This window comes from Spermophilus citellus (assembly GCF_964194105.1).
Source record: "Spermophilus citellus genome assembly, chromosome: 2".
Lineage (NCBI taxonomy): Eukaryota > Metazoa > Chordata > Mammalia > Rodentia > Sciuridae > Spermophilus > Spermophilus citellus.
The window spans coordinates 200,837,391-200,909,479 of NC_138183.1; the positions used below are offsets into that span (position 1 = coordinate 200,837,391).

Sequence of the window (72,089 nt, forward strand, 5' to 3'; positions counted from 1 at the left end):
AACAGATAATAAGTACTACAATTACTCAGATTGGCCTAACTTTTAGATAAGTAATGATCATTTTCACAAGTCACTGCAACAATCTCAAAAGTCTACGTATCTCATAAACATCCTCTGTCCAAATAACACTTCAAAATACAAATTTATATAAACAGAAAATAGAACAAGATGATAGCACTATGAATATTTACGCAGATTGCCTTTTAAGACGGCAAAACAAGATGGAGATTTTGTTAATCTTTTCATCTTGGCACCTTATTAGTTTTATGAAGAATGGTATCTCACTAACATCAGTGTGAGAAGACATCTTTAAAATGTTTCTGAGATGCCTTTTTGCTATAGTTGTTAATTAAAAAGACTTACTTTTTAAAAAACATATTTATTTTTTAATTGTAGTTGGACACAATACATTTATTTTATTTATTTTTATGTAGTGCTGAGGATCCAACCCAGGGCCTCACACTTGCTAGAGGAGCACTCTACTGCTGAGCCACAGAAGACTTACATTTTCATTTTTATTACTTAGTATTTTAAGGTTTAAAAAAGATCTACAAAATTAAATTTTACTAAAGCAATAAAGAGGAGATAAAGCAGAATTTTCTTTAATAACATTGCATTAAGTAGCACACAATATTCTTTGCCACAGGGGCTAATGTCAGTGGGAATTAAAGTTAAAGGAAAGCCTGGCACAGTGGCACATGCCTGTAATCCCATCTACCCAGGAGGCTGAGGCAGGAGAATCACAAATTCAAGTCCAGCTTCAACAACTTAGGGAAAATCTGTCAAATCAATCAATCAATCAATCAAAAAGGGCTGGGGATGTAGCTTAAGGCTGGAGATGTAGGGTAAAATGCCCCTGGGGTCAATCCCTAGTACTGAAAAAATAAATAAATAAAAATAAAATAAAAAATGAAGCAAAGGGAAAAGAAAAAAGATTACTCAATTGCACTAAAATTTATAATATTAGAATGCTTAAGCTCTATGTAAAATTAAATATAATCAAGCATATGTAAATTGAATTTTAAATGTCTAATTCATTTTTATTCAGGTACAGTTTCAGGACCCTCAAGCTTCTAAAACTTTCTTTAGCTTCTTTAACTGTCTTCCCAGTTTTTCTCCCCCCCAGGGAATAAATGCATTCTATGTCATAATTTTATGGGCATGTTAAAATGGTTTCAGAACCTAAACTTCCAACAGTCATAGTTTTTCTTAAAGTGGATGTACTTGTGAACATAATATTGTACACCTTTGAAGGCCAGTATTTAACCAATTAAAGTACTAGCTTAAAATCAAATAAAGGAGAGTTTATCTTCTTCCTGATCTCACACAGCATTGGTTATCCTTTTGAGTTAGTTTTTACATGAATCTTTGTAATCTAGGCTTATGATCTGTAACTGTGATTGAGATGGTTGGATCCATCTTGTTACCTAGCACGCCTGAGCCCCTTAGCATCAGCTGCCTAGCATATATATCTGCTTAATGCCAATGAATACTGGCTCCTTTGCTAATAAAGTGTAAAGCGCTCCGTGAAGATTCCACCTGGAGAAATGCTACCTTAAATGAGGAGATGGTCAACTCCAGAATCTCCCAGATTTTGCTATCTAAATCCAAAGAGGTCTTTTGAATGGTTTATCCTGAGAAAATGGAAGCCATTCCAAGAGAAGTCCCGTTTATTCATTTAATCCAGAGATCTCTTATCTGAGAACTAGACAAATCTATTCCTGGAGTTACTGGACCTATTAGGTTCTAAGCCAACTTTGAGATTCCTGTCTTCAGTGGTCAAGGTCATAAATTTACACAAGAGCAGTTTTGGTCCTGTGGGATTTGGATGAAGTTGTGCTATCAGTAAATCAACATAGTGAAGGTGACCGGTGTGGTTGATTTAATTCACACTTTCCTCTGTTATGTTAAGGAGGCTCTTGCCTGAGGGCCTCTTCAGCTGAGATTTCCTCCTCCTGGAATGCTTTAATCTCCCAGACATCTGCATGGTTTAGACTAGCTTTCTATAAATGGCTCCTTAGCAGTGTTCTCCCTTTCCACTTAAAGACAAATAGGACCCATCCATTCCCTACCGCATTTCCACCATCATGTCCCTTAGGCCCCATTATTTTTCTTCACAGCAACTATCACCACACTGTATATACTACTTAAAAAAAAAAAAATCTGAGCTCCTCCAATAGAATTTAAGCTCCATATGGATAGAGGATAAGGAAACAGACTTTTGGTTATTTTGTTCACTGCTAGAGAGGACCTAGAAAACTGCCAGACACAAAGTAGGGGCTCAACAGTCACGCAGATTATTGGATGGGTGAATAAATTAAGGGATATTATTTACTGGGAGTCAACCAGTCTGATCATTAAGGCTGGGTCCAACTCCCAGATGTTTTTTTCCCCAACCACAGGGTTATTTTTCATCAGGAAAGGAAGTTGTGTGCCTGCAGGTGGGCAGAGTGACGAGGACCCCCTCTATTGAAACAAAGTGTCTTCTTTGTGGGGAAACTCCAGTGGGAGGCGTAGGCAGACCATGGGACCTAAGCCCCCTTGTCTGGCCAGCCAATCACTGGGCAGGACACCGGGAGCCAACCCCTCTGCGCCAGCCCACGCAGCCAGCCCTCTTTGCTGGTTTGCTGCGCTCAATTCGGAGGAGGGAGAGAGGCTTTAAAGGGCTAAAGGTTGAGCTCTCCCTTCTCATCAGAAAGCAGGTACGGGTAGAGCCTTTTCCTTTTGATTTGTAGCTTTCAACACGGGGATTTACCCTTTGCCACCGACACCCACGAAGACCCACGGTATGAAAAGACCTGTCTCTTCTTAGGTGTGCGTTCTATATGCTGTAGAATAGGAAGGACTCCGGGGGTGGGGGATCCTTCCAGCGCCCACATTCTGTTTGAAGACGAGGGAAGAGGCCCTGGACTAAGTCCCGAGGATCTTCCAGGCCTGGGTGGTGGAGAAGGCCAAGCTGCAGTCTTTCAGGGGTGGCCGTTGTCCTGGTGGGAGAGGGGAATGTGCTGACTGAGTCTGCGGTCACCTGGGACAGGGGTGGGAGACAGAATCGGGGTTCCCACGTAATGAGGAGTCTTTGCGTGGAGACCTACTATCCCTTGTAACTCATGTGCTGGCTGCTTTTAACTTTCCAGTTAAAGTTTTAAAGTGGTCTGAATAGCCCATTTTAATCAGACCCGGGGAATCTAGGCAAGGCCCTCTCTGTGACTCTGGCAGGTGTTTTTCTTTCAATTCAAGGCTATTCCTGTCACCTGTGCTCTGCTGGTACTCATCTTGCTTTAGCCTTCTGTCCTGACTGGAAAGCAAAGAAACCGCCTGAAAGCTGCTTTTCCTGGGCTCCTCACTACCAGTTTATTTCTTATTTTGGTAGCAAACTTGTAGAACGTATGTATCGGTAACCTAAAATTCTCTCTACAGAGGCTACCAATAATCGCCCACCCACCAAATCCAATGGTAGTTGGCAGGTATTCATTTATCTCTTGGGGATTTGACAAAAAGATTTTTGCCTTTTTGACTCCTCTTCCATTAATTTAAAGGAGTTCATTTTGATTCAAGAAAGTTTTCACAAATCCCAAACAACAAGAACAAAAACAAAACAACCTCTCCCCCCCCAAAAAAAAAACACCTGTGGATAGTATTTTGATATATTTTTAATGAATGCAAATGGTTTGTTTTAATTCCTTAGTTATAATCCTCATATTTCTGCCATATACTTTTAGTCCTGTACATATTGTATATTGTCTATTGTAATGATTAAACAGACAAGCATGGGCCATACTTTTATGTGTTTTTCACTGATCATAATTGGATTCTTTGAGATTATTCTGAAAAAGCACCCTTATGCCCAGAACTTTCTTTTCTGTATTCGAGATTTTTCCCATGGTATGATGACCCAGAGAAGAAAGTACTGATTGAAAAGTCATGCAAGTTTTTAACATTTTCAGTAGTTGTGGACTTGTAGCTTTCCAAGTATAACAATTAACATTTATGTTAACAGTATCTGCTTAATCCCATTCTTAACATGGTATTTTTTAAGTTTATTTTTGCCATTTTGATAATTGAGAAGTGCTATCTTCTGGTTTGCATCAGTTTTGGTATCTGTTTGAACTTTTTTTTTTGAAATATTTAACATTTGTTAGCCATTTGCTTTTTTCTTAAACTTCTATAAATAGGCAATTCATCATACATTTGTTTTCATTCTATCCTGATCTGTTTGTATCATGCCTTTATTAAAGGTGATGTGAACCTTTTTAAAACCAAATTTTAATGTGAACTATATGTAACTACATTAAATATAAATGGCAGTTTCATAAGTGATTACCAAGTGATCCCTCATAGAAACCATCACTAGATCAAGAAATAGAACATTACCAGTACTTAAGAGCCCCAGAGTATGCACTCCTACATCTAGTCCTGCAGCTGTAACTCAACCAACTTTTCGGGTACTTTATTACACCTACTCCATTTTAAAAATACATATGCCTTCATAAACATTATTGTTCAGTGGAATTTTTTTGTTTTGATCTTTTAAAAATGGAATTATGCAGTGCACAATCTTATTTGGTTTGGCTTCTCTCAGTGATTGTGAGATGATTCATCCTAGTGGCATGTAGCTGCAGATGATGTATTTTTGTTACTGTATAGGATTTCATTGTACAAATTTTCCATAATTTTGTTATTCTGTAGACAGATTCATTTTTTTCCTAGTGTTTGGAAACTACAGATCATACTGTGGTGGTAGTTCTTGCATTATTTCTGAAGCATATGTACATACATTTCTACTGGATAGTTGGGAGGAAGGTAATTGCTAAAACATGAGACTATGCCTATCTCCAATTGAAAAAACCATTTTATTTTAGAATAAATTTTTTAGAATCACAGAAAGTTCATGTATACTTTTTTGTTACAACTAGGACAGTAATTAAGTTAATTCAGCTGCACTTAACTTGGTTTTCACAAGTTTTTTTCCTACTGTTTTTTTTTTTTTTTCTTTTTGTATTCCTGGATTCTGTTCATTACATTTGGTCACTTTCTCTTTAGTCTCTTCTGGTCTGTGAGGGTTTCTTAGTCTTTCTCTGGTGACCACAACAATTTGAGAAGTTACACATATTTTGTGGCATGTCCCTCCATTTGGGTTTGTTTGATGTTTTACTCTTGGTTAGACTGGGATTATGGGCCTGAGGGAGGAATAACAGTGATGTGCCGTTCTTAGAACACACTTGGGAATGATGTTATTAACCTTCATCATGGGACTGAGACAATGTTTGTCATGTTTCTCTATAAAGTTGCTCTACTTCTTTATTCTACATTTTGGAAGCAAATCCCCAAGCAGAAGGGTGCCTGCAATGTGATGGGAGGGAGTGAAGCTCCACCTCCTGGAGGAGGGGTATGCAGCAATAAGTTAAAGATTTTTGGAAAGTGGTTTCAACTGGGGCAATTCGCTGCCCTGGGGAAATTTGGCAATATCTAGAAGCATTTTATTTGTCACAGCTGCAGAAGATCAAGAGTTTTAATGGCTTCAAGTGGGTACAGACCAGGAATGCTACTAAGCATCATAACAAACACATAGCAGAAAATTATCTAACCAAAAATGTCAGTAAAGCTGAGATTGAGAAATTGCTATTGGAGATTCCATGAGGATAATCAAGAAAGGAAATCGGGCAGGTCTATGGGAGGAAATAAACAAAAATATGCTCTTCTCTGGGGTAAATGACATTTCCCCACAGAACTTCTTATTTCTATCCTCAACCATAAAGAACCTCTCCTTCCTTTGTGTTCTCCTAAGACTACTGTAGCTCAGATGACAGCCGTTATATATTTAGAAGTCGTCTTCTAGCCAGGCATTCAGCACAGGTTCTAGTATCATAGATCATGGCGGCACCAATTTCATGTAAATGAACTCCCAGTGCCTAGAAAAAGGCAGCACTACTTAAGAGAAAGAGTAAGATTTGTAGTTGGATAGGCTATTTGTCAACTCTGTGACCTAATTTCTAAGTGTCTGTATCTGTAAAATGTAAGTAAAACCAAACTTTAGGGAGTGTTTTAAAGACTAGACAATCTTGGGGCTGGGGTTGTGGCTCAGTGGTAGAGTTCGCGCCTTGCCAGGTTCGATCCTCAGCACCACATAAAAATAAAGGTATTGTGTCCATCTACAACTAAAAAAATATTTTTTTAAAACAGGCTAGATAATCTTTTCATAAAAAGCAGTAGGTACTCAAGAAATATAGTCATTATGAATATGAGCTGAAGGAATAATTTATTTTGAACAAATATTTTAATTATTGTAGGTGGTAAAAGTTCATGTCATTTATTTTATTTTATTTTTTTTTAAATGACAAACTAGCATTTTTTAAAAATATTTATTTATTTATTTTTAGTTTTTCGGCGGACACAACATCTTTGTATGTGGTGCTGAGGATCGAACCTGGGCCTCACGCATGCCAGGCGAGCGCGCTACCGCTTGAGCCACATCCCCAGCCCCATGTCATTTATTTTAAATTGAAATTCTCTTAGACTCTGGTTGCCCCTATTGGTTCAAAACATTTTGGGATAAATGAATACCTTCACATAAGAGAAGTGGCACCAAATTATCTGTTTTTCTCCTGAAAATGTAAATAAAAGAACACAAAACAAAAAATCCCTTGAAAACAACAAATCCATTAAGAAAAGGCCAGAGTATATTGTATTCTAATCAGAATTGCAGATATAATGTAGTTGAAACCCAATAGAATTCTGACTTGAATAAAACTTGTCTCAGAGGAACACAAATGAAAAAAGTGTGGGATTATGAGAGTCGGAGAGAGAGAAAATATCAAGATATAAGGCGTTCTCCATGTATATATAATATGTCAAAATATTCTCTATTGTCATGTATATCAAAAGAACAAATTTTAAAAAGACATAAGGTGTTGTTAAAATGCATTATTATGAATGGTACCTTGTAAGTTACAGGCATGTATTAACTTCCTTAATCCTTATGATGTAGGCATTCTTGACATTCATGCTTACAGATATGAAAAATGAATCCCCAAGTACCTGTTGGCTTTTGTAACAGCTGAGCTATCTTGGTGTAAGTATAGAAGAGGCAGTTAGATTGAAGTGGACTGAAACTGTAATAAGTAGAGAAGATGCTTTAGAAGTTTTAACTATAAACATGAAGGGTGTATGGTGTGAAGGGAACATCTATGAAAGACTAAATTATATTTGGAAAAGCCTAATGGAAAGACCTCAAAGACGGGGAGAAGTTGAAGATAGAAGAGAGAAAATGAGATGAGAGATCACTCATGGATCACTTTGAGAACAGTTAATGCTGATGAGATTCAGATCACAGGTGGAAGGATAAGCTACAGAAAGGGAGTAGAGCCCCTTTGTTACAGGAAAGAAGAATAAAAAGGCCTATTTACAGTGATATCTGAAAATTTTCTAGTTAGGAAGTCAGGAATGTGTTCTATGCCTTACTTTCCCTCACCTGCCATATTCTGTATGTCATGGAGAAGTTTGTATTCCTTTAAAGTTTCTATAAATTTATTCCCTTTTACTACTTTTTAAAAAGTCACTATGTAACCTATTTTTGTCAGATTTATCTGTAATCTAGAATATTTATTCAGTGTAGTAAAAAAAAAAAACTGTAAACCTGCTGATAGTTCACCAATAACTATAGGACAAATCCACTTTCCATTTAAGCAATTAAACTGTCCCTTTTGTACATTTTTACTTCCATCGCCTGTCTTTTCCAATACCATTAACAAGAATGAAAGACTGCAAAGGACAGGGGGTTTGAGAGAGATCTAAGCTGAATTCTGTCCACTTCTTAGCTCTGTCTTTTCAGGCAGATCACTGAAGAGGAGGTGAGGACCTTGAAGGTATTAGGAAGTGTGTTTAAGTGGCTAACTGGAATGCCCATGCTGAATAAAAAACTGAATAAAGTGGCTGATAAATGAAATGCAGGGCTCAAAAGACTAGAATTTGGTGTTTGAAAAACTGTCATGGGAATCGGGGCTTGAAATTGCTCAATTAACTCTAAGATATTAGTGAGTTATGGGAGTCTGCAATTTAAGAATTTTAGTAGTAGCTATTGAAACCTTCAATGACAGCATTAGAGTAAAATGTTGGAGTGCAATAAGGTCATGAGAGTTGATGTCAAGGATATGAAAGAATTCTATCTGGGATGAGCTTTAACAGTGAACTTCACCCACAATAACTGATGTTAGGAGTGGGTATGAAAGGAGTTTGTGAGCAAGCACCAGACATTTAGAGCCTCTATGAATTTGTGACCAGACATGACATGGTAAAATGAGATTGTGGGATGTTCCAATTGCGTATGTTTCAAGAGTTATAATGTATTGGCAAGGATGCAGTAACAATGTTTTATAGGCTGAGATATGTGTTAGGTGTCTGTGGGGAAGAGAAGGAATCAGCAAACTAACCCATACTTAGTAGGAGCCTGTTCTGTGCCAGGTGATACATGAACCCTACCTCCTTTGATTCATACTACATTCCTCTGAGGTTGATTCTCATATCATCTCTTTGGAGAAGTATAAACTAGGCTGATAGAGGATGAACTGACTTTCAAACTTTTTCAGTTCATAAATGGTGGGGCTGGGGGGCTGGGATCGTGGCTCAGCGGTAGAGTGCTCGCCTAGCATGTGGGAGGCCCTGGGTTCGATCCTCAGCACCACATAAAAAGAATAAATAAAAGAGATATTGTGTCCAGTTACAACCAAACAATAAATATTAAAAAAAAATGGTGGGGCTGGGACTGAATTTTGGGAGGGTGGAAAAAGTAACGCAATACAATGGTCTATGTCAAAGGATTGTTTTTTGTCAGGAAATGTATCAGAAAATGCTATGGTTCTCAAATCATACTTTTCCACATGTCCCATTTATTCCATGTTTTTTAAAATTTCTTTTTCCCCACTGAAGCCTGAATTCTGATCCATGGACAAGATGGCAGATTCATCGTCATCGTTTTCCTTCTTTTCTGATTTTGGGATCCTATTGTATTTGGAGGAACTAAACAAAGAGGAATTAAGTAAATTCAAGTTGTTCCTAAAGGAGACCACAGAACCCCAGCCCTGTCCGATACCCTGGACTGCTGTGAAGAAAGCTAAGCGGGAGGAACTTGCTAACCTGATTAACAAACACTATCCAGGAGGGCAGGCCTGGGATGTGACTCTCAAAATCTTTGGCAAGATGAACTTGAAAGATCTGTGTCAGAGAGCAAAAGCAGAGATCAACTGTGAGTGATAGTGGGGACAAATCTGGGGGGAGGGAGTAGGAAGTGTTTCCTAAAGCTCTTCCGAATGATTCTTTAGAGGGACTTGGGGATTAAACCGCTCTAAGGGACATAGGCTTAGTGGTGGTCTCATACATGGGGAGCTTATTAGATCATTTGGGCAACACTGAAGCAGGAGATTGAGTAATATCACTCAGCCAAGCTTTTTTACAGGGATAACTTTTTGTACCTATTAAAATGACTAAAGGAATTGACCAATGGGAATTATTCCATCTAATGGCCTTTGCCTAAATGATAAAGTCATAGGTTAAATTCTGAGAAATCTCAAATATGCTTTAAAATATTTGCTGAAATATAATGGGCTAAAAATTACTAAAAGACAAAACAAAGCAAGTATTTTTAGCAATCTCAGTATTATAGACTTTAAAATCCATTGCTCATATACAAGGCTTTACAGTTACAAGTGTGTATCCATTATATACTTTGTGCATCTTCGTCTTGCTCTAAGGTCAACATAGGCAAGGAAACAGACTCGTACTACACCATTTGCCCTAGACCTGCAGAGTAGAAGGAATGGCAAGTTTTGTTTGCACCGCATCATTTCCTCCCTTGGCTAAGCTGGTGGGGTTTGAGGCTCTGTTGCCTCTAGTTTCTTTTAACCCAGATAGTCTCAGAACTGGAGCAATGAGTAGAAATGCTGGATCCTGTTCTGTCCATCACCTAAAATATTTGATTTTGGAAAATACCATGATTCTGTTGGAACTTGTTGCAGGGACAGCCCAGAAAATGAGACCACAGGATGCTGAGGCTGGAGAGGCACCAATTCAGGAGGTGGTGCTGGGTGAGTAGATAGGCTTTTTGTCAGCATTTGAGCTTTTGAAGTATCATGGAGGGCTTATCTCCCAGAGGAACATTGTTCAACTTTTGTTAATATCTTCTAATACCCAACCTGTTCCTGAGTATCATTCAGAAAGAGTTGACAACATTGGCTGTCTGGTCCAAAGTCGGAATCAGGGCCATATTAATGCAGGGCCTCAGGAGAGCAGTATTTGGAAATGTCCAGTTAAAAGTTGACAGTGTGAAGAACAAGGTGGACTAAAAATTTCTTGAGTTGGCAGAGGACGTACAGCTTATCACATCTATTACCTTCTTTCAGAGTAGTGCTGTAATTGAGTTCCAGGTGACCAACTAGTTCATGTTAATTATAATTTCTGGAACCAGATCTTCTCCGTCCTGGTTCATCACCATTTCTACTTCCCTTGCTCTGTTTTGAATTATACTTAGTTGAGTTCTAGCTTCTATAAATGGAATGAAAGTAGAAAGAAAATTGAGCCAAGTGAGAGAACTTTATTTTTAACCTAGCTACAATGTTTTCTAAATGGCCACATTATTTCATTAAATAAATAATTGAGAATATACTTAATTTCAAGCACCAGTGAATACAGTTTGCTTATTAAATGACCTTGACTATAAATTCCCACACCTGTAGTATGAAAAACACTAATGATAATTTTTATTATTTCAAACCTAGTGGGTTTGTTGAGATGTTTAAATACAGCTAATTATGTCTATATTATTTTTCAGCAATTTGTGATAAAAGTTAACAGTACTTCTTATAGAAACTTTAGAAAATATTATAAGTACAAAATCAAAGATAAGAACAGTAATGATTTATTGATTCTCCTCTTTATGTATATCAATTCCACACTGTTTGAATTATTGTAGTTTCATGATAGGGTTTAGTTTTTGTAAATAGTTCTTCCTCCAACCTACCAAAATGTTTTGGCTATCATATGTTTGCTTATTTCTATCTTTGCTTTTCAACTTCCCATAAGTGAAACAAACCTATTTTTTAAAGGATTCAAAATATCATTAAAAAAGTGGGTTTCTCCTTTTCTCCTCTTCGTATCCCAACCTGCTATTAATATATCTTAGAATCAGAAATGTACAACTAGTTTCAAATAATATACCACATCATAGTACAAATATAATAATAACTTGTGTTTATCATTACTGCCATTTTCACTTAAACATAAGCATATATAGATAATATAAGTAGAATACCTAATTGAAAATATTGTTGTGATTATACTAAAGTGTTATCCATTAAGACATTCTAAAATAAGAAAAATACCTTTATTTTACTTTTCCAAAAAAAGGGAATTAACCAGTATTAACATTTTGATGCATATCCTGTAGGTTTTGAGGCACATAAAGTTTGTCTACTTTTTCCAGGACAGGATCGTATTAAACAGATTTCCCTGAAACTTGATTTCTTTTTAACTAAATAATTGATATTTTGCATATTTGCATTTTTGCATACATCTGTACTTTATTCAGAAGTTGAACAGTATTCAATTATGATTGCATTCTTTTCTGACACTTCTTGTGTACAAGGAGATATTCATCTCTGGGCATGTGATGATGAACTAGAGATATAGTCTCTACCCAAGTGCATCATTTCTTTGAAAGTAAATAATTAAAGCTTGTGATATGTATTGTGAATGGAAAATACATCAAGTTTTGAGAATATATGAAAGGGAGAACTATTCTAAGACTAAGATTCAAAGAAGGTCTTTCTAAGACAGTATCATTTGAATGGAGATCTAGGCAGAAATCAAGATTCTAGATCAAGATGAGATTATGTTTGGACACTGGGAATTCTTCAAAATATTCAGGCTTTGCTTCAGTGTTCATTAATAGAAATGAATCTACTTTGGATTATTTTGATGTATAGATTCAGGTTTGTCTTGTTGTCCTCCCTAGTTGCTGTTATTGTCTCTATTACTTTTTATCTGGATGATGATTCTGTTCACCACATATCATTCTTTTTCTCTATTGAGAAAGGTATAAAGAAGAGAACATATTCTAGAGTAAATCTAATTTTTATTTTCCATAACAATTTAACAGCTTCTAATGCAGGCTTTAAGCCTACAGAAATATTTGTTTTGATTTCTCCATTTAAAATCTAAGCCATCTTTGATTTCAGCCTATATTACTTTTGTAACTCTGGTATTCTTAACATTGCAACTAATGAAATTTGTTTTGATCATTTTTTTTGTTTTTCCTGCTCCATTATGTCCTAGGTGGTGGAACAGAATACAAAATTCAAATAAAGGAAAAATTTTTTGACATATTGGTTAGGAACTCCTTGCCGGGAGAACCTACAGATTTCCATCATGGAATTATTCAGGAAGAGCGAAACCTATTGGAGCATTTGTTTGATGTGGATGTCAAAACTGGTGATCAGCCACAGACAGTGGTGCTCTGGGGAGTTGCTGGAGTTGGGAAAACAACATTGATGAGAAGGGCGATGTTAGAATGGGCAGAGGGCAATCTCTATCAACAGAAGTTTGCCTATGTTTTTTATCTCAATGGGCGAGAAATTAGCCAGCTGAAAGAGAGAAGCTTTGCTCAGTTGATATCAGAGGACTGGCCTAGCAATGAAATCCCCATTGAAAGTATCCTGTCTCAGCCAAGTAGTCTTCTTTTTATTGTTGATAGTTTTGACGAACTGAACTTTGCCTTTGAGGAACCCGAGTTTGCACTTTGTAAAGACTGGACCCAAGTACACCCTGTGTCCTTCCTCATGAGTAGTTTGCTGAGGAAAGTGATGCTCTCTGAATCATTCTTGTTGGTGACATCAAGATTCACAGCTTCTAAGAGACTGACATCCTTGTTGAAGGACCACTGTTATGCAGTGCTACTAGGAATGTCTGAGGATTCAAGAAGGGAGTATATTTACCAGTTTTTTGAAGATGAGACATGGGCCATGAAAGCATTCAGTTCATTAAGAGACAATGAGATGCTTTTTGACATGTGCCAAGTTCCCCTACTGTGCTGGATCATCTGTACTTGCCTGAAGCAGCAAATGGTGAGGGGCAGCGATGTCACCGTGATCTGCCAAACAACCACAGCTCTGTTTATGTGCTGTATCTCCAGCCTGTTTGCACCAGTAAATGGACACTCTCCTAAACTGCCCAATGAAGCTCAGCTAAGGAGCCTGTGCCACTTGGCTGTCAGAGGAGTATGGACCATGACACATGTGCTCTACAAAGACAATCTCAGGAAACATGGGTTAACCAGATCTGACCTCTCAATTTTTCTGGATGCGAATATTCTTCAAAAGGACACAGAGTATGATAATTGCTTTGTGTTCACTCACCTACATTTTCAGGAGTTTTTTGCAGCTATGTTCTATATGTTGGAAGTCAGTTGGGAACACAGAGACCATTTCTTCCAGTCTTTGGAGGACTTGAAGCTATTACTTGAAAGTGAAAGTTGTCAAAACCCCCATTTGAGGCAAATGAAATGGTTTCTGTTTGGCCTTTTGAATGAAGATAGAGTGAAACAATTGGAGGACACTTTTAATTGTAAAATATCCCTGGAGTTAAAATCAGAGTTACTTCAGTGGATGGAAGTATTTGGAAAAAGTGACACTTCTTTATCACAGCTGGAACTTCTGGACTTGTTTTTCTGTCTCTATGAGACTCAAGATGAAGCATTTGTAATCCAGGCAATGAGCTATTTTCCAAAGGTTAAAATTGAGATTTGCAAGGAAGCCCATTTGCTTGTGTCTTCATTCTGCCTTCAGTACTGCCAATGTTTGGAGACCATTAAACTGTCTGTGACTATGATATTTGAAAAGCCGTTAAACTCAGGCCCTGTAGCCGACACTTGGTAAGTGCCCTGTGGGGGGAATAAAGAAAGTAGATTTTGTTGGAGGAGGAGTTGAACCAAGGTCCCAGAGCTGGGATAACCTTGGAGAGCTGTTCCACTCTGTGGCAAGGAGGCCAGGCATTTAAACCCCTATTGACCAGTCTTGACTGCTATAAGAAATAAGCAAAAACTTGCTTGAGCTGGCTTTTCTGGTTTGAAGGCAAACTTCTAGAAAAGGCACAGGGATGACAACTCTCAGCTGTCAGCATTCCCAGCAACTCGGGGAAATGAATGCTTCAGTTCTGAAGGAAGGATATGGTGTCATGCAAACTTGCATCCATTGTAGGAAGTATATTCATTTTTAAAAACAATCCCTTCCAGAAAAATAAGGGGCCAGAAACTACTTGCTGAAGCTGATACACAAAGGTCATCTACCTGTACTGTGTACCCCTGTACTCTACTGACCTAGCTCACCTTCCCTTTGTTAAAGGTAGACCTTTAGTGTGTGTGCACATGCTTTATGAAAGATCTCAGCCCTTTAATGTATGTAAAGACTATCAGAGGTTAGTAAGAAATAATAGGTGCTGGATAAATGTGGTTTTTGTTTTTTTAATATTTACTCTTTTTAGTTGTAGTTGGACATAATACCTTTATTTATTTATTACTATGTGGTGCTGAGGATCAAACCCAGGGCCTCACACATGCTAGGCGAGTACTCTACTGCTGAGCTACAACCCCAGCCCTGGATAAATATTTTTTAAAAGAATAATTCACCTTCAGCATTTTATGTATATTATTTGGCCCTATTCCCATCCTCAAGTTTACTTTTCTCACCTACCCATCTAAATCTGGGGGACAAATTGAACTATAGAATTCAGTTCCAAATTTAATTAAAATTGAGAGCTTACTTGGTCTCATAATGAGCCAGACACTCAACATGTTATCCAGCTTAATGCTAATAGCAAGAAAATTATACATCTCATACATAAATATCTATTTAAGATTTCAAAGCTGAGATTCAGAGGTTTACCTAGAAAATAAGTTCTTTTTTTTTAAGAGAGAAATTTTTAATATTTATTTTTTAGTTTTTGGTGGACACATCTTTATTTGTATGTGATGCTGAGGATCGAACCTAGCACCTGGCGTATGCCAGGCCAGCAGGCTACTGCTTGAGCCACATCCCCAGCCCTAGAAAATAAGTTCTCGATTCAAGAACATCAAATAAGACAAACACTTGCTGAGTATTTACTGTATACCTGACAGTCTTCTAAGACCTTTTATTTATTTTTTACAACAATCCCATGAAGTAGATGCTCTCTCTCATTTTACTTATGGAAAAAAAAAGACACCACAAAGGCATAACTTGAGTGAGGTCACACATCTGAGTCCCCTGAGACTGTAATTTTCCAACTTTTCCCCAGCTGTTCCATTGGACCTATACACAATTACAGAAGCAGCCATCTCTTAAGAACATATATTTCCTTTTCCTCTGAACCGTGATAATAGAAATTGGGGGCTGGAATGCTCTGACCTTTACTTTTAAGGAGTTCAAGTAATTTTCTTCAGTCAGTTTTCTTAAGTCTGACTTCCTTATTCCATTTCAAGAAAATGTGACTGAACCCAGGCCTAAGAATGTCTTTTATACTTTACAATAAATGTTTGGAAGTCTGGCCACTAGATTGTCAGGCCTCATGCTAGCTTCCCTCACTTATGTTGCAGAATTGCTAATGCTAGAGTTGGCTTTGTTGCTAAAAATTTTTTAAAGGATCCGAGAACTCAAGTTTTAAAAGGGTCATTGTAGGTGACTTCAGTCTATTCTACAAGATAACTATATTGTAAACTTGTCTCATTCACCATTTTGTCTATAGCATTTGTTCATAGGAAATATTTGAATGTTTTATTATCAAGTTTTCACAAATTTGACCTTAAGTGGTAGACCATTACTCTGTAGTACCATTCATTCCAATTTAAATTAAAGTATCAGAACCAATTTATTTAGTAACTATTATGAAGAAAGCAACAAATATTTATATTAAATACTTTATATATAATTTATTTACTAAATATTTTAATGTAAATGATAGCTAACAATTGTTAGGAAGCCCTTAAAACCTGGGACACTTGCTGAACATTTTCTATAGGTTGCTTTGCTGAACTTTCACAGTTATCCTAAGAGATTCTCAACTTTATTTGCCAAGATGAATAAGCTGAAGCTCACTTGATTAGTAAATTTTTCAATTAGTGAGTGGAAGAGTTGAGTTGTTCTGTGTTCTAGAGCTTATGCTTATTATAGTCACCAGGCTACTTCTGATTTATTCCTTTACCACCTTTATTCATCTTAGAGTCTTTGGTAATATAACTGATAATTAACTCATTCAGCATTTTAATGTTTGCGGGTGCTTCTGAGTTCCCACTTATCTTGACTATTGAGTCTTCACAACCTTATAAAGAGAGAAGATATTTCCATTTTATAAATGAAGAAATCTTGGAGCTCATAGAATTGATGTGATGTATCTAAAGTATTATAATTAGTTAAATGATAAGGCTCAAAGCCTTTGGTTCTTAATATATAACGTATCAAATTGCTACCTACTAATCCTAACCTTACTCTTTGTGGTCATTTGCTTTTTTTTTTTTTTTTTTCCCTTCATGACATTGACTCTTCAGATACTTGATCTCTTGTTCTTCCTAGGTCTCTCCCTCCAAAGAGAAATCTCTCTATAGTTTTAATTTTTTGTGTATTTAGGGAGTGGATAAGAGATGGGGAAGCTATTAAGAAAACAAAGCTTCTAGAAAGATGCCAAGTAAAGAGAAGATTTACTGCTGGACTATGCCCATGGAACAGCTGCACTGAATGCTCCTCCAATTTCCAAAGCACTTTTACTTTTATACTAATATCATCTTCTGAGAGTTGACTGAGCTGAAATAGATTCACACATCTTTTTCTTCTTTCCACTCATATATAGGCAAAGGGACAGTGATCGTATTATCCGTTGCTGGAAAAATCTCTGTTCTGTGTTTCACACAAATGAAAACTTCAGAGAATTGGAACTGTATCATAGTAACCTTGATGAATTAGCAATGAAGACTTTCTGTCAAGAACTGAGGCATCCCAATTGTAAACTACAAAAACTACTGTAAGTCTGGCATAAGAAAATTTAATGGAGTTACTGATCTTTCTTCTTATCTTCCACTTTTTATTAGGGGAAACTAATGGTAAATAAATAGTCATGCAACACATAATAATATTTTTGTTAATGACAGATGGTGATATGATAAAATTCTATCTCCTAGTGATCTCATAGCTATCTTGGTTTCTGTAAGTCCTATCATTGATGTTTGCAAAACAACAAATTGACTAATGACACACTGATCAAAATGTGTTCATCATAATGGTACTTTAAAATCCTTTGTCAAAATACTGTTAAGAACACGAACAGCAGAAACTTTTGAGGATATGGGAGCATAACTAACTTGTTTTGGGAAAGATTCTACAGGGTGTGATAATTGTTCACATGAGATTTTGAGGCTTGACTAGGAATTTTCTAGGTAAAGAACACAGAGACATGGGGAAGTTGGGACTGTAGCTCAGTGGAAGAGTGCTTGCCTGACATGTTTGAGGCACTGGGTTTGATCCTCGGCAGCACCACATTAACAAATAAAGTATTAAATGTACACATCTGGTTTTTTTAGTTGTCGATGGACACAATATCTTTATTTTTTTATGTGGTGTTGAGGATTGAACCCAGTGCCTCACATGTACAAAGCAGGCTCTCTACCACTGAGCTACAGCCCCAGCCCTTAAATGTGCATGTGCACACCTTTTTTTTTTATCCTTCTTTTAAAAAAATATTTTTTTAGTTGTACACAATACTTTTATTTACTTTTATGTGGTGCTGAGGGCCTCACACGTGCTAGGCAAGCATTCTACCACTGAGCCACAACCTCAGCCCAAGTACACACATCTTTAAAAAAAAAAAAAAAAAACCACAGACATTCTAGGCAAATCAGCAAAGCACTTTCAAAGACGAGCTCTAGAATTTTCTATTTTTTCTTCTGAAATTGTTTCTTTTTTTTTTTTTTTCTTGGTGCTGGGGATTGAACTCGGGGGCACTCGACCACTGAGCCATATCCTCAGCCCTATTTTGTATTTTATTTAGAGACAGGGTCTCACTGAGTTGCTTAGCGCCTTGCTTTTTTGCTGAAGTTGGCTTTGGACTTGCAATCCTCTTATCTCAGCCTCCCAAGCTGCTGGGATTACAAGCATGTGCCACCGCACCTGGCCTGAAATTGGTTTTCTATTGAATAATTAACATTCAATAAAATGCCCAGATATAAAAACTGTGACAATATAACATATTGTCACCAATACCCAAAACAAGATAAAGCATTTTCTTCATGTCAGGAAATTTCCTTGTAGCCCTTCCTGTTCAGTCCTTTCATGTCATCCAGTCCCAGAGGCAAACATATTCTAATACCTGCCATCATGGGGCAGCTTTGTCTTTTCTTATAAATCCTTTAGTTTAACTAATACAGTATATGCTTATTGTGTCCATCCTATTTTCTTAACAAATATTTGAAAAATGTCTTTCTTACATATTTTAGTCTTATTACTGACTAGCATTTCATTATATGACTATACTACAGTTTCTTTATTCATTCTCTTGTAAATGGAACCCTGGGATTTTCCTAATTTTTTAGTTCTTTTGAGTAAGACTGCTTTGAATATTCTTTGATTTCTTTCCTTGTGACATAAGTTTTCATCTTTGGTGAATACTTGGGAATGGAATTGCCGATTAATAGATGTATATCTTAAGAAATGGACAGTTCTCCAAAGTGATTGTGCCATTTTGTAGTCCTAAGAGCAATATATGGAAGTTCTAACTGCTCTTTATATTTGCCAACATTTGCTGCTATCAATCTTTTAAATTTTGTTAATTTGGCTCTCATGCTCTCATTTTTAAAAATGTGTTTGTTTGCATGTCCCTTGCATTCTGCTAGAACCTGGAACTGATTTTATTTCCCTCTATATTTTAGTGCCTGTCTCATATGCCCAAGGTCCATTGGGTGCTTAGAAGTATGTATTGAATGCTGAACAAATGATGGATCCTTGTTTCTATCAACCCTGAATGCTCTTTCAAGGGGAAAGAGGCTTCATTAAACATTTTCCTCAGAATCTGTGTTTTTAGTGAGTTCTGGTAATAGATTTCAAGTAACTAGAGTTCATTGGTCTTGTAGATTAAGGAGTTGAGGAAAGAGGGTATATGCTCTGATTAAAGGGTTTTTGGAAGTCCTTTTCACTCATTTCTAAACCTCTGACAACATTATCCCTTCATTGAATGTCACCAGTCCAAATCTTAAAAACCAATGCCGCCTTGTTGGTTAAATGGATTCCTCTTTTAGAATGCAAGGGTCTCTGAGAGGGATGACACTCTGGTGACTATTCTGTCTTTGCAACCTTAGTGGTAGTTCCTTTACTTCAACAAGTGAGACTGCTTCTGATTTATATTTACAGAATGCTTTAGGCACTTTTATTAGATGAGGATGGTTAGTGTGACAAGTGGGTAAAAAAAATCTTTATTTTCTTGTGGATGATTGGGGGCAGAGATGATGGGAGAAAGGGTAGTGATCAGAGGGGAGGAGAGGAGGTATCACAAGAGGAGGTTTCAAACAGTTAAGTGTGAACAGACTGGGAATTTGGGGCCAGCAAAGGCACTACAGAAGAATCAGACATATTGACTGAGTTAGCAGATGGAAAGTAGGAAAGAATATTGGAAAATTTAACTTTATATTTTGCTTCAAATTGCCTCTGTACACCTAAAAACATCTGTAAGATTACAAGGCATATTTTGTAACAATGTGTTTTGCTAATGATGTGTACCACACAGTTGATATTAGCTATGCACTCATTTTGATTACTTAAAGATTTTAATATTGTTATTTCATGTTATAGTTGCAGTATTTGGAACAGTGCTGATGATTTTGGTAGTCATTCCTGAGATTGTCTTCAGAAGCTACTCTGTTTTTCCTGATGTTATCACCTTTTTCCTTTAAGGTCAAAAAGGTTGGTGGTGTCAGGATATAAATGGAAATCAAAGCTGTAACACAGTTGCTTTTCTAAGCAATACTCTGAAACTCAGATTAATTACCTGACCTAAAATATGAGAAACCCAGTCAGATAAAAGATGAAAGTAAGATAAGAAAATACTTATGTAATATCCAAGAGTTGAATATGAATAGAGAGGGGTGCTGTAACCAGAGATAGAGATGATTTTGTAATCCCTTCTGCATATTTTTTCTTCTGAAGGTTGAGATCTGTCGCCTTCCCTGATGATTGTCGGGGTATATCTAGTTTGTTGACTCACAACCAGAATCTGATGCATCTGGACCTGAAAGAGAGTAAAATAGGGAATAATGGAATAAAGTCATTATGTGAAGCCTTGAAACACCCAGACTGTAAACTACAGAATTTGAGGTAAGTATTGAGTTTTTTATATTATTATTGAGATTTTGATCTGTCCAAACAGACAGCCAAACAATGTATTAATGATGACAGGGTGTAGTGCTGGAGCAGGCTGTTTTACTTGAGTTTTGGTAATGAATCCCCCTCATTTATAACTGCAACTCAGTAACAAGACCAGAGGTTGAGAAAGAACAGTGTGGCAACTGTAAAGGTGCTTGCTTGTTATCAGATATTTATCTAGTGTCAGCCCTCTGCTGATTTTTCTTTAAGAATGTGAGAACATTAGCAATCATACTTGTTCTGATGATTAAAATCTGTGACAGATTTTAAGAAATATATTATTTTCCAGTGAAGGTCAAATAAATCAGTTTCTGACAAAACAAAAAATCATTATAGTAGGTTTTATCTTAGAAGTTTTTGTAATCCCTAGACTCAATTCAGTTGGCCAAGACTGAGTCTTGATGCATGAAGGGCCAGGTATGCCACCGTTGTGGAAAGAAAGGTGTTGGAGAGATAATTGATATCTGAAGTGAGTCTTTCTTAGATTCTATGACCAATGGGAATTTAAAAAAAAATCTTACTGGTTTCTGCAAGATGAAATTAACCTATAGCATGTCTGGAGAGTTCTTGGATAATTCTTAAACATGGGTTGAATGCAGTTGTCATCAGGCCAGGTTGGGGCAAAAGTTTTAACAGCTGTGAAGTAGTTTTAGGACATTATGAATAATTTCTGTAACCTGCTCTTGTGGTCTGTAATCAAGTAAGAAGTATGTAACTGGTTCCCATGTCTAAAAATAAAGTGTATTAGTAGCATAAATGGTAGGAAAGATATTTCTTACAGTGGGAGCTATGTATCTAAGACAAAAAAATCTTGGCATGAGACAGATCAGCAAGATATGAAAGAGCCCTTTTAATTGAGGTTTGAATAAAGTCTTCGACATTCATTTACTTTTGCAATCTTGATGAAGACCAAGTTAGCAGGCTTTCAAGTGGGGAATCTTCTCTGGGGGTTAACTATTAGGGCTTCTTATACCAGTGATTAGATGCTTTTGCAATAACGTAATTTGCAATAACGTAACATTACATTGTGGAAGGACTGGATGTTTTTTCATTGTGGGTGGCCACTAGAGAATAATTGATGGTCTCCCAGACCTACTCTTAACATTTCATATAGGAAAACTTCCAGTTTTCTGTTTGCCTTAAATATCCTGGTATAAGAGCCAGTGGCAGTATGAATGTCCTCATTTAGTCTGGTTTTTGCATAAATCATACTGAACTGAACTCTTCAGAATTGTGTTTTGATGGTTTATTCTCCCCAATTCCAGATGGTATGGGCAATAAAGTGTTAATAGATTAGTGGGTCTTTGTAAGTATGCCCTGCAGAGTATTATCCCCAATTATTGTCAGAACTTTGCATATTTAGAAATAAGATATTCTAGAAAACTTTAAATTGCTGAGGGATTCATTTCAGCCTTTGTACCTGAATTTACTGAAAAGGTAAACATAATCACTAATTTTCACAGAAATGTTTCACTATAATATTTACTAAAGTTTCAAGAAAAAAAGGGAGAAAGTTCTGTTCTTCATGTCTTCATAACTTTTTCCACATTGTGGGCCCAATAATAGGTTAGTTATTAAAATATGCTGGGAAATAGGGGGAAGAAAACTAAATACATTAGAAGTATGCCAATGATTCCTAATTGTGTCCAGAATCCCTTCTTAGACTGGGAGTCACAAACAGTATGAGGGAGCAGTTCTTAGTTCTACCAGACACGAATGTCAAATGGTATAAAGACACAACACATCTTAAAATACTTCTAATTAGAAGACTTAAAATATCATAAGGGAAGCAATCACAATAATTGAATAAAAGAAACATACCTGAGAAAGGCAAATATCCACAACAGTGCTGCAATAACTAGAGTAAAATATTGGATAACAGGTAAATAACATGTGGATCAATAGAAATTTTTGCTTCTACAGGAGCAAGGAGCCCTTCTGGTTTATTATAATTATTTACAATCATGAAGCACATAATGAGTCATCATAAATATGAATAGCCTTTGGAGAGGGTACACGCTTTGGAACCAGAAGTTCTGCCACCTGGGCACATTATTCAGTATGCAGAGAGTTGAAAACTAAATATCAGTCCTCTCTCCTCCATTACAAAAATTTTTCTGGTATTCACTCACTTTTGTAAACTTGATTATGGTATGTATACTGTGTATACATACTAATTATACCAATTAGGCTTAAATGAAATATCACTTAAAATTTTAAATCCTAACTTTTAAAACAGAAATAACATGGAATATAAGGAAATATGGGTTTTTTTTGCTATTTTAATTTGAATAGTATGAAGAACAAATGGGTGTTAAGAAAGTAAATTGTGGGACTGGGGATGTGGCTCAAGCAGTAGCGCACTAACCTGGCATGTGCGGGGCGCTGGGTTTAATCCTCAGCACCCCATAAAAAAAATAAAGATGTTGTGTCCACCAAAAACTAAAAAATAAATATTAAAAAAATTCTTTCTATCTCTCTCTCAAAAAAAAAAAAGAAATTGTGTGGTAAGAAAGTAATTTTATGTCTTAAATTTTTCTAGAAAACTTTGATACACATAAATTGCTAACTTATTTTTAAAATATTGTAACTCCAAGGTTCCAAAATTGGTTACAAAGTTTAGAAACTGTTTCTATATTTAACGTTAAAGATAATATAACTACCACCTTTGATATCTAAGATTATATCAAAACAATGACACCTCAAAACTTGACCCAGATAGTATATAATTGCAATATTAACTGATTACAATTTATAAATATGCTGCTAACTTAACTCTAATCATATTCCCACATACATGCTTTTAAATATCAATGTAATTAATGTAAGCATAAGAGATTTAAGAAATTTAATTTTCACTGTTAAATATAGTATATGGCCTTATGTGATCTAAAAACACCATGTTCGTATTTTTTGTTTTCACTGTGATAAATCAGAAGGCTATACAGCCAGCCATCTTTTACATTTCAAATTTCAGAAAATTAATTTATCTAATGATTTTTCCTTGATTTAGAGTAGGCCCATGAGGCCTATCCTGTTAAAAAGGTACCTTCTCTTAGGAACACAATTCCTCTGTCACCTGTGGTACATTCATACTGATTCTCAGAGAAAGACAGCTTCTGCATGTTGCTTCAGCAACAACACTCTCCTGTCATCCCTGAATTTCTAATGATGTCATAAAAGTAACCTCACAACCAAACAAAAAAAAATTGGAAAATTCTTGAGCAACCTGGAAATACATAGCAGACATTTTCAGAAGAGAAAAATAATGTTCAAACAGCTCCCCCAAGTTTCTGCAGTGCTCATCTTCAGAGTTACAGTTCCTCATGACTGAGGAATAGCAGCTTTCTCTGATGGCAGTTTTCTGATCTTAATCTGCTAGCAGCACAGGAGAACTTATTCCACTGGGGATTAACTCATAAGGAAAGCCACATCATCTTGCATCTGATAAAATTCTACCCTGACCAACTCTCAAACCAAGAACTTATTCCAGGTAGAACATGGGTCCCTTGCTCTGAGTCAACTGTTTGTAGAGCCACCTTGTGGATCTATACCCAGTGACATCTGGTCAGAGCCATAGACGAGAATCAATAAGGCCAATAAAAAACATAAATTATAATTTGTGTATTTTTAAGGGGCTTTAGGAATTTCTAGCCATGAGCCTTAATTTAGTGCTACTATTGAGAAATAGTTGGGCTGGGTGTGGTGGCACATGGCCTGTAATCCCAGCAGCTCAGGAGGCTGAGACAGGAGGGTCGAAAGTTCAAAGCCAGCCTCAGCAAAAAAAAAAAAAAAAAAAAAAAAAAAAAAAAAAAGTGAGGCACTAAGCAACTCAGTGAGACCCTGTCCCTAAATAAAATACAAAATAGGGTTGGGGATGTGGCTCAGTGGTTGAGTGTTCCTGAATTCAATCCCCAGTACAGAAAAAAGAAAAAATAATTGGGTAAGCTCTCCAGAAGAAACTAAATGTAAGATAAAATAATCTGTTTTATTGGCTTATATTTAGGTGTCAGTTTGGAGCCATAATCCCTCAGCAGTTTCTCTCTTGATAGAATTACTGGTGACTAATGTTATATCTTAATATAAATGACACATTTCCTCCTAACTCTAGAAAAAACAGGAAACAGTGTCTTAGTCTGATTTCTGTTGGTAGTAACACAATACCCCAGACTGGTATTTTAAAGAGGTTTATTTTGGCTCATGGTTCTGGAGGTGCAAGGTTAAGGGGTTGAATCTGCCAATGGCTTCCTTGCTGGCAGAATTCTGAGGTGGTGCAAGACGTAACATGGCAAGAGACGGGATGCGTATATCCTCTGGTCTCTTAGTCTTTGTATAAAGCCACCAGTATTCAATCACTTGTACTCATCTACCCTGATGACTTTCCTTATCACCACCTAACGGTCCCATTTCTAAAAATACAGATTAAATTTCAAATTTCTGTCCTCTTAAGACCTCCCAAAGGGATTAAGCTGTAATATCAGTTTAGAGAGGACAAACCTTATTCAAATCATCAGTTTTTTTTCTATTATTACTTCTATGCATGTGAGGGTTCCAGTGATCTTTTTTAAATTTGACAAAATATTTTCAATATTTTTTAGTATTTAGGAATTCAGAAATATTAATTTGAATGTTAAGAGTTACATATTATTTCATATGACAGTCAAAACTTAGTAGTTAAGGGTTGTTTTCACAAGACATAGCAATGATTTCTAAAGTCCCAAGTAATTGAGTGCCTTAGTTATAAAAAAAAACATTCTTTTTTGGAGGGTACAGTGCGGGAATTGAACTCGGGGACACTTGACCACTGAGCCACATCCGCAGTCCTATTTAGTATTTTTTATTTAGAGAAAATAAAAAATACAAAATAGTTTTTCTGTACTTGCTTAGCACCTCCATTTTGCTGAGGCTGGCTTTGAACTCGGAATCCTCCTGTCTCAGCCGCCCGAGCTGCTGAGATTACAGGTGTACGCCACTGCAAACAGCAAAACATTCACTTTTATAAAATAGTTTCTGACTTGTAAACTACCTGCTTTTCTTTGCAGCTGCAAAATAAAGAACATTTTTATGAAGCTGAGATTCATTCATCAGGAGTTAGGAGGTTCCATAGGTGAAATTTCATTAGTTAGCACTAAGAAAAATGGAAATCTCAAGAAACTCAAACTTCTAATGTGGAAATGATTTAAGCAAGCATTTAAAATGCATATATTATAGTTAAGCATTTAATATTTATGGTTAAAAACATTTTCAATTGTTATTTCCAGCTTTCTATTTTTTCTTCCTAAAGGAGAGATATTTTACTTCATTTTTGTTTTATATACAGTTGTGTCCAGAAATTTGTAAATACTCACTTTTTAATTTAATTGGTGGTCATTATTCTTCTTTAGATCCCCTCCAAATTGCCTGAGTTATCCAATTCAAAAGGATTTTGACATTAAAATACTTTTATATAAAGTAATACATTTAGCATACCTCTATCATACAGTTCAAGTATGTTAATTTAATCTGGGATTACAGGGTACATATTTTATACTTTTGGACACTTTGGATACTTTTCTGAATTTTTTTGACAACATGAATATAATTATTCAGACTTAATTTCCACATACAAAATTTTTGTCAATGTATATTACCAGATTTTGTTTTCTTAAACTCCTTTTCCATTGTAAAAAAGCTTAATTTTTATTAATTACATTCTTGGTGAGATTGTAAACTAATGATTTATTGAAATGTATGTTAGTGGTAGAGTTTGATTTATGTCCTTCAATTGCCTTCATAGATGTATGACAGCTTACCAGGGTCCTAGATCTCCACCCTGTTCTCCGAACTTTTACTTTGCTATATTAGTTTCTAACATTCAGTGTTCTAAAGAGTAGTATAAGAATAGCCTGGTGGGCTGGGGCTGTGGCTCAGCAGTAGCACACTTGCCTGGCGTGTGTGAGGCTCTGGGGTTCAATTCTCAGCACCACATATAAATAAACAAAAGGTCTATCAACACCTTAAAAAAAAAAAAGCCTGACTCCCAAATTTGTAGTCTCTCTCCCTGCCTCTGCAGATTGTAGTATTTTGTCTTGTCATTGATGATGATAGGATATATTTTTATTTCTTTTGCATAAAATATCTTTTGGTGCAGGGCAATCTTTTTATTCAGCAAGGATTTCTTTAAATTGAATTTTTTAAATGGCTTCAGTTCTTTTCCTCTCTTTTTCATGCTGTTTTTCAAAAGCACCTAATGGTCATTGATCATAGATATTTTTTCCTATGTAATTTTTAGTCAGTTTAATGTTTGGTTTCTCCTTCTTTTTTCTTGGGAGTTTCTCAAACTTATTTTCATTAATTTTAATTCAGTATTTTTTTTTTTTACATCTAACTCAGATTGCAGTTTTCTTTTTGATTTTGTTGGATTCTTTCATCCTCAGCCTGCTCCCTTTCTCTCAATCTCGCTCCCCTTGTGTTGTGTTACTTGTTTCAGAGTCTTTATCTCCCTATACATTTAAAAATGAAAACAAATCCTTCCACACATTTTCTCATGTCCCCTAGTTTTCTCTTTTTCATACACTTGCCCCTTAGTGTAATATCTTTCTGTAAGAATTTAATATTTTATCCACAGGTCCTCATAATATTGAATCTTCCCGTCTAGAAGAGTTCTGTACAAACAGAATGACAAGAGTCCCCCTTTTTTCCCCAACTACCTGTGTGGCTGCTAATACAGTGTCCAGTCTGCTCAGGCTGCCATACCAAAAGGCCATGAACTGAGTATCTTAAACTTACTTCTCAATATTATGGAGGCTGAAAAGATAAAGAGCAGACAGGGTTGATTTTTGGTGAGGTCTCTCACCTTTTGCCTTCTTGCCGTGTCCCCACATGGCCTTTATTATGTGTACTTGCCCACTCTTTGTATCCCTTTCCCTTCTTATAAGTATGTCCTATTACATTAGGACCCTACTCTTTTCACTTTATTTAAGTAAATAAGTACTTCCTTAAAGGACCCACCTCCAAATACTTCCACATTAGGAGTTAGCATCTCAACATTTGACTTTTGGAGGAACATAATTCAACCCAGAACATTTTTTTTTTTTCAGGGAAAATTAAGATTTTCAGCCTTTGGTCATACTCTAGGTCACCCATTGTATCTAATTCTGGGCTGCAGAAGGGGAGCTTTTTCCTGTTCCTGCCTCTGTGTACCCTGATTTTGATGGAGAGAACCGATTCCTGAGTGCCTCAAATTGTTAAGCCCTTTATTAAATGGAATACCTGGAGCAGCTCCAGCTGCCAAGAACCCTGTGCTGCCTGACTCTTCTCACAGATTGTTGATCACTCCCAGTGTATGGAGCACAAATTATTTTCAAATAGAAATCTCTTTTAAGATTATTTAGAAGGATTCTACGTGTACTTTGTCTACTTCATTTCCTCTTTTAGAAACAATTTTATTTCTGATTTACTTCTTGGTTTCACTTTTAAGGACCAAGTTCCTCAGAAAGCATGGGTTGATTCCCATGAGTAAGCAAGCTCATGGGAGATCCCTCCTGACTTCTGTCTGCCTCTGTTGTTCCACAGATCAGTGTTGGAGGGGACAGTTATCCTTTGATCCATCTTCTTCAGAGTTGTAGTTAGGGAAATACCTCTCAGATTTAAAAAATGTATTTCCATTAAAGATTTTTAAAATGCTTTCATACACATTTTCATGGGGATTTGGGGATGGGAGAGAGAAGCTTTCTTCCCTCAACTCTGTCACAGCATTATACTTAAATAACTGATTCTATGAAGGGAAGCTGAAATTTCAGTCAAGGTTCCCCCCAAACTGACAAATCTTTACCCTCTGGCTGGGTGTGAGTGGTGATTGTCATTCTTCTGTAGGATGTATCATTTCTGTTTTATTTTGTTTTCCAGGTTGGAATCCTGTGAATTAACTGCAGTTTGTTGTCTAAATATATCGAAGGCTCTCATCAAAAGCCAGAACCTGATATTTCTGAATCTGTCGGCCAATAATCTGTTGGATGATGGCGTGAAGTTGTTATGTGAGGCCTTACGACATCCAAAATGTTGTCTAGAGAGACTGTCGTGAGTTTATTTTTATAACTTCATTATGGTTTAAATAGGGAAAAGCCTGAGTCTTAATATTAACAGGCTGGTTTGTCAGTCCTAGGTGAATTCTGAAAGTACCTCCTGTTTCGGTACTTCTCTTTTTCTGTGTGTGTCTGGGGATTGAATCCATGACTTTGTGTATGCAAAGCATGTGATATACCACTGAACTATACCAGCAGCCCTCTCTTCTTCTTCTACATGACTTTTTAGATAATTTTCTTTCTGATCAAGCTTATTTTCCTTCCTTTTCTAGACTTCTCCTCTTCCTTTGTTTCACTCTATCCTGTACATGGCTACAATGACATTCACAATTTAAGTAGATTTGTTGAGGTTAATCCCATAGTAAAGAATCAAATTTATAAGCACCTGCTAATTTCCTTGTGAAGGAGAAGAGACATAGACTGTGGAAATTGAAGGATCCTTTCCCATCTGTTTATCCTTCAGCTTAGAAAGTTGTGGCCTCACAGAAGTTGGTTGTGAGGATCTTTCATTGGCTCTCCTCAGCAATAAGACACTGACACATTTATGCCTGGCAGACAATGTTTTGGGAGATGATGGAGTAAAGCTTGTAAGTGATGCCTTGAAAGACCCACAGTGTACTCTACAAAGCCTTGTGTAAGTGTCTACTAGTTTTCATCTTTCCAATATAATATGCATTGTAAAGTATATTTAAAATGATGATATTGTTCAAATGTGTCTTCCACAATTCATGTATCAGAAATTTAATTTCTAATGCAGCAGTGTTGAGGGTGGTGGGTGGCATCTTTCAAATGTGATTAGGTCATGAGAGATATTAGACATATCCCCTCAATTTTGGACATCCAACTTCCAGAACTGTTATCTATAAATTTCCCCAGGTGTTCTGTTACAGTAGCACCAAGCTAAGATGGAGATGTTAGGAACAAATTCTGACTCTTGTTTTCCTAGCTGTTACCCCTTAATGATGATGATGATGATGCTAATAACTGCCATGTATTGTATCCTTACTCTATTCTTGACACTGTGCTGAGTTTATTTAAGCTGTGCAAGGGTACCTGATGGTGTCAAACTGACCACATTCGTTCTAGGTATCTCATACGGGTCAGGAATGTGAGGCTTAGATAATTTATCTTGTCTAACATCTCACAAGAAAATGATGAATTCAGAACTAAAGTTTACCAACTATGCAACTCTGTCATTTGGGCTTAGAATGAACTTTTTATATAGGTATTTTTTTGTTTCTTGCACAAACACATTACACACTCCTTAAACAGAAATAATAGCATTCCATTGTATGGCTGAATCACAATGTGCTTATTCTGTTAATTTTTTCTAGATAATTTCCTAGACATACAATTGATAAGCCAAAGTTTGGATTTTTGTTTTCTTTTTTGGGGAGGTCAAATGTTCTAGATAGGTTGTTTATATTCCCAGCAGTAGTCTAGGGACCTTCATTTTAATGCCCCACTAGGTATTCACAATCTTTCTGATCAGTATTAGAAAGTTGAAAAATAATGTGTAATTTGATGTTGAACATATTTTCAAATGTTTTAGGTTCTTTATTCTCTAGGAATTGCTTCTTCATAGGTTTACTTTTCTTATGCATGTTTTCTGATATGTTATATATATTATGGTTATTAATATCACATATACTTATTACATATTGCAAATAATTTTCCTAGCATGTTGCTTTATTTCCAGCTTTCTCTATGGTTATTTTCATAATATAGAAATTTAAATTTTTCATAAGGTCAAATTCTGCCTCATGACTTCTAGAGGTTTTATCAAAATTGGAAATACCTTTCTTAAAAAAAATCCACTTAAGTCATTATCTTGTGTTCTTAATGGTTTTGTTTTTAACATTTGCATGTTAAATTATGCAAAGTTTATTCCAATTTAACATTTACATGTTAAATTATTCCCAGTTTTGTCTTAAGATTTATACTTATCAGATCTATTGTACAAAAATAATTTATAGCACGATGTCTTGTTCTTATTGATCGAAAATGCCACTTTTATTACATATGAAGAATGCTTATTTTATTATGATTACTCCTATTATATGCCATCTGCCTGCTGCTCTATTCTGCAATAGTACTGTATTCAATATAAAAAGGTTAACATTGGTTTTAGAGTAAGAAAAACTGAAGAACATGAATCCAGTCTTTAATACAATTTGATGCAGACATAAATGTCCCATGTGAGACAGGCTGCTAGTCAAGAGTGTCTGATTTGAGATTGGGTATTGGCAAGTGATTATAACCTAAAATTTTTCAGATATAAAAATCTCTGGGCAGTAGAAGAATGTTTCCATCTTTCCTTACATTGTCCTTCCTCTAGGCTGAGGTGCTGCCATTTCACTTCACTGAGCAGTGAATATCTCTCAACTTCTCTTGTGCACAATAAGAGCCTCAAGCATCTGGACCTGGGTTCAAACTATCTTCAAGATGGTGGAGTAAAGCTTCTGTGTGATGTCTTCCGGCAGCCAAGCTGTAATCTTCAGGATTTAGAGTGGGTTTTCTGGGACTTTACTGTTGGGTAGTTTCAGTTACAGGCTGTCTTAAGGGTAGAGGAGATTTGGGGGGAGAGGTGAGGAAGGCTGAGATCTGGGTATCAGGGAAAAGTGTATAGAGCTGATTTTCTGTCATTCTGCCTGAGACAAGCTGAAGAAGTCTGTCCATCAGATTTGTTTTTTAATCAGTCACTATATCAGCTTCCCTCAGGTAAGACTCAGCAGCATCAGGCTAAACAGGAGTCACTTTTCTCTTTCCTTGGCTGTGAATCTGTGTTTCTTCCACTTTATAGCCATGAAGCTGAAATTGTACTCTTGTTTTTCTTTATATTTAAACTCAGGTTTATGATTTTTTTTTTTTTACAAAGAAACTGCAAGGGATATATATTTTTAAAAAAATTCTATAGCCCCATTTCACATCCAACATTTTTAATCCTATGTCCCCTCTTGGTCTGTGAGCAAGTACGCTTACGTATGTATGGCCTTTATGTATACATTATTATATAGACATGACTTTAGGGTTTCTGTTCACTTGATATTATTTCAGAAACACATTTAAATATTAAAATAATTTTAATGACTACATGATATTTAATATTTCAATGTATAAATATTGTGGCTAGAATGAAGCAGGGTGGATGAGTCACTTAGTAACCTTGGCTCACTTTTCCTCAAGGGCCTCCACTGGGACTAGTAGCTTGGATAATTCATTAAGCACATGAACCCAGAATTGATTTTTGGAACTGTAAACTCAAGATCCTTGGAGTACTCAGAAGTAGTTGTCGTGATAACCACACTTCCAAATTGGTTTAAGTTTATTGTGACATTGTAAACACCAAGGTGATTGAGCCACCTTTACTTTCTTCAGGAAAATGTATGATATGGATTATTATGTGATTCTCTGAAATTTCCTTGATAATTTAATTGGGAGATAAAGTTTTACTTAATGGAAATACTTGCAAATCCAATACCTTCATTTCATTACAGAGATTAAATTTCTAAGTGATCTGTACACTCAGGGTCAGCGCACCTTCTCTCCTGGGTATTGCTGTAAACACAATTTTTTTTTTTTGCTTAGTTATAGCATCTAAGCAAGCCATGCCCTTTCCTTCAACCAATGTTAACATAAATAAGAGATAGCTGCTGAGGCCATTGACCTAAAGGCCATTGAAAGTGATACTCTCATTCTCAATTAACATAAAGTGTTGATTTACACGAAAATAAATATAAATCCAGTCATAATGTATACCATACTTTGGTAGAAGGACCCAAGGAGCAAGGAGAAGTGGACACAGAAGTTCTTTAGGCTCAAAAGATGAAGAGGATTTTGTCATGTAGGGATATCCTAGGCAAAGGAAAGGAGGGAGAGAGTAAAAGGGAATAACAATTGCTGTTGTATTTGGAGAAAAATGCTTGTGTAAAGTTAGAAAATACTGTGGGGACAAAGTAGGAGGGAAAGCTTAAGGCCATGCAGAGGACCTGCAAGAAACAGCTTTTCATATGCTCTCTTATTTGAAGATGAAACCTTGAGGTAGATTCCTGGAAAGCTTTTTTTTTCTTTTTTGAATTTCAAAAATCTATTAAAAATGGAAATAATTTATCTGTTTCTTGGAAAAGCTTATATCCATGTTTTTTGTTTTTTTTTAAATCAAGGGTATAATCACTTTTTCTTTATCAGCTTTATAGGTAGCAATCTGTTGGTGGGGGGCGGAGTTTTACCCACTGGGTTTCTTTTGCATTGTTTGCTAGTAACATTAGACCTTCCCATGTGTGTTCTGGGTTGTAGACAGAGTGAGAAGAGGTTCAAATGTCTGGGCAGCTCTACTAGGACAAAGTTAACTAAGCCTGACAACTGAAGGGTTCACTTCTCTTTTCTATTTTTTGCAGATTAATGGGTTGTGTTCTCACTGATGCATGTTGTTTGGATCTGGCTTCAGTTATTTTAAACAACCCAAACCTGCACAGCCTAGACCTTGGGAATAATGAACTGAAGGATGATGGGATGAAAATTCTATGTGATGCTTTAAGACATCCAAATAGTAACATTCAGAAGCTTGGGTGAGTTTGTAGTTGTATCATTAGGAAAATGATACCTGTTTGATGGCTAGTATAGATAGTAGTTTCATGTGTGGAGAGAATGAAAAAAACAATGAGGACTAGAAGGTAATTACTCTGAGAAATAAGAATCTGAATTTCAAATATATGGGTCAATGTGTATTACATGTTCTTTGGTATAAAAGATACATAGTAAGTAAATGGTACCTGTTTGGGCTTCTCCGTTCATCCTTCAGGTATTCCATTTGTTCGTGAGTTAATTTTTCTTTTTAAATCAAATACTTTACTAATCATCTTATCTATAAAACACAAGGAGCTTGCAATCTAATAAACGCTGATCCTATGTACTTCTTACATTCAATCTTGTGTTTAGTTTTTTACTTAAATCTTGAACTGATATTGGCTAGTTCATTTTCATCTGTACAACGTAAGTTATTGACCTCTAGGTCAGGAATTGGATTTTCCATGTGGGAAACCAAGACACAATACGTTTCAGCCTTTAGGAATTCAGTATCTCCCAGAGAAATCTTCCTTGACTCTTACAAGAAAGTGCTGCTGTTCCAGTATTTCCATACCTTTTATAATAATGCTGATATTCTAGAATTTTATCCTGTTTACAACTAATAACTTAGCATGCTTATTTCATGGATGCTGGAAGAAAACACAATATTTCTTTCAGAAAAAAGGACTTCATTAGAAAGAGTATCAATGTCAGTTCCCTTTTCCCCCAGGCTTTACTGGACTGTCATGGAGGGCTCAGATGGATGTCTGAACATGCCACTGTAGAGCAAGTGAGAATAAGCCTGCTCTTCGTCCTGGAGAGAGATGTTACTTGATTATTTAGGTTTCTCCATGAAAATACAGCCCTGAGAAATGGCCTGGGTAGAGTTATCAGAAACTTGTGTTCTTGTTAGCAAAACATGTGGGAGAGTGACAGATCAATAGAAAAATGTCTTGTAACAATATCCATCCCTTGTTTCTATACAATACAGTATTAGCTTCTTATGAATTTTCACATGAGTGTACTACTCCATTAGCCACTCTGATTAATCTACTCAATAGAAGCTGGAACTGTATCTGTTCAATTAATCCCACATACTATTTAATGAAGACCATGATAAAACTCCAAGTACAGAAAGAGGCCAACTTATAGTATTGATTTCAATTACAATGCTAGGGTCCTGGATTCAGCCAACTGAATAAATCCCAAAAGAACTAATAGGTCTTTCATCTGTTATGATCCACACAAAGGAATTTAGAATGACCTGCTAATCTCTGACTTCAGTGACAATAAATGGGGCAAAGTATGGACCCAAAGCAACCCTTATCCCCAATAAGGGACATTAAGTGGTCCACTGTTCCCCACATACCTAAGGCTCAAAAGAGCACAGGACACTCTAATTTGGGATGTATTGCTATAATTGATTTGGGTCACCATTAGACTGTTTAAGCGAGGTAGTCAGTCACATTGATAATTATAGCTAATTCATTGGCCATACATAGTTTAACCCAAAACTGTTCTGGCATCAGGAAATCCAAGTGAAGTGAGGCTGTGCTGGTTGTTGTACTTATACACATATGATGGGGGTCCACATTGGGGTTTCCAATGATAGCATCAGGCACAGGAGAATAGCTCAGTGCCTCCTGCATCCCCAGGAGATTTTCTGTTTATACAGCTTGTGGACAGACATGACAACCCAGGCAGATTTCTGGGTGCAGCTGTTGCTGGATTTACACAGACCAAATAGTTATTTTGCCAGGCTGTAGTGTTGGAACTTTGTGTGTGGAGGGGAGAATGAGAACTTTAATTGTTCTCCCTACTCTTTATACTTCTCAGGTTCTTGTTGTTGCCCCCTAATTCCATCTTGGTAGCCATAACTTCACTTACTCTTCAGCTATTCCTCATCCGCATCCAAACCGTTAGCCCAGTGGGATCTGGGATAGAGAGAAGGAAGCATCTTTACAATATTTATAGAAACTCCTCATCTCCCACACCCTTTATATTCCATATTCTATTTACTATCTCCTAAATAGCAAAGGCAATTATGAAGCGGATGGATCTTTCATTATCTTTTAAAATATGGTTGGAGATATATAAAAGTCCATTTTAATATATTTCTTATATAGATACTCATTTTCTCCAGCAAAAATTCATTGAAGTTTTTTCTCTCCTTACTTCTTGGCAGGGACACCATTGTTACTTGTTTTATTTTTGTTGGTGGATGGATCTGCCACTGGATTTTCTCTTCTTTCCCTTGAGTCTGTTTGTAATTCAAAATAATTTTGACTCTTCTTCTTTGCATTTCCAAGTTAATTTTCAAATATCAGATTATCAATTATCATGCACAAGCACCTGCCACACCTACCTGTTAACTGGAATTGCATTGAATCTATCAATGAGTGAGTCTCTTGATATGCCAAAATGAACTGTATTTCTCAGTTTAAGTCTACCCATAAAGCTTAGTAATTTTCCCGAAGTGGATGTATACTTTGTTGTTTACTTATTCTAAAACGAATGCCATCAAAAATAGTTAATTGCTATTTTTTCATTGTGTTTCATAGATACACAGTTGGTTTTGTATGTTGATTTCATATATGTGGCCTGTCACATTCTCTTGTTGATTTTGTTTTAGATTATTTTGGATTTTCTAGGTATACAGTCAGACCATTTGGGAATAATGTTATTTTCCTTTTCAGACCTTATGTTTTTATTTTTATGACCTTAATAACTGTTAATATGTGATATAATATTAATATGTCCAGGGAGAGTGGGCTTCCTTCTGTTGTTCCTCATATCCAAAACAAAATTTCAGTAAATCACCCACTTATCAATTTTAATTCCTTTCTATACCTAGCTTGTGAAAAGTTTCTTATATTTTAAAATTTTGAGTAGGTGTCCAACTTAAGAAATTTGCCAAACCTGTTTACATTTATTATATCAACCTGGGCTAAAAGCAACTCAGTCATGATATCTCTTTCGTGCGTGTGTGTGTGTGTGTGTGTGTGTGTGTGTGAGAGTGAGGGAGGGACACTTATTTTGTCAGTATAATTATTTACACATCTTTGTTCATAATGGAGATTACGTAATTATTTCTTGTGCAGTCCTCATTAAGCTTTTGTATCTAAGTTGCAGTAATTTTATAAATTGAGTTTGGGAATATTGCTTCCTTTTCAGATTCCTGGGAGGAATGTAGTAAGACTGGAATTACTTGAATTTTGTAAAACTTTCTGGTGAAACTATATAGAGTTTCCATTGCAGATTGTTTTAAATCTAGATTATATTTTAAAAATATGGTTAGGTTTTTTATTGAGTACTCTTTGATATGTTTTCTTATTGATTTTATCTATTTAATCCAAATTATAGAACTTATTGGCAAGTTTCCAATAATATTTTACTATCTGTTGAATGTCTAAATCACCAATAGTGATCTCTTTTCTCAATCCTGATATTGGTAATTTGAGCAGCTTCACATTTCATTTTTTTTTCAAAGAACAACACTGATTTCTCTGTTCTACTGTATATATACTTTATATTTCATTAATTATATAATCTTATTTCTTGTAATTTCATTGGTTTTATTTTGGGTTTTGCCATTTTTCCTAACTTCTTGAATTGGATGCTTATTTAGATCGTATAACCTTACGTTTTTCTTTTTATTACCTTCATAACTAGCATACTTTATTCTGTAAGTATTGATATTGTATGCAGTGTTTTGTTTTTAATCTAAAATATTTTTAGAAGTCCCTTATATTTTTCTTTAAGACATATGGGTTGGGCTGGGGATGTGGCTCAAGTGGTAGCGCCCTTGCCTGGCATGCGTGGGGCACTGGGTTCGATCTTCAACACCACATAAAAATAAAAAACTTATTGTGTCCACCTAAAAAACTAAAAATAAATATTTTTAAAAAGACATGGGTTATTTTAAAATATATTTTTCTTTTTTTTTAAATGTGGTGCTGAGGATTGAACCCAGTACCTCACACATTCTAGGCAAACACTACCACTGAGCCTATATTTCTTAATTTTTGAACATTAACCGCTAGCATTGTGGTCTGAGAAAATACTGTATGTGATTTTAATCTTTTGAGATCTGTTGGCATTTGCTTCATGGGTTAATGTATAGTTAATTTTTGTATATGTTCTACTGTGCACTTGAAAAGAGTATGTAGAGTTGCTGGTTGCAGTATCCTATGGTTTGCATATTAGTTGAATGTGTTCCTCAAAGATGCATACGCTGGCAGGCTGGCCCTAGTGTGATTATGTTGAAGTGTGGAACCTTTAAGGGATGGGACCCAGTGGCAGATGGTTAGGTTACTGGAAACATCGCCCTCAGAAGGATTTTTTTCCTTTCAGATAACTTAGCTAATGACCATGAAAATATATTAAATCTCCATTATAATATTAGATTTGTGTCTTTCACTTTCTGGTTCTGTTTTTCTTTTTATATTTTTGGAACCATTATTGGGGATTGAAATTTAAATTGATTAAATTTCCTGATGAATTCTTGAAAACCCTTTGTTTTATAATACTTTTCACCCTAAGGTGTGTTTTATGTAATATTTATGAATGCTGTGTTATAATTAGTGTGAATTAACATGAATTCCATGTGGGTAGCAACTTAATTTTTTTTATATGATCAGCACCTGCATATGTGCTTATGTAGACATAAGGTAAACCTTATGTTTACCTTGCACACAACTGTTCAATGGCAAGGTAAACATAAGGTGAAAATTATATTCAAATAAGTTGGTTGGTGAAACATCAGGTGCAGAAGGTAGTATATATACTTGCATAGTTATTCTTTGGACTATATTTATAGGCTTGTAATTCATAATAAGGGAAGGTATATGCTCAGCCTATAAATATCTAGTAATAATATTATGAGTACTTGTAATCCTTGAATTAGTATTCTTTTTTTTTTTAAGTTCTGAAATTCCACTCAAAGCTCACAGATCCTCATGTGCTTGCTCTCTGTCATGGGATAAAGTCATTTTTATCTTTTGTCTCTCTTCCCTACAGGTTGGAATACTGTAGTTTGACCTCTCTCTGTTGTCAGGATCTTTCTTCTACTCTTCTCAGCAACCAAAGACTGATAAACATGAACCTGACACAGAATGCCTTAGGGTGTGAAGGAATTGGGAAGTTATGTGAAGCCTTGAAGTCTCAGGAATGTAAACTACAAATTCTAGGGTAAGTCTTCAGTAGCTTCTCAGGAGGAGAGTTTCCAGTAATGAGAAATTTTGGGAACCACTCATTTATCACAGGCCTAAGAACCTGATTTGGATCCTTTGGAGGATTACTACTAGAACATTGAATTTTGATACAGCATAGGAGTTGAATTGAGCACTCTGGAGCCAGGCTACCTGAGTATGGTTTCTGATCTCTCTTCTTACTAAATGTTTAATGTAGGATAATCCCCTTATCACTGTTTTGGTTTCCTTATCTGGAGGTTAAATTATAAAATTGACATGTAGGATTATTGTGAAAATTACAGAATCAGTATAGGCTAAGTACTTATAAAAGGGCCTAGCATAACAAGCAATGAATGTGTTAAGCTATTTTCAACATTATCATTAGTAGTACTAATTTGCTTGGATAGGAAAAGGCTCTTGCTACATTTAATTTTACTTTGTCTACTGTATCTCCTTCATTGCATCTCTCTGTTCCCCTTTCCTACTCGCTATCCATGCTCATATTCTCTATTTTAAGAGACAGGTTTTTGTTTTGTTTTTGTCTCTTTTACTGAAATTTCACAGAGAAAGTGGAAGGCTGTAGGAAAATTGAATTCAGGAAAAGAGATTTCACCTTGTTTTCTCAGGTTGTGCAAAGAGGCATTTGATGAGGAAGCCCAGAAGCTGCTAGAAGAGGTTGAAGTAAGCAATCCACATTTAGTCATTAAGCCCTATTGTAATGATTATGGTGAAGAAGATGGGTCCTGGTGGTGGTGTTCCTGATTTGAAGACCCTGACATTACTTGAAAAAATAAAAATTAAATAAAACTTCAGAATGGCAAAGACTTTGGTTCTTAGCATAATAAGATAATCTCTGCACAGAAATATTGCAGGTGACATGTTAGATACTGATTAGTCACTTCTCTGTAAAACATTGGTTCTACTTGACACAAGTCTTTATAGGCTAAAGGAAATGAAAAAAAAAAAAAGCTCTCTGAAAAGAATATCATGTTTTTAGTTGGATTCAAAACTTAAGAACTCGGGTAGGAGAAGCCTAGAAATAAGACCTGAGGATGGGACTGAAGAATTGTTTTTTAAGTGCTTTCTTAGGATTTATAAGGTAGGGGCTCAGGAATTAAAAGGGTCAAGTACAAGTTGACAGTTCTCTTAAAAGCTATGCCTGTAGCATAGGGGAGCTACAGCTCCAGCATAGGGGGGCTGTAGCTCAGTGGAAAAGCACTTGCCTAGCTTATGTGAGGCTCTGGGTTTGTTTCCCAGCACTGAAAGAAGAAAAAATAACCAGGCCCAGCCTGATATAGTCTCTTCTGTCATTTACCATTGGTGAAAACAGGCCAGCCAGATATAAGGTCAGCTAATTATTGATGGGCATTGAGTCAAAGAATTTGCTTTCCTTACTCCACTCAAGATTCCATCAAATTTTTTTCTCCCTGCCTCTTAATTGGTGTAAGGGAAAAGTAAATTCTTTTACACAGTCAACACTCACATTTCTAGTTATCAAAATGTGGGTCTTTCCTACACCAAACAACTTTCTGACACTGGTGGGGTATCCTTTCATTCAGTCCTGATTTTATTTATCTGGATATAGTATCAGATATCACAGGGTAAAGTTCAGTCCCACAAGACTTCTCCCCACTTCAGGTAGCAATTGCAACTAAATCAGGGTTCCAAAAATCCCCACTTGGGTTTGATAATTTGCAAAATGGCTCAGAGAACTCAACTCTTAAGTAAATCCATTTATTATAGAGCATATTAAAAAGGTTACAAATAAATAGCCAGATGAAAGAGACATATAGGGTGATATTTGAAAGGCTTCTGTCCTAGGGGACTTGGGGTGTGCTATTCTTTTAGCATGTGGATGTGGTCAGCAACTGGGAAACTCTAAACTCCATCCTTTTGGGGTTTTTTGGAGGCTTCACTAGGTAGGCATGATTAGTTAAGTAATTGGCCATTGGTGATCAATGTGCAGCTCATTTTCAGTGGAATCGGGGTGGGACTAAAGGTTCCACCCCCCTAATCTCATGGTTGGTTCTCCTGGCCACCAGCCCCCATCCTGAGTCCATCCGCTCACTGGTCCTGTCATCATAAAGCAGACACTTATCATTTCAGGGTTTCCAAAGACTTTAGGAACTGTGTACCAGGAAACAGGACACAGTATCATATTGGTATAATAGCCTCTGGTTCAATGTGGCAGGGCTGGCAATAGAGGGGACCATGACAGAAGGGGGAAATGACTATCATGTAAAAATTACAGGTAAATTTAAGTAGTAACTATTGATATTTGGCATAGATGATACATGAGGGAGCATTACTGAGGTTGAATCCTAATGAGGACAGTCAATTAGAGAAATCTAATTTGGGGCTGTCATAACAAATAGAAGTATGCAGCAGAGCAGCAGCAACCCTTTCATGTGCCAGACTTGCTGCAGTGAGCAGCTCACTCCATACAGAAAACAGGATTTCCAAACTCCCTGCAAAAAACTCCAACACAGGTAAATGCTTCCTATCAAAGTGATAATGTCAGATAAAGGAAAATTCTTGTGTTTCTGAAACTTTCAAAGCTTTTTAGGGGAATATTATAGTCGATTCATTTTATAAGACTGGAAAATCTTTGATAATGGAACTTAAAACTAGCACTACTGAGAAATATACAAATGTCTCTTATGACTGCAAAGAAAATTCTGAAAATTCCAAAATTCAATTTAAATACATTGACCACTGTGATTTATAACAAAAGTGCAAGAAAGGACCAACTTGGCTTTTATACGAATAAAGAATACTTGTCAAAGATTTATCAATTAGTAAAGGCATTAGTAAGATCCTAGTTCAATAAAGCATTTGAGAAACAAGGGTAAATAACTTTAGAAAAAAATTTTAAAAATGAATAACATTACTAGATGGACACAAAATTGGTTAATGTCTTAAATGATAACTTTGGTCTTATTTCAGGCAAATGATTTGCACTACTAGCTGACAAGAATTATTTTTATTTCTATCAGGTTCCTACTAATTAATCTGTACCTTTACAGAGTTGTAAATCTCCTGATCAGTAGCCAAATCGAAAATTAAAAGAAATGCCCCTAGGAAATTAGATAATCTCCAGCCTGCTAGAGAATACCTACTACTATAACAAAAGAATACAGATTTACTTCTTTTACCCATTTTGAGGATTTGGATATTTTTCCTAACAATGCTCACCTCTTATAATAGTGGGTTACAACAGGGGTTAGAGACAGATCCCACAAAGGGGTCATTTTGGCTTGTTACAAGTGAGGTATCTACTGGCATCAAGTGGGTGAAGCCAAGTATGCTGCTAAACATCCTATCATGCACAAGACAGGTTCCCACAATAAAGCATCCAGCCCAAAATGTCAATAGTGCCAAACTGAAAAATTCAGAATAAGGACTGGAGCCACAGAGTTGAGATTTTTATGGTCAGCCTAACTTGGGGCAACACCATCAGAATTACAGCCCTCTCCATACCCTTCAATCATCTGTTCACGTGGAAAAGATGAAATCTGAAGTATGACAATTTTGTAATTAGGATTATATAAAGTAGAAAATAAGGTAATATGGAAAGAATTAGAAATGTAAACCTGGAATCAAAATGTGGGACTTAGTCCTATTACTCCAGTTACAAAATCTGTTATGTTGGAGAATGTAATATACTTCAGTTATCTATAATAGGAGGCTAGAAATATTATGTCTCACTGACACCCTTGATTTATAGCTTATAAGAAAACAAACTTTAAAGAGTGAAAAAGGAGGGAGGTGATGGAAGTGACCATTTGTACCCTTCTGTCATCAATATGCTAGAATGAAAGAGCAAATTATAAAAGGGAAACTGAATGGATATCTCTTCTTCCAATCTTTCACATTTTAAGTCACTTCCTGTCTGGTATCCTGGCTTCTCTTTTACTGTGTTCTATGTCCATACCACTTTTGAAGTAGTTTTCTTTAAAGAGAAAACTATCTGTATACTCAAGTATCTCTTCCCCTCTTTCTACCTCTGCCGCTACAGCAGCCTCATCTCTTGACCTCTAACCATGATATAAGCTGACAACAGCACTTTCAAATATAAAGACTGTTCAGTTCACTCTGTTTTCCTTCGCACATACCATTCTCTGTAATATTTGTTTTCCTTATTTTTTATTTTTCTGTAGCTCATGACGGATATTCTCAGTGAATAAGTATCCTTTTAAGAGCAAAAGGTGAAAATGACCAGGTTACTTTACAACAATGGGGAAGGAGAAAGACTGGACTCAGTGCTTTTATCTCTTTCAGGTGTAATTAAACAGCCCACCTTACTATTTATCTTCACTTCAGAATTTTTAACACCTTGTACAGTGCCTGCTTTATAGTGGAAGCTCAATATTTTTTGAATGAATGAAAGACAAATGGATGATGTTAGAGCTGGACCAGGTTTTCCTTACTCAACTTTTTTTTCCCCAAAAAGCCATTCTCCCTTCTCACTTTTCAATTCCTTGAGTTCTCCAAGTTTTCACAACTTGGACCTTTGCATAGCTTCTCCTCTGCCTACTCAGCTCCTCTTACCACTTTTCAGAGCTGGCTCTACACCATTCTTTATCCTACAGTTTAAATATTGCCTCCTTGGAGAGGCAGAGCTCTGCATCTTAAATGCTGCCATCACCTCCCCTTCCTAACAAAGCATCATGTTTTTCTTCACTTCCACTCAGACTGAACTATTTCTGCATTGTGTGTGTGTCTCCTTTTGAGAAAGTTCAATGAGGATCAGAAACATGGCTCTTTTGTTCACAATTGTATTTCCGGCCCACACCATAATGCCTCATTGTGGGCTCTTATTCAGTAGTGAATGAATGAATGGAAAAAAAAGTGGATGGAAGCAAAATAATCCAACTCTTCTGGAAACATTCATCTCGAATCTCCCAACTCTGCAAGGCAGGATATTTCCTCTCTGAATCCTGCTTGGAAACACTGTCCTTAAACGCCCCCCTCTGGAGACTTCTGGAATTGCAGTCTTCACATAGAGAGCAAGTCTCAGGACTCTATACAGGGAGCCCCGCGTTTCTAGTTTCTAGTTGACTTTTGAGATCTATTTAGTTGGGTAAGGCGAATCAGCCCTCAAGTCCCAGGACGAGGCCGAACGGGAGGCCAGGTCCAGAGTTCTCCCTGGGTGCGCGCGGTTCAGGCGGGAGATAAACTGTGGAGCTCTAGGCACCTCGACTCCAGGCCTGGCCTTAGGTGGTTGCAGCACTGGCAGCCCAGCTGGGCTTGCTGGGAGGGGGTCGCAAGTCTCCAGATCCCCTACCCTCTGTGCCCCTGAATCAAGGCGATTCAGAACCTGTAGGAGGTGCCCCAGAGAAGCTGTCCCAAGCCTGGTTTCCATCTCTGGAGAAAGCAGGACCGTGGACAGCGCTCATGGGGCGGACCTAAGCAAATTAAGACTTGCTTAATTTGGAATTCTTTGCTTGTTGAGGGCAATTTCACTCCTCATAATGGAGCTAAGGTCCTAATCTCTGAAGCCAGTTTCCTAAAGACAGGCAGAAAGTGGATACTTGGTATTAGTCATTGAAATTATGTGTAACTTATGTGTAAATTAAGGAAATATTTATGTGTAAATTATTATGTATAAATTAAGGAAACATTTAAAGACAACTAGAGTTTTAGTTGATGTTTGAATTAATGAGGAGATGCCCTAGTGGTCAAAATTTAAAGACAGAAAGAATGGTGGTTGCCAGGGGCTGGGACAGTGGGGAGTTGTTTAATGGTGATAGAGTTTGTGTTTTGCAAGGTAAAGAGTTCGACAGTGTGGATGTATTTAACATTACTGGACAGTACACCAAAATGGTTAAGATGGTAAATTTTATATTTTTCCATTTTAAAAAAATAAAATTTTAAAATAGGAGGTACCCAAGCTGCTCTCTTTACTGTCAAGGAACTTGTGACACAGTACAAAGCCCTGACATTGCACTGCATATCTGGATGTTTGGACCAGAACCCAATCCCTTAAGAAACTGGAAACAGAGTCAGGGTTTCAGACCACAGGCACTTGGTGCTACTCCCAGGGAAATTCTTCTCATCTTCTTAGTTGAAGGATGGGAGTCTTGTTCAGTTGTCCTATAGATTTCTACACAGGATGGGGACGCACAGGATTATTCTGTGTGTTGTCCAACTCCTCCTTGTCTCTGGCTTGTGTAGGGACTTTTTCTTTCTTGAAATGTGACTTCTATTCCCTGATGGAAGATACATTTCTTTCTTTGTCTTGGAGCTTCTCAGCCCATAAATCCCCAACTAAAATTTCCCCTCCCAGTTTCTCTTGGAGGATGCTGGGACTGGTGTGGCCAGTGAAAAACTCCACAGGAAATGCCTCCCTCTTTACCTCGTTCTTGCTTCTGAGGTGTACTCTTCCTAGTTCACCTGTATTCACACCTTCACTTGTCATTCACATTTACTACATTTTGCTGCCTGGAATGAAAAATAGCCTTTCATGGTCACCTAAGAGGCAGTGTATAAACACACAAAATACTCATCTATTTAATAATTTTTTATCATAGTTATTGTTTTTCAAAATGAGTAGTCCAGACCATGAGTATTAGAACTCATGAAGACTATGTATGTTAGAACCTCTTTATTGTTGTGGCCTGGCAACAGTACAAGCAGCCTGAGGATACCATTTGCAGCTAGCACCTGAAGTGAGGGTTGTCTTGATGGTACTGAGCCTTTAACCTGTGAAATTTGTTTCAACTCCTGGTTCTTAGTGGCAGAATTAAATTGCACAATGCATGGTCAGTGTCAGAGAATTGAGAATTGTCATTGTAAAACCATGTATTATCTCTTTCCAACTACTATAACAGTCTCCAGGCCAACTACAAATTTAAAGATTTCCCATATCCCCCTCAAGATCAGTAATTCACTAGAACCACTCACAGAATTCAGAAAAGTGCTATAATTACAGTTTGTCATAAAAGACAAATGAATAGCTAGCTGAAGAAGCAGACAGGGCAAGAAGTGGGTAAAGGACACACACTTTTCAAACCCTCTTGGGGCATACACACTTTCCAAACCCTCTTGAGGCATACCCTATTCTAGCACAAGCAAGTGTTCAAAAACTTCGAATTGCCCTGAACCCTATTGTTAATAGGCATGACTGACTAAATTATTGGCCCCAGGATGATTAAATTCAATCTCTAGTGCCTATTTCTTTTCAAGTCAGAATAGGAGGAAGGTGAAAATTTTAATTTTACAGTCACAAGAATTGTTTCCTTTGGCCACCAGCCCCTATCTAAAGCTATCTAGGGGCCCCACTATCAGTGGGATTTATGCTATTGAGGGGCACATTATGGATAACAAAAGAGTCATTTCTCTCAAGAATCTCTAAGGGTTTTAGAAGTTCTATATCAGGGAAAAAGATCAAATAAATGTTTTATATTACATCACGAGCTAACCCCTCATCTTTAACCATGGATCCCCTGTAGTAAACAACAACAACAACAACAAAAATAATACCATCTGAGCAACATTTGAAAGAGCCAGTGTGAGATAGATATTAGAGGCTTTTAACTCAATTTTCTAACATATTTGACTATCAATTTCAGTATTATAATTTACCAACAATGTCAGTATAAGACAGTGTTGCATTATGGTAGCTGTAACCTGAAAAATGAAAGTCAAAAGATACTGGCACATTACTACAATGCCATTAAATCATAAATAATTTGTCTAATCCATCATATTGTATGAAAACATCTCTCAGGATGAAGCCATTTTGGTTTGTAGGCTTCTATTTGATACTGTGAGGTTTCAAAAATAGGTGTGGTCTCAGAAATGGACAGCTTTACACTTTCAGGTGTCGGGTATAATTGAATAAAAGATAACATCTCCTGCTCTATGCCTATTTCAGAATGTTAATGTACTGTGTTTTTCCATCACATTATAACCCATTAACTCATTTCTTGATCCTCTTCTGTTGTTCCTCCTCCTCCTCCATTTATATCTCAAATTTCCCTCCTTTGGTAGGTACATGAGTCACATTCAGCTACTGTGCTGGTCCAGATTCAGACACAAATAATGGACTAGTGAGTGCCTCCTGCATTCATATACGAAAATACTGGGAAATTTCCACTCTTAGAATAGCTGCATTAATTGTTAATCCTAATTTTTCCAGAGGGATGAAGACACAACCTGCCTCATCGGGCCACTAGGAATTCTGAAATAAAATTTTAAAACAATTTCTTGTACAGGAATTATCCTTGCTTCCAACACTTCTAGTTGAATCCTTGGTCCTGTGATCATCAAACAAAGTTGGGGTGATGTGGAAAGGAAGAAGTATAGTCATCAGTCATGTGCCATGTGGGAAAACCTATGGTCATTTAAACATCTGCTCCCATCCCTCTTCTGAATATTTACCAGAAAAACAGAAGAACCTAGGGAGGCTACTCCTTCAGCATTCCTGTTGAGTGCAAGCACACACATGTGAAGCTGTGTAAACCAGCCCTTGGTAACCTCATTGCCTCTCATTTTAGACAACCAGTGTTTTAATTGCCTGTTCTAATTCTCAGGAGGATCTCTCTCTGCACATTGTTAAAATCATGGGTTGTGCCATATGTATTCTTTATTTGAAGAAATGTGACTTGGTGGTTCAAATTAGTACAACATCTTTTTTTTTTATATACAGTACTTTGGACATTTGCATCTATCATTGGGTAGGCAAAGAACAGAACAATCAGTGTTTATCCCTGTCAAGACTCATTGGTAGAGGTGGGGGTATAGCTCAGTGACAGAGCACTTGCTTAGCATGTATGAGGGTCTGGGTTTGATCCCCAGTGTGACCCCCCCACCCACACACACACAACAAAATAGGTAGCCAGAATCAGCTCCACTTCCCAGCTATATTCAGGGCCTTCTCCCAGGAAATCTGACATAATCATCTGCAATCTGTTTCTTTTGTTGACAGAAAAGTTTTGGGCAATATTTTGTGCCACAGTACAAGAGGAATATGTCTAAATTCAGCCCATTTCTGCATTTCTCTACATCCCCACTCATTTGGGTCATTCCATGGACCCAAGTGGGCACTTTGGTTAAACAGCAATATCCATTGGTAAATTCCAGTCACCTTCCAAACCTACAAGCAGGTTCTTCCAATGGGCAGACTTTCAAAGTTCCAGTAGTTACTGCTGGGATACCCTTGCAGGCTTCTGTCCTATGTCTCAATCTATACTCCTTGTGAAGTCCCATGAGACACAAAGGACTTGTCTGAACACTGTGCTATGAGGCTGGACAAACTTGAGCCTGGCTTCCACCTATATTAGGCCTTTTCCTTACAAAGGTGACTCAAGTCCCTATATTCCAGCAGATGAAAATGCAAATGCTGCCAAACCTCAAAATGTACTTTGTGCTACCCCATGTTGCCAAACTAGTTTCAATAATTTTATTTTTTCCCTGTCTATATTTTTCCATTTCCCCATAGCCACTCTGTCCTTTTTCTGGTTCCTTTTCACTTTCCCAAAGTCCCTTTTTGTTCCCTGTCCTACTTTTAAAAACCTGTTGCTTTTGTCTTCTTTGGAGTTCACATCATTTAAGTTTATACTAAAATCTAATTTGTCACTTAAAGTGTTGGGTACTATTAATCTTTGACAGTTCTATAGTGCTGAGACTCATTTCTAGGATAGAACACCATCAGGTCCTTGGATATGACAGCTGGATGTCCTTTTGCCTTCAGTTGGCTTGCTCATTTGAATATGTGGTGTGGAGTCTGACTTCTTATCCAATGCTCCAAAGCACAGTGAGGACAAGTTTTTGTTTTTAAAGTTCTCCGAGGATGGGATAAAGTCATAGGCTTGTTTGTAAGGTATAGTTAAGAATATGGTGACTTCACCCTGCCTCTCAAACTCCTGAAAACTATGTGCTTTGCCACTATGACCTAATATTATCATCTGCTTTCTTTCTAAGATGCAAACATTTATACTAAAAACAGTATTGAATTGCAACAGTCTCTTTTGGGCTGTTGGATCTTTCCCAAACTAGTCTATAAAGAGGTGCTCCTTGGAATAAAAGACGGTAAACATTTCAGATACACAATGGTTCCCTTACTTTGCCTGGCATGAGTAAGCCTAGCTGGCTGTGAAGATCAATGTCTTGCACCTTTCCCCTCTGGGGAGGTTGGGGGAGTACTCAAGTTCTAGCCTTCTAATACTGCGGGGGGGGGGGGGTGTTCCTCAGGTGATCAACTCCCTTCCTGCAGCAGCAGTCCTTGGCTGTGGTTGTCCGACATTCCTAATAGGAAACGCAAAGGGTTTCAGGAGCTCCATGCCAAGAAGCAAGTGTGGTAATTTCTACGAAGGTGGTAGCAGTGCAGAATTAAGAAGAAGAAAGGATTCCAGATGTATCTTTGGGATAGGGCCAAGAGCACTTTCTGACAGGATTTGGGGATAGTCATTGTGGGAACTGGAAGAAATAAGAATCACTTCCAAAAGTGTAAATAGCTCCTATATTTATCAAAAAGAAAAAGAAAAAAAAATAAGTTGTGGAACAGTTGTGCAATGAATACTAAAAATATTAAGTAAAAAGAGCAGACTACTGGTTATGTTGCATGGGTGAATCCCAATATGATGAGTAACATAAGCAAAAATACAAAAGAGTTCATTCTGTAGGATTACGTTTTTATAAAGTTTAAGAACAGGCAAAACTAATTTGTGGTTGATGTAAGTCAGAATAGTGATTACCTTTCTGAGGAAAGTATTATTTTGACAAGGACATAAAGGAACTTTCTATGGTTCTGGAAATGTTATATATCTTGTTATGGTAATATAGAAATTAATGAAACAGTAAAGTTAATAACTTATAAATAAATTTAGTGTTTATAAGTTAGCCCTCAATAAAATCATGAAAGGCAATCATTCAAAGCATTACAAGAGAAGGCATAACTTCTTCCACAGTAGAGGAAAAAGAAAGGATTTGCTATGAGAGAAGGTAAGAAAGATGGGAAAAAACAGGCAAGAAAAGCATGGTTGGTAGAAGGCACACAATAAATTGGCAGGAAGAAATCTAATTTTTTTTTTTTAACGAGAGAGAGAGAGGAGAGAGAGAGATTTTTTAATATATATATATTTTTTTTAGTTCTCGGCGGACACAACATCTTTGTTGGTATGTGGTGCTGAGGATCGAACCCGGGCCGCACGCATTCCAGGCGAGTGCGCTACCGCTTGAGCCACATCCCCAGCCCAGAAATCTAAAATTTACTGAAATTTTTAAATATTTTACCAAACAGGTTATTATGAGTAATGAAGATCATTACATAATAGAAGACATCACCAGAAATATATTAACAATTCACAATTTTTATATACCTCACAATAAAACATTAAATTATATGAAGCAAAAATGCCCATAAAAACAAACTGCCAAATCCATTATGGGAAATTTTTTTTCATGGTATAATTTTTACTGCAGAATATTCTGTCAAGCTGAGCTGTGGTTCTACCATGCCTTCTATTTAAATACAGTGCTGCCAACCTTTGTTCAGAAAGTTTATCCATCTTTCCTAGGATTTCCTCAGGATTAACACCAGGAATGGAATCAGTGTCAAAGGGTGTGTACATTTTCTTTTTTTTTTATTGGTTGTTCAAAACATTACATAGTTCTTGATATATCATATTTCACACTTTGATTTAAGTGGGTTATGAACTCCCATTTTTACCCCGTATACAGATTGCAGAGTCACATCAGTTACACTTCCACTGATTTACATATTGACATACTCATGTCTGTTGTATTCTGCTGCCTTTCCTGTCCTCTACTATCCCTCCTCCCCTCCCCTCCCCTCTTCTCTCTCTACCCCCTCTACTGTAATTCATTTCTCCCCCTTGTATTATTTTTCCCTTTCCCCTCACTTCCTCTTGTATGTAATTTTGTATAACCCTAAGGGTCTCCTTCCATTTCCAAGCAATTTCCCTTCTCTCTCCCTGTCCCTCCCACCTCTCATCCCTGTTTAATGTTAGTCATCCATTGTGTATAAATGCCACATTTTTTTTATCCATTCGTCTATTGAGGGGCATCTAGGTTGCTTCCACAGTCTTGCTATTGTGAATTGTACTGCTATGAACATCGATGTAGCAGTGTCCCTGTAGCATGCTGTTTTTAGGTCTTTAGGGAATAGACCCAGAAGGGGAATAGCTGGATCAAATGGTGGTTCCATTCCCAGCTTTCCAAGAAATCTCCATACTGCTTTCCAAATTGGTTGCACCAATTTGCAGTCCCACCAACAATGTACAAGTGTACCCTTTTCCCCACATCCTTGCCAGCACTTGTTGTTGTTTGACTTCATAATGGCTGCCAATCTTACTGGAGTGAGATGATATCTTAGGGTGGTTTTGATTTGCATTTCTCTGACTGCTAGAGATGGTGAGCATTTTTTCATGTACTTGTTGATTGATTGTATGTCCTCCTCTGAGAAGTGTCTGTTTAGGTCCTTGGCCCATTTGTTGATTGGGTTATTTGTTATCTTATTGTCTAATTTTTTGAGTTCTTTGTATACTCTGGATATTAGGGCTCTATCTGAAGTGTGAGGAGTAAAGATTTGTTCCCATAATGTAGGCTCCCTATTTACCTCTCTTATTGTTTCTTTTGCTGAGAAAAAACTTTTTAGTTTGAGCAAGTCCCATTTTTTGATTCTAGATATTAATTCTTGTGCTAATTCTTGTGTCCTATTGAGGAATTTGGAGCCCGACCCCACAGTATGTAGGTCATAGCCAACTTTTTCTTCTATCAGATGCCTTGTCTCTGGTTTGATATCAAGCTCCTTGATCCATTTTGAGTTAACTTTTGTGCATGGCGAGAGAAAGGGATTCAGTTTCATTTTGTTGCATATGGATTTCCAGTTTTCCCAGCACCATTTGTTGAAGATGCTATCCTTCCTCCATTGCATGCTTTTAGCCCCTTTATCAAATATAAGAAAGTTGTAGTTTTGTGGGTTGGTTTCTGTGTCCTCTATTCTGTACCATTGGTCCACCCGCCTGTTTTGGTACCAATACCATGCTGTTTTTGTTACTATTGCTCTGTAGTATAGTTTGAAGTCTGGTATCGCTATACCACCTGATTCACACTTCCTGCTTAGCATTGTTTTTGCTATTCTGGGTCTTTTATTTTTCCATATGAATTTCATGATTGCTTTCTCTATTTCTACAAGACATGCCATTGGGATTTTGATTGGCATTGCATTAAACCTATAGAGAACTTTTGGTAATATCGCCATTTTGATGATGTTAGTTCTGCCTATCCATGAACAGGGTATGTTTTTCCATCTTCTAAGATCTTCTTCAATTTCTCTCTTTAGGGTTCTGTAGTTTTCATTGTATAAGTCTTTTACCTCTTTTGTTAGGTTGATTCCCAAGTATTCTATTATTTTTGAGGATATTGTGAATGGAGTGGTTGTCCTCATTTCCATTTCAGAGGGTTTGTCGCTGATATACAGGAATGCCTTTGATTTATGCGTGTTGATTTTATATCCTGCCACTTTGCTGAATTCATTTATTAGTTCTAGTAGTTTCTTTGTAGACCCTTTTGGGTCTGCTAGGTATAGAATCATGTCATCTGCAAATAGTAATAATTTAAGTTCTTCTTTTCCTATTTTTATGCCTTTAATTTCTTTCGTCTGTCTAATTGCTCTGGCCAGTGTTTCAAGAACTATATTGAATAGAAGTGGTGATAGAGGGCATCCCTGTCTTGTTCCAGATTTTAGAGGGAATGCCTTTAACTTTTGTCCATTCAGAATGATGCTAGCCTGAGGCTTAGCATAGATAGCTTTTACAATGTCAAGGTAAGTTCCTGTTATCCCTAGTTTTTCTAATGTTTTGAACATAAAGGGATGCTGTACTTTGTCGAACGCTTTTTCCGCATCTATCGAGATGATCATATGGTTCTTATTTTTAAGTCTATTGATGTGGTGAATAACATTTATTGATTTCCGTATATTGAACCAGCCTTGCATCCCAGGGATGAATCCTACTTGATCATGGTGTACAATTTTTTTGATATGATTTTGTATCCGATTCTCCAGAATTTTATTGAGGATTTTTGCGTCTAGGTTCATTAGAGATATAGGTCTGTAGTTTTCTTTCTTTGAAGTGTCTTTGTCTGGTTTAGGAATCAGGGTGATGTTGGCCTCATAGAATGAATTTGGAAGTTCTCCCTCTTTTTCTATTTCCTGAAATAGCTTGAAAAGTATTGGTATTAGTTCCTCTTTAAAGGTTTTGTAAAACTCTGCTGTATACCCATTCGGTCCTGGGCTTTTCTTAGTTGGTAATCTTTTGATGGTTTCTTCTATTTCCTCAATTGATATTGGTCTGTTTAGGTTGTCTATATCCGCCTGTCTCAATCTGGGCAGATCATATGACTTAAGAAATTTATCGATGTCTTCACTATCTTCTATTTTATTGGAGTATAAGGATTCAAAATAATTTCTGATTATCTTCTGTATTTCTGAAGTGTCTGTTGTGATATTGCCTTTTTCATCCTGTATGCTAGTATTTTGAGTTCTCTGTCTTCTTCTCTTTGTTAGCATGGCTAAGGATCTGTCGATCTTATTTATTTTTTCAAAGAACCAACTTTTAGTTTTATCAGTTTTTTCAATTGTTTCTTTTGTTTCAATTTCAGCTCTGATTTTAATTATTTCTTGCCTTTTCTTCTTTTGCTGTTATTTTGCTCTTCTTTTTCTAGGATTTTGAGATGAAGTATGAGATCATTTGTTGGTTTTTTCTTTTTTTAAGAAATGAACTCCATGCAATGAATTTTCCTCTTAGAACTGCTTTCAATGTGTCTCATAGATTCCAATATGTTGTGTCTGTGTTTTCATTTATCTCTAAGAATTTTTTAATTTCCTCCTTAATGTCTTCTATAACCCATTGATCATTCAGTAACCTATTGTTCATTCTCCAAGTGATGCATGATTTTTCCTTCCTTCTTTTATCGTTGATTTTCAGTTTCATTCCATTATGGTCAGATAAGATGCATGGTATTATCTCTACTCCTTTATATTGTCTAAGAGTTGCCCTGTGACATAATATATGATCTATTTTTGAGAAGGATCCATGTGCTGCTGAGAAAAAAGTCTAACTGCTTGATGTTGGGTGGTATATTCTATATATGTCAATTAAGTCTAGGTTGTTAATTGTGTTATTGAGTTCTATAGTTTCCTTATTCAACTTTTGTTTGGAAGATCTGTCCAGTGGTGAGAGAGGTGTGTTGAAGTCTCCCATGATTATTGTATGGTGGTCTATTAGACTCTTGAACTTGAGAAGAGTTTGTTTGATGAACATAGCTGCAGCATTGTTTGGGGCATATATATTTATGATTGTTATTTCTTGTTGGTGTATGGTTCCCTTGAGCAGTATGTAGTGTCCCTCTTTATCCCTTTTGATTAACTTTGGCTTGAAATCTATTTTATTTGATATGAGTATGGACACTGCTGCTTGTTTCCGAAGTCCATATGAGATATGATTTTTCCCTTCAGTCTATGTATGTCTTTTCCTATCAAATGTGTCTCCTGTAGGCAGCATATTGTTGGGTCATGTTTTGTGATCCATTCTACTAGCCTGTGTCTCTTAATTGGTGAGTTTAAGCCATTAACATTTAGGGTTATTATTGAGATATGGGTTATCCTTCCAGCCATATTTGTTTATTTATGTTACTGAATATGGTTTGTTTTCCTCTTTGATTATTTTCCCCCCTTTACTGTCCTACCTCTCACTGTTGGTTTTCATTGTTATTTTCCATTTCCTCTTCCTGTAATGTTTTGCTGAGGATTTTTTGGAGAGATGGTTTTCTAGCTGCAAATTCTTTTAACTTTTGTTTATCGTGGAAGGTTTTAATTTCATCTTCCATCTTGAAGCTTAATTTTGCTGGATACACAATTCTTGGTTGGAACCCATTTTCTTTCAGTGTTTGAAATATGTTATTCCAGGATCTTCTAGCTTTCAAAGTCTGTGTTGAGAGATCAGCTGTTATCCTGATTGGTTTATCCCTAAATGTACATTATGGGAAATTTAAGAATAGTTCTTAGTGATTGCCAATTTTGTTCAACAAAAAAAAAAAAAACAAAAACCAGGGAACATTTGAACTTCACAATATAAAGAAAGAGTTCTATACCAACATTTACAGAATACATTTTTCAGTATATAGGAAACATTAAAATATACATCCATATTTACACATACCATATTAGGTCACAAAGGAAGTCTCAATAAGAAACAGAATGGACATAATAATAGAGCATGTTAAAATAACAAAGATGTCCTTACGTTTGAAAACTTAAGTAAACACATGTTTCTTCATAACTCATGGATTAAGGAAGAAATGATGAAAATGAGAAAATGTTAGGAACTGAACAGTGAAAACCCCATGTATCACAGCTCAGGACATGTTGTTATCCAGTATGTAGAAGTTTCAATCTTCATTATAACAATTATAAGAAAATTTAATTAAAATAATTTTAATGTGCTAAGTGCCATACCTTAAAAAAAAACTAACAAAAGTAATACAAACTGTAAATCCAAAGAACATAGAAATAATAAAGACAGTATCACCAAATAAAATCAAAATAGAGGGCAGCAAGTTGAAAACTGGTTCTTTTAAAAACAAAACAAAACAAAGACAGATTTATGAAACAAAACCCAAAAACACTTTTAGCAGCACTGGTCAATGAAAAGAACAAAAAAGGATGCAGCTATTGATAAATTTGAAATTTGATACAAAAATGGATTATCTTCTTAGAAAAGTTACCTTACAAATGGAATTTTAAAAAATCTGGATACATTCATAAGTAAAAGAAATTGACTACTGGGCAAATAGATTCAAAATAGCAGGCTGGATGTCCTTAGGCAAAAGTCTGTGCAGTTCAGTATGGAAAGAAATACATATGCAAATTCTCTTTATGCTTAGACATGTGAATTTTCTAAGGAAAATGAGCAAGTAAAATGCATTAATTTTTAGAAAATGAATACATCCCAACACAGGTAGGGTTACCTTGAAATACAATGTTTTAATAATAAAAACCGATTCATTTAACATTAAACGCCATTCGTGCATGATTAAAAAAAACTTAGAAGCTTCTCTATTAAAGTTGGAAACATCATAAAAATGCCTGTTTTCACTGTTTCAACCTTAGTCACTGCCATAAATCAATATAGCACACATGAATACGTATATATGTGCACACAGATATAAACTTATGATCAACTTTTCACAATGACAACTTTTGAAAAAATCTATTACCACTTTTTGAACAAATAGCATCACAGTCTTTGTACACCTGGATTTAGATTTACTATTTCAAGCAAAGGTATGCTCATCATTTGGTTTTCACGCTTATTTCCATTCAAACTTCAGTTGTGTAACTTGTTTTAGCCCAGGAAGCCTTTCTTTGCTGAGGTGCACTACCTCTATCCAGGTGACAGACAAGCTCAAGTGGTACTTTCAGAAGTGTCCAAGGGGCAACGGGGATTAGCGTCCAAGTGCTCGCGTGTTTTGTCTTTATTTTGTTCTACAGACAACTTTCTGTGCTATAACTTTAAAGTGCGGTTTGACTACAACATTATCGTGAATCCTTTAAAGGCTGAAAAGTAGAAGAAAGCGGTACTGAGGAAAAACAAAATGGTGCACCCAAAGAATGACTCCCTCTCCTTCCGGTTCCAAAATCCAACGCCGCCCTCCGTGTCTTCTCTTCCCCTCCAGCAAATAGGGGCAGGGGAGAATTTACCAACAGTATTTTTAAACATTTACTCATTTCATTTTCCATTTTTCCTCTATTTGCAAATGGTTTGGGTAACCAGAATTGGAATGCATTACAATGCTCATAAAAAATGCACAAAAATCTTCCACCTAACGGTTCTCGTTTACCCGCAGCATTTTCAAGAGTAACTACAGACTTAGTTGAGCCCGGGTTGAGTAGTGGTCCAAGTAAGATTGGAGGGAAATCCCCAACTGACGTGCCTTACCGCGGGCTGAGCTGCAGGGTCAAGCCGCCAATCACAACCAGTGGGAGCCACTAGGAGCGAACCAGACCCGGGGCGCCGTCGGAGCGTTCCGTCTGCGCACCCGGGACAGCTGCAGTTCCGGACTCGCCGACGCGCCGCCCGACCGGTAGGAGCCGCCCTAGGGGAGCGGGGCCAGCAGGTCGCGTCGGCACCGCCCCTTCGACTCCCGCCGCCACTAACCACACCACCTGCCGACATGGTTGAAGCTGACCGCCCTGGAAAGCTTTTCATTGGGGGGCTGAACCCCGAAACTGACGAGAAAGCCCTCGAAGCCGCGTTTGGCAAGTATGGCCGCATCATTGAGGTGCTGTTGATGAAAGACCGAGAAACCACCAAGTCCAGGGGCTTCGCGTTTGTCACCTTCGAAAGCCCCGCAGACGCCAAGGCCGCCGCCAGAGACATGAACGGCAAGTCCCTGGATGGTAAGGCCATCAAGGTGGCCCAGGCCACCAAACCGGCGTTTGAGAGTAGCCGGCGGGGCCCGCCGCCGCCCCGCAGCCGCGGTCGCCCGAGGGGCCTGCGCGGAACCCGCGGCGGCGGCCCCCGGCGATCCCTCTCCCGGGGCGGGTCCGCCCACGACGGCGGCTATGCGGGGGATTTCGACCTGCAGCCATCCAGGGCCCCCATGCCCCTGAAGCGCGGGCCGCCGCCGCCACGCAGGGCCGGGCCTCCGCCCAAGAGGGCCGCCCCGTCGGGCCCGGCGCGCAGCGGCGGCGGAATGCGTGGGAGGGCCTCGGCCGCTCGTGGCCGAGACGGATATGCAGGCCCGCCGCGCCGGGAGCCGCCCCCCCCGCGCCGCGACCCCTACCTGGGCCCGCGGGAGGAGGGCTACTCGCCCCGAGACAGCTACTCGAGCCGAGACTACCCAAGCGCCCGCGACCCCCGGGATTTTGCCCCCTCGCCCAGAGAGTACACCTACCGCGACTATGGCCACTCCAGTGCCCGGGACGACTGTCCGTCGAGAGGCTACTGCGACCGTGAAGGCTACGGTGGGCGCGACCGTGACTACGCGGATCATCCGAGCGGAGGCTCCTACCGAGACCCCTTCGAGAGCTACGGGGATGCGCGCGGCCCGCCGCCATCTTATGGCGGGGGTCGCTACGAAGAGTACCGCGGCTGCTCGCCCGACGCCTACGGCGGCGGCCGCGACGGGTACGGTGGCGGCCGCAGCGACCGCTATTCGGGGGGCCGAGACCGGGTGGGAAGGCCAGATCGCGGGCTGCCCCCGTCCATGGAGAGGGGGTGTCCCCCGCCGCGTGATTCCTACAGCCGGTCAGGCCGCAGGGCGCCCCCCAGGGGCGGAGGCCGCCTTGGAAGCCGCTCGGAGAGAGGGGGAGGCCGCAGTAGATACTAAACTTGAACAGACTTGGGCCTGAAAAGCGTCTTCAAGAAGAGAAGAACCAGTTCTGTGGTAACTACCCAAGGACTAGAACAAAGAAGAGTTGTTTTTACTGTTTAAGAGTTTCCTGTTAACTTCCTCTCCATTTTTTTGCTTTGGGAGGAAAAAGTTAAAACTCGTTTAATTTCGTTTGGAATTGTTAAGTTTCTTGCAACAAGCTCATGTTAAAAGTATGACTTGAATCTGAGTACTAGTCTTCTCATATTTCGAAGTAAAAGTGCTAAAGACTCCTTCCGTTCTAAATTTTCCTGATAAATAAGGCAACTGGGGTTTGTAGAAGGATCAATGCTGCCCAGAGTGAAATCATTTTAAAGAAATATTTCTTGTGGCTATTTCATCAAATGGGTATTCTGCTATTAGCTCCTATAGCATTCACAGGAAAAAGTGTTCCTGCATCCGAATGCTTTTTAAGATCTGTAACTAACATCTGCTTACCTAAAATGGAAAATGGCTTATTCTGTCCATTCAAATCAACTAGATTTTTGGGAGAAGATGGGGAGGGAGTGGGATGTGCTACTCAATTTCGGGTGTCTTCTACACTGAATCTCAGTGTTCCCAATATTAAAAACAAATCGGCAACACCAGAAATCACTTAGATCAGATGTTTACATAAAGTTGTATTCACTCAGTCTAAAAAAGCAAATGGATAATGCTGGCCTGGCCGTATGTTTCCCTTTTGCCTTTTGTTTGGGGATCTGCCGAATTTGCTGCCCCTCACTCCCCAAACTAACATGTTGAACAAGATGGAATACTAAATAAAAAATTTGGCCAACCAGCCACAAAGCTGGAAAAAAAATCCCAAACATCAATTGATAGCATTCATTTTTACCACTAACAAATTATTAAGAAACAAATAGAAAATATACCAGTGGTGGATTGGGGGATCATAATGACTTCCATTCCTAACTCCAAGTTTCAGATTCTGGTGGAAAGAACGGGGCTTCTTTCCTTAGGGGTGGAGGAATCAAATGTGAGCAGCTTCTCAAGCCAAGGTCAGAGTTCCTGCCAGAGTTTGGCATTTCAACATCTGAGGATCTCAAACTGGTATAAAGGGGCAGGATCTTCCTGTCCACTAAAGACAAGGGGTTGGGTTGAGTGTTCCCTATTCTTAAGGTGGAGAGAAGGGTTTGAGCAGAGGAAGATCAGAGAGGCTTTCTCCACCATGCTTTAGGAGACAAATAATAGTCTCCTCTTTTCATCCCAGTTAGGGCAAGAAACATCTTTCCATTCAGCACCTGTGGAATTCCCCTGAATGTTGTAGAACCCATGTTCAGTGTAATAATTGCTGGAAGAAAGAGATGAACACCTGAACAACAAAATTAAAGAGATCTGAATGCAGCACACTCACATACACAATCCTAAAAACATGGTTTCTCAACAGAATAGCAGGTGAATTAAAAGGCCATACTAATGGCCCAGAAGATCAAATGCAAGAAATATTTTTAAAAAAAATCCAGGAATTAATCTAGCAAAAATGCTTAAGATCTCTATGGAAAAATTGTTAATCTTTATTAAAGGACATAAAAGAAAAAATAAATGGAGATTCATATATTCATGGTTGGGACGATTTTATCAAAACTATTCTCAACCTCAAATTTGGAACATCAACTTCAAATGAAGTCACAACATAATTTTTTCTCATATATAACTCCCCTTTTCTCTTTTCTAATAGTACTATTTATTATTGATCAGTGATGGAATATTAAAGATTTGATAAGCCAACCACAAACAAAAATTAATAGCTTCATTTTACCACCAACAAAATAAGAAACAGGTATTGTTTTTAAAAGACACTAATGGGAAATATAGCTAATCCTAAAATTTGCATGGTGGAATAAAGAGCAAGAAGAACCAAAGCAATTCTGAGAAAGAATTAGGAAAATCTCACCCTATCAGATATCAAGACTTACTTCAAAGCTCTAGTATTTTAATCTGTATGATATCAACAGACCAGGATAAACCAGTAGATTAATATAGCCTAGAAAAAGGCCCACTTGTAGATGAAAGCATGATATGACAGATAGCTTTAAAAGTGGTGAAAGAATGGACTTTTTAAAAAAACGACTGTCTCTGCAAAAAGATTGAGATTCTTTAACCCACAGCATACACAAAAATACATACTAGATGGTTTGAAAACATATATGTGAAGAGGAAAATTTTTAAACACTTAGAAGAAAATGAAGAAATGCATTCACCACACTGGGGTAAAGGATTACTTTTTAAGATATAAAAATTACAAAATAGAAGGAAAATGATAAATTTCTACACTATTGTTAAGATATTTTTATGATAAAAGATATTACTAACAAAATGAAATTTCATATTGGAAGAATATATTTGCACTGAAATAACTTCCAAAAGAATGCTTAGAAATCAATAAGAATGAAAAAAATACCAAAGGAAAAAAATGGGCAAAAGAACTCAGACCTTTCTGGTAGGTGTATAAGTTGATAAAATCACTTTGGAAATAATTTTGACAATGCCTAGTAAAATTGGAGGGTGCATACCTTATGACCCAGAAATTCCATTTGAAGAAAAGGACCTAGAGAAACTTGCACATGTACATAAGGATATATTCATAAAACTGGTCTTTACAGCATTCTCAATATTAAAAAAGTTTAAACAGCCTGCCTGGAGTGGATCAACCAAGGTTTATTTTTATAATGAAGTTCCATGTAGAAGGTAATGGGAGTCCACCAGATCTACATGTATCAACATGGGTAAGTATCAAAATATTTGTTTGTTAAAAAAGGCAAATTGATAAAAGTAGATATATTAAGAAAGACTAAAAAATAGGAAGTGATGCACAAAAAATCAGGATATTAGTGTGAGGAGGAAAGAAAGGAGATCAGATGAAAAATGGGCTTTAGGTGAAACTAATGTTTTATTTCTTTAAAAGTAACTAAGGAAAAAATGGCAAGTTAATATCTTAGATTTATGGGCCCTGTGCTTTGCTATCTGTTGTTACTCTATCAATTAAAAATATTTTATGATGCAAATTTTAATAGGAAAAATAGAGCTTAGCACAGCATTTAACATATAAGAACCACCAAAAAATGTTAACTCTTGAAATTTTGCATTATGCAACACTCTTCTTCACAGTGGTTTTCTTAGCTTTGTTTTCTCATCATTGTGGGTGGTACCTTACTCTTTTGGGCTCAATATCTATAACCTTCCTATCCTAGACTGTACTTGCAGATAGCTTCAAGGATATCTGAAAACTAAATTTAGGAAATTGCAGTTTTTCCCTGTGATACTTACTTTGAAGCATAACAGCAATGAAAAACTTGATACACTTAACAGAAAAGCACTTTCTGAATGGTAATTTTCTGAATATTAGAACTTTTAAACAAAATTAAGGAATAAACATTAGTCAAGACTTACCCAAAACTTAGATCAGTTCAAAAGGTTAGAAGGACTTAGAAGGGCTCTGGATTTTTCATGTATATATATATTAAACAACAGCTCCAACACTTCTGCCTTGGAAATTAATGAATTAAAGCAGTCTGGGAAAGTATGAAAGGGATCTAGTCAATGGAGAACTCTTATTTAAAAATCACTTTTCTAATGAGAGAGCGCTTATCAGGTGTTTCCTATGACTTACTAACTGAATACACTTTAAGCAATTTGCATTTAAATCAAAATCTTTTTATTTTCTATATTGAGCTTTTCTCAGCCTGCTCCTGAGTCCCTATCCCCTCCATATTGCTTCTTCCAAAATGGTTCCAGGGACATGGAAACTCTTCATGGGGCAGCTGAAACAATAGTAAATATTTCCCTGCCTGCCTGGTGAGGCCTAAACATACATCTTTTCTGATCACAATCAGAATCCCCCTGGGGTTATCTAAAGATAGCTGGAGGTAGATAGATTTCCTGTTTTCAAAAGAGGAATAGCTCCTCACTTTCCCTTGCCTTAGGGCAGGTGAGATGGGGAAGACTTTTCTTCTTGTGTTCTTCCTAACTGGGGCCTTTCTAACATTTCTGTCTTTAAATTATATGGCTTCTTTACTAGCTCTCTTTTAGCTTTTACCTTAAAGGTTATATGAGTTTCCTTCTCTTTCTCCTCAGAGTGTTCCCTTTTGGGAACATTAGTTATTTTGTTGTTTTAAATATTTGTCTCTTTAGGGCAGATTTAAGAACTCCCAAGTAGAATCAGACTGTTGTTTTTGCTATGCACATATTCCCAATGATAGTAGGAATTCCTTTCAAAATCTGGGTGAAGTTGATTTGGAAGCTAATTTCTCTTACAGTGTAGCACTTCAAATAATGGTTTAAAAAATGAATCTGAATCTAAGTATTTGTGGGGGACATTAAAAGTGGTTATTAAATGCAAAAAATTAACTCTAGAGGAAGTACAGTGCAATGATGATCCTATTGATGCATCCCATTATCTATCATATTTATTAAGATGCTCAAGAAGAATGAAAAACCTGAAGACATAGAAGTTTTAGGGAGAATATTAGGAATAAATGGAGCAGTTTTCTTGTTTTATGGAGACTGCTTGTTTCATTGGGAGATAATTTTTGTTCATATGTATGAGTCCTCATTCTGTTTTAGGTGCCTTAGGAAATTTTTCTTTTATTTATTTTGGTACCAGCTATTGAACCCAAGGGTGCCTTACACTGAGCCATATCCCCAGCCCTTTTTATTTTTTATTTTGAGGTATTGCTGAGTTTCAGAGGGCCTTGCTAAGTTGCTGAGGTTGGTTTTGAATTCACAGTCCTGTCTCAGCCTTCCTAGTGGCTAGGATTACAGGTGTGGGCCAGTGTGCCTGGCAGGAAATTTGAAAAAGTTTTGATTTTCAGTGTTTTCATGTGCACATAGTGATGATAAAACCATAAAATTTATGATAGTTTTAAATAAGTTGATGCTTATAAAGTACCTAGCACAGTGCTCTAGAACTTATCATTTCAATTCCCAGTAAAATTTGTTTCTGTACTGGAAGTCATCAGAAAAGTTCTATTTGATAGTTTTATTGTATTTATTAAGGCTCTACTCAGCCTAAAATCTTGGAAACATACTTGGGTCTTTCTAGCCCCTTGTATTTTCAGCTGTCTATGCTTTTTTCATCTCTTGGCAGCAAGAAAGACCAGAAACTTTTACCAGTAGGCTCAGTGTCATTCCTAACTAGTCTAATGTAAGGTAAATAGCTGTTATTAATAAGGCTTTGATTTTCAAATCTTATAGGATTTAAAATTATAACTGTCTGGTTTAATTGACTTAGAAAAATTTTATACCACAAATAAAATAACCTAGTACAGTGTCAGGATTTTAAAAAGGATTTACAATTGACTCAGGATTTAGTGCACTCAGTTCCTAACTTGCAATAAAATGTGATTTTAAAATATATGACATCTGGTAAACTGAATCCAAATCCTGTATCCACCATTTAGTAAGTGTGGATTTTTGTCAGATTACTTGATCACTCTCTGCTTTGTTTCCCTCACCTATAAAATAGTGACAGGAGTTCCCACATCATGAGATTGTCCATTCATCTGTTTCATTGGGTCTAATGTTGAACAAATATTTATGTACTTCCTACCAAGTATCAAGCATATGCTGGTATTGTGCCATTGAAGTAAATAGCAAAGCAGCACACATACTTGGATTCTAGATTCATGTTCACTAAGATAGATTCACAGAGACAGAGCAGCAGCAATTGCTAGTTGCCCAGATGTAGTTTAAGGGAATACACGACTTAGCAGGACTGGGAGACGGATTACTACATTTGGGATTTGGGTTATGGGGCTTTTGAGTTGTATAATATAGAAGTGCCAGATCCTATCCTGGAATAACAGAGATTATAGTACAGTAGCAGTATGTGGTGGTGACACCTTTGCTATAACCCTCCTGTCATTCAGTACTCATGATTAGGATTTGTAGGAGTTGAGGCCTTGATGACATTTGTTGGCCTTACTTCAGACCAATTAAGAATGGCATATGGAGCCTCCTGGTGGAGGATTTTTGACAGTGCAGCGGTCAAGAGCCAAAGAAGGCAGAGGCAGGATAATGTAAGTTGGGGCTGCAAAGAAGATTCTTCAATAACACATTTTCTGTGGTTTTGGGAGGCTGGGATCAAAGTCTTTAAATTGAGGCTGTATGATATAAAAAACTTGTGGCAGGATAAACTACGTCAGCATTCAATATTGGGAACACTACTAACATTATAGTTGTGGGGACAACTGTGGATTACAAGACAGTACAGCTGATCATGATTGCCATTAAAAATGAGTCAGGCCAGTTTTCAGTAAACTTTGCAGAAAACCAGTTCTTTTCTGGAAGACCAGTCTGATAAGGATCAGTTTTAAATCAACAAATAAGAAAGAATATGAGATCAATCTGCTGGGGATTAGTTTTGAATCAAATAAGAGAGAATATGAGGTCAGCACAAGGTCAAACTAATAAGAAAAAGTGAACAGGTAAAATGTGTAGCCTGGGAAACAGTCATGAATTGATTAGATTAATGGCTTGGAATAAACTGAGTATACCAATGACCTCTTTAAAGTCTCAGAGCCAACTTCACAGAGAAAAATCCCTTTTAAAAAGTGTCAAGGCTCTTTGAATCTGAGATAAACCAGGCACTCTTTATCCATAAGGCCATCACAGTTTATTATGGATGATAGGGATTCTGCATCAGACTACCTGAATGTAAAACAGAGATAAATGTTATGACATAGGCACCGACAGTATATGTGCATGAATTCCAGTTAGGGGAAGGCTTCCAGGGAATGTGAACTTTGAGATTTTCCCTTGAAACAGGGAAGCTCTCTTTAGTGTTTGTTATTCATTTTAAATACAACTAGATTCACTTATTTTTGTGTGTAGTTAATATTTAGGAAAGTCCTCATCTTTATTGATTTTACTTCCTGTCTTTTTTTTTAACTTATGTGTACTTAATTCCATTATCAATTGGAAGCCATTGAAACTTCTGAAAATATGAGTAGTGATCTGAGCTTCACTTGACAGTTTTATACATAGCACCTGAACAATGGCCCAGAAATAATGGTTGGAGACAGAGATTCATCATATATTTAATAAGACTTATGACTTTTATATTTAAAATTGCCCTACTGGGTTAAGAAGCTGGGTGGTTCCATAGAATAGAGTTGCTTCCTGACACTAAGCACAAGTTTTCCTGTGAAAGATATTCCACTAGATGTCACCAAAAGCTTAAAGATTGCAGCTTAATGCTTCTTTCCTTGTACTTGCATCCTGAGACTAAAGGTGGAGTGTTTATGTCTTCCTTCTGGATATGATGAGAATGAAATAAGGTAATTGGAAATCCTTATCTAATCAGATTGTGATCATCATGTACTGTTGGAAATAGCCAAAGTATATCCAATTTCATACAAGTATTCAGATTGATAGGAAAAAAGGAGTACTTAAAACCATAGATATATATACTTGTCATAATATGCTGAAATGAATTCCAGTCCGACTATACATTTTCCTAAGTATGATTTAAATTTCTTCTTAAATATTGTGGCAGAATACACATAACAAAACTTACCATCTTAACCATTTTTAAATGTCCATGTTCAGTGGCATTATTGTGATTATTGTGTTATCACCATCCATCTATAAAACTATTTTCAGCAAACCGTGGATTCTTTTTTTTTTTTCCAAAGATACTGAAATACTGGATGAAAATAAGGATTTTGTGAGGATCTATTAAGTGTAGATCATCATTTTAATCTATCTTTAAATAAAAGTTTAAGTTCAGATTGTAACTTATCACTATAAAGAAACTATTCAGTTTTTTAAAATGGATTATATACTTAGGATGAATAAATGTTAGTGGATTGAACCCAGGAGTGCTTAACCACTGAGCCTGTCCCTAGTCCATATACATACATATGTGTGTGTGTATGTACACACATATACATGTGTATATATATTTATATAAATACACACACACACATACATTTTTTTTTTTTTAATTTAGAGACAAGGTCTCACTGAGTTGCTTAGGGCTTCACTAAGTTACTGAGGCTAGCTTTAAACTTGTGATCCTCCTGCCTTAGCCTCCTGAGCTGCTGGGATTATAGGCATGTGCCACCATGCTCAGTTGGATTAACTTCTTACGTGTAAAAAAATAAAAAATAAGGGAAAATGTTTAGAAGAACATGTAGGTATGTTTTTATATAATCTTGAGTTTGGGTAAATTTTTCTTAGCTCAACAGCAAAAGAAATATCTTTACTTACATATTGATGCATTTGATTACATAAAAATTAAAACTATTTTCATCTAAGTAAACCTCAGAATTTATTAATTTATCATGTGTATGAATAATTTAGCATGTATTCATCTCCATCTGGTTGTTATGCTGTGGTCCCTGTTTCCTTGCTGGTTATTAACTAGGGGCTGCTCTTAGCTCATGGACCTCCTACAATTCCTTGCCATGTGTCCTTCTTACAGGTCTTTTCCCAACGTAGCAATTCATTTCTTCAAAGCCAGTAAGAGAGAGTCCCTTTCTCCAATATGCTAATGTAGAGTCTTACATACCACATTGTACTATACCAATCACTAACACAATCACTTTTGTCATATAATACAACTTCATCAGGGTTTCTCATATAATGCAACCTCATAAATGTACATCGTGTGAAAGAAACCTGAAATGAGAGTTTTCAAAAGATACTGAAATATTGGATGAAAATAAGGTGAGGTTCTATTAAGTATAGATCATCATTTTAATCTATCTTTAAATAAAAGTTTAAATTCAGATTGTAACTTATCACTATAAAGAAACTATTCAGTTTTTTAAAAATGGATTATATACTTAGGATAAATAAATGTTAGTGGAAATTAGACAGTCATTTGGTCTGTTTACCCTAACATCATTCAAATTCAAAAGTAAGAGGTTGAGGGACATTAAGATGATTTTGACCTCCCTGATCTCTTAAGTTGCCTTTCTGGTTCTAATGTTAGTAAATAAATAACTAATCTCTCTTCTTTCTCCCCGCCCCCTTGTCCTTCACCTTTTTTTTTTTTTTTTCCAGTACTGGGGATTTAACCCAGGGCCTCATGGATGTTAGGCAAGTGCTTTACAACTGAGCTACATCCACAGCCTTTTTTATTTTGAGACAGGGTCTTGCCAAGTTGCCCAGGCTGACCGCAAAACTTGTGATCCTCCTGCCCAAGAAGCTTTGAATACAATATGTGTGCCTGGCAGAAATAACTATTTCTGAGTGGTTTCTCTGAGCAGGCAATGATAATAGACCTCATTTATTCTTCACAATGACTCTGTGAAGTAGATACTGTTTTTATACCCATATTAAGATGTGGAATTTTAAGCCTAGAGAAGCTAAGTATTATATTCCAGGGGTTAAAAAGATAGAAATGTAGTAGAGTAATAATTTTAATCTAATTAGTTGGTGTCTAGATCTTTAGGTATCACTTGTTATTACACCTGAAAGTCGCCTCTGCCAGGCCAGCCATAGCACAGGTACCCAGGTCTCTCTTTTATGATGTTAATCCCAAAGACTCAGTTCTCACCTTGAAATTTTAGGAGAAATTCCTAAATGAGGAGTATTCTCCTTTATTTAATAAACACTCATATTGTAGAATTACAGGAAATTAATAAGAAGCAGAAAAAATCGAAACAGTATGTAGATTAACTTAACAAAGATAAAGCCCACACAATACCTGGTTTCACTCAGTATATTAACATATTTTTATAGCTTACTTAATGCTTCTTCCATGGAAACAATGGATAGAATAAGAGAACATCCTGGGGAACTTCTGTGACATTCTATGCTGGTTACTTTTTATTCTTAATTTTATCATTTCTGTATAATTAACATCTTATTCATTAACCAAGACAGCTATCTTTTTTTTAAAAAAATGTATATTTAAGTTTTTTTAGGTGGACACAATAGCTTTTACTTTATTTTTATGTGGTGCTGAGGATGGAACCCAGTACCTCATGCATGCCAGGCAAGCGCGCTACCACTTAAGCCACATCCCCAACCAAGACAGCTATCTTGAACAAAGAAATCTCACAGTGAATCTTGAATTCTAACTTTTCTGTATGTTTAAGAATATAGTGTTTCTTAATTATCAAATTCAGAATTAAGCTCAGCTTTGTTAAAATCTGGGGGCACATGGCTTTCATTTTCACTGTCTGGATATAATTTGAAGTTAACTCCTCTCAGTGTTCATTCCTTAGGTCAATCATGCTGCCAGTGGAATCTTTCAACTACCTCACATCAGCAACTTATTGAATCCTGTCTGGTGTGAGATTGTAAACCATGAAATGTCCTAATTTTACCATTACACAACAACACTGTATGCTCTTATATCAGTCAACTATCTTGTTTTTCCAGTAAATTCAAGGTAATGTATATAATAGGGTTTTGTCTCCAGTCTTGAATTTGTGCTAGGGAACTCAATCATCATAACATTCTTATTTTCATTTGTATTTAACATTATTAAGGCCACACATAGAAAACATATGGTTTTAGCCTTCTAATCAGTCTGGAAACCTAATATAAGTTTTTTCCCCAGACCTTGTTTTGTTTTGGAGTGAGATTCTAAGCCATCTATACTTGATACCACAATGGATGTCACCAAAATCAGGGACCTAGGAAAAGGAACCATTTTGTATAATTTCAATTAGGGAAAAATATTCTTGTGGTAGTAATCACTCTGTACATTTAGACATACAAGGAATTCTACTTTTCAGATACTCAGTGGTTTTCAAGAAAATCTCCACAATCTTCTGGGTGCGGTGGCGCACATCTGTAATCCTAGCAGCTAGGGAGACTGAGGCAGGAGGATTGCGAGTTCAAAGCCAGCCTCAGCAACTTAGTGAGGCCCTAAGCAACTCAGTGAGTCCCTTCTTTAAATAAAATGTTTTATTTTGACTAGAGATGTGGTTCAGTAGGTAAGTGCTCCTGGGTTTAATCCCTGGTTGAAAAAGCACAATAGAAAAAAAGGAAAGAAAGAAAATATCCAACCTACCAAGGAGGGATGAAGGGTCAGAAGTTTGTGACATGGAACCACAATATGCCTAAGGTTGTCTCCAGCATCTTGTTCACTCATTTAGTAAAGATTATTTCAAATCTTACTACTGCCAGAACATGGTTCAAAAGGTAGAAATGCAGATATGAGACACCAGTTATATTCTCTGCCTTTTGGTATTTATTTCTCAGTCCAGTAGGAAAGAAAAACATAAACTAGCAATTGCATTCCAACTAACATATAAGAGTTCAAATAAAAACACTTCATCCTGGCAGCAGGAACAAGCTTTTTCTTCATAATGGAATATCACTGGAAAACTAGAAATGAACTTTTAGGTAGAGTCAGATATAAAGTAGGATCTTGATAAAGCTGTGCAGGGAAATCTTTTTGACATAACCTCCACAGATACATCAAAACTGAATTGAAAACAAAGTCATAAATATTATGAACATTTTGATGTACTAAATTTGCAAACTAAGAAGATTAGTTTTCACCCAATGGATTTTATGGCCTCAGTAATAACACTGCTCTATTTACTTTATTATTTGTGCTGGAGTAAACAGTCCACATGTAACTAATATATTTGGATTAAATATCTGTGCTTCATTTGTTTTGGAAAGGATTAACAGCAAAGCTAGATTTGTGATATTTGGGGGAGGGTTGTGCTTTGCTGAAACCTTAACCTGATTTTATACATATTTCTAAACAGCCATGCTTATGGGCCCACAGTGATAACCAGGAGAGATGGAATTAGCCAGGTCTCAGCTCCTTAAGGATATAATTTCTGACTAATCAAAACAATAACTATAAAACTAAAAATAGTGGATCAGTGCCCAGTCTTGCACTAATCCAGTACTGTAGCAGCAAACACTATTCCTGTAATACTGTGCTCTCCTAATAATTTTGGGTGGCTCTTTTTCCAGGTTAAGTTTCCTCACACATATGCATGGATCAGTACTGGACTGAGTACTCTAAATGGATCTTCTACAGATGGCTGGAGTTCTTTCTGTGCAGTGTCTTCTCTCTGGTATTCTGGCATGCGTATGATAATGGCCTTCTTATGTCTGTACTCATCTCTGTAAGAGTGTTGGCCAAGGACTTCCTGGGTTCCATCTTATATTGCTTTCAATAAAATAAGCACTCTAGTAGAAAAATGTGAATTGTAGAAACAGATTCAAGAATGAATAGGATATATAAATAGTGGAATAATGAAAATAATATAAAATCTGTGAAAGCATCCTCTAAACACATACTATTTTGTTTAGATTTTAAATAAATAAATAAATCTATGCAGTGTGTATCACGAATAATATTTTAAAAGATAGACAATGTCTAAATTCATTTTACAAGCCATTATAAGTTTACTGCCCAAATTGACAAAGATATAAAAACAGAGTTAAAACTCAACATACAAATATAGGTGAAAGTATATTCTCAACAATGGTAAATTGAACCATACAACATAAAGAACATACAGTGAACAAATAGTTTTATAAAATTATTAATCTAATCTTTTATATCAGTAGACCCAAAGAGAAGTCACACGAGCCTCTTCATAGACTCCATTGAAACATTAATAAAAATTCAGTATTCATCTTTAACACAAATTCCTAGTAAATGAAAAATATAAAATATCAAAATATGTCTATCTCAGGTTACCAACTTATAGCATTCCTAATAGTAAAACAGTCTGATTGTAATAAGAAGTAAAAGCTATTTAATATTGATTTAAAACATTAGCAAATGAAAGGAGGCTAGTTAAAAAGGAATTGAAGTAGAAGATAAAATATAATTATTTTCTGATAACCTGATTGTTTACTAATTTGTTTAAAAGTGAGAAGGGACCTGTATTTCAGTGTCAAGAATGAAATTTAAAAAGCACAATTTTCAAAAGGAGGAAATCAATGTTTTTACTTCCTAGTTTCCCCTTTTTTCCCTTTGTAGTTTTGAATAAAGGCACTGGGATTTTAAACTTTCATAATTTATTGTTTTATTTCACATAGCTGTTCTGTCACAAATAATTAGTGACAGTTGTATTCAATTCCTTTAGGATATTTAAAAATTAATTAGATTAAATTTTGTTTATTTTCAATACTTCCTGCCATTTAAAAAATACTCTTTTATTGTTTTGAGAATTTTAAAAATTCATTTTGTGGTCAGATTCATCTGATAAATGTGAAGTATTACATCTATCCATGTGATAACTTTTTAAAATATTTATTTTAGCTTTAGGTGGACACAATATCTTTATTTCATTTTTATGTGGTGCTGAGGATCGAACCCAGTGCCTCACGCATGCTAGGGAGCATGCTACTACTTGAGCCAAATCCCCAGCCTCCGTATGATAACTTTTAAGAATGGAAATGTGGTTGATTTTCTCAATTCTAATTTGGTAGGGAATATCTTTTGGTGGATTCTCAAATGGTTGCTTGCTTGGCCAGATAGGAAATGTTGATATATCTGTTGCTTTCAAGATTCTATAGCCAGTGCTAAGTTATTGTCTTAGCGTTTTTTGTCATGGAGCAAAAATCTGAGCCTAACAGAACTTTATTTTTCCTTTATAGTTCACCTTTTCTTTCTACTTAAGTGCTGGTGGACCTTAAAATTCACAAGTTTCATGAAGATATGCTTTTTTTTCAACTTATGTATTGCTTGTGAATAAAATTAATTCTTTTACCCTGAAAATTCAAGCAGTTCTTTAGTCTCTGGCATGTTTGTCTTTTATTTCTTTGATCTTGTTCTTCTTATGTTGTTTTTTCCTTTGGGAATGCTTTTTATATGTATTTCCATATTCTTGTGTTGTCTTCCACATCTCTAGTATTTTTTAAATCAGTTCTGTCCATATTGAGCTATGTTGAACCATTTCTTTTTAGATTTAGTTTATGTGAGCATGTATTAACTCATTATCAGTTTTTTTTTTATCATGGCACATCCCTTGTTTGCTGAATCTGTTTTAAAAAAATCAACATTTTTCAAACCTTGAAAATATTTACTGATCTTACATTGTGCTTTTATCATAATTATCTATTCTAGTTACTTAAATCATAGTATTTCTCCAAAATCTTGTTGAGTGTATGAACTGGAGATTTTCTGATGACTTTTCCTCTTAGGGCAAAAAATCAATTTACTTGGTGGCTGGTGGATGGGACATTACTCATATTTGTCAGCATTAGTCCCTCTGTTTTGCTGCTCAGTATTTTTTAGTATAATTACCTTTTTTTTTCTTTTTCATTATATCTATTGAAGGATGTCTCATTTTTTCAGTAGGGGGAAGCAAGATAGCTTTCATCAGAGGCAGCATTGGTTCATTTTAAGTACTTTAAACACTGACAATCAGAAACATTTTAGATTTTCTCAATTTTTACATTGCCATTTTAGAAATCTAGAAATATAGAAGGAAAATTTAAAACTGTACAGGTAGAAGTAGTCAAGGAAGTGAGGATGTCTTGGTGCTCAAAAGTTAGGTTTCCATCTTTATTGT

At 36.7% G+C, this 72,089-nt stretch overlaps 2 protein-coding genes across 2 annotated transcripts; both read left to right on the forward strand.

Moving 5' to 3' along the window:
• Nucleotides 1–8,946: 8,946 nt before the first annotated feature.
• Nucleotides 8,947–39,000, forward strand: NLRP14 (NLR family pyrin domain containing 14; the record flags this gene model as incomplete). The annotated part of the gene is made up of 11 exons (XM_081280365.1): nt 8,947–9,238; nt 10,008–10,076; nt 12,322–13,915; nt 16,861–17,031; nt 20,202–20,369; nt 28,305–28,475; nt 28,944–29,114; nt 30,819–30,989; nt 32,878–33,048; nt 38,066–38,236; nt 38,865–39,000. 11 exons carry the CDS (start codon nt 8,947–8,949, stop codon nt 38,998–39,000), a joined length of 3,285 nt encoding a protein of 1,094 aa, XP_081136491.1.
• A 17,403-nt stretch (nt 39,001–56,403) lies between these two features.
• Nucleotides 56,404–57,597, forward strand: RBMXL2 (RBMX like 2; the record flags this gene model as incomplete). The annotated part of the gene is made up of 1 exon (XM_081280544.1): nt 56,404–57,597. Exon 1 carries the CDS (start codon nt 56,440–56,442, stop codon nt 57,595–57,597), a length of 1,158 nt encoding a protein of 385 aa, XP_081136670.1. The 5' UTR covers nt 56,404–56,439.
• Between the last annotated feature and the right edge of the window lie 14,492 nt (nt 57,598–72,089).